At 38.8% G+C, this 60948-nt stretch overlaps 1 protein-coding gene across 1 annotated transcript; it reads left to right on the forward strand.

Annotated features, from left to right (window-relative positions):
* Positions 1–20194: 20194 nt before the first annotated feature.
* Positions 20195–36563, forward strand: LOC311616944 (uncharacterized protein C1orf185; the record flags this gene model as incomplete). The annotated part of the gene is given in 6 exon segments (XM_084872948.1): positions 20195–20210; positions 23023–23128; positions 28533–28668; positions 34766–34802; positions 36213–36474; positions 36476–36563. Coding segments are annotated over 6 exon segments (645 nt in total).
* Positions 36564–60948: the final 24385 nt, after the last annotated feature.

Below are 60948 nucleotides of genomic sequence, written 5' to 3' on the forward strand. Positions count from 1 at the left end.
CACCAATTGTTGTTCCTGTGCTGGTACTGGCAGCCATTTGTTTGCTCCACCCTAATGATTTCCTGAGACACCACCTCATCCAATTCACAACCCAACCCAAGCTGTGCTCATGTGCTTTTGCATATGAATTGCCTGTCCTTGCTCAGGCTAAAGCCTATCAAACAAGCTGCAACTGGGTCATGGAACCCCAAACTATCAATAAAAGGCCCAAACCCTGGCACCAGCACCAGCCTGTCTTGCTTCATAGCTGGACCTTGTCTGGGCACTTGCAAACCTAATACAAAGAGGAGGAATCTGCAGATCTCTCTGTGGCTCCTGCTGGGTGGCCCCAGACAGTGGCTGACTTTGAACCTCCCTGGAGACCCAAGATCCAATGTACCTAGTGGTCAGTGTCAGACCATACCAGATTACAACTCTACACATCCCTAGATGACACACTCAAGGAGCAGACTCAGTGAGCACCAAAACTCCACTGAAGCAAGCCCTGCTCCATAAGGATGTCTCCTGCAAGAAGCTTTCCCACTGTAGTTGCAGCTGGTCCCCATAGCCAACTGGCTTGGGGGTCAATTACTCCCAGTGACACCAACAGCAATCAAGGTTCAACTACAACAAGACTGTGCACACAGCCCACAAAGAGGTGCACCTAGAGTACCCAGCTCAAGTGGCTGGGGAGGCTGAGCCCCTGGTCCCTATAGGACACATAATATACAGGGCCACTCTATCAACTCAAGGAGACTTAGCAGCTCTACCCAATACATAGAAACAAACACAGGAAGCAGCCTGTTCCAACAAAATGCAGAAACAAAAAAACATGTCACAAATGAAAGAAATGGAAGAAAGCAAAACTACTGGATGTAGAGTTCAAAACCACACTTATAAGGTTACTCAAGAATCTTCTAGAAACCTCCAAGTGACTTAGTCAGACTTTCAAGGATCTTAGTGAGAATGTTATATAATATATATATATATTATATATATATAATATATAATTATATAATATATATATTATATATTATATATTTATTTTATTTTATTTTTTATTTTAATATATATTTTATTGATTTTCCACAGAGAGAAAGGGAGAGGGATAGAGAGCTAGAAACGTCGATGAGAGAGAAACATCGACCAGCTGCCTCTTGCACACCCCCTACCGGGGATGTGCCCACAACCAATGTACATGCCCTTGACAGGAATCAAACCTGGGATCTTCCAGTCCGCAGACCGACACTCTATCCACTGAGCCAAACCGGTTTCGGCTGTATATATATATATATATATATTTTAAAGGATCAGTCAGAAATTAAGCATACACTGACTGAAATAAAGAATAATATACAGGGATTCAATAATTTGAAATACGAGGAAGCAAAAAACACCTAACCAGAAGAGCAAAAAGAAAAAAGAATCCAAAAATATGAAGATAGTGTAAGGAGTGACTATTACAACATCAGATAAAATGAACTTTACATCAAAAAAGGTTATAAGAGACAATGAAAAGTATTATGTATTGATAAAAGTTTCAATACTGCAAGAAAATATCTATACTAATAAAAAGATAATATGTTTATTGACCGGATGTCTTCCAGGAGCCCTTCTAGATGTCCTTCCAGACAAAACTGCAGCAGCTTTGAGGGCCGAAGAGTGACTGGCAGTGGCAGCAGCAGCGGGGTGATGGGGGTGGTGCCTTCCCCTGATTGGCCCAGTTGTCTCCCTCAGAGGGAGGCCAGACTGTGGCTTAGGCTCGCTCAAGTGGGGAGTGGGCCTAAGCCGTCAGTAGGACATGCCCTGAGGGCTCCTGGACTGTGAAAGGGGGCAGGTTGAGGGACCCCGCTCCCAAGTGCATGAATTTTTGTGCACTTGGCCTCTAGTCCTATATAATAAAGAGCTAATATGCTAATTAAACCACACAGCAGAACAACTGTCTGGACGACCTTCCAGATAAAGCCTGGACTGCAAGGGCCAGCAGGGACCACGAGGGCCAGCCAGGGCCATGAGGGCTGGCCGAGGCAGCCGGGGCTGCGAGGGCCAAACCCCTTGCAGAAATTTTGTTCATCGGGCCTCTAGTAACAATTATAAATATGTAGGTACCTAATGACATACCATCAAAGTATATGTACTAACAATAGGCCATTAAATCCTTATTGTACATCAAGAAACACTATCCACAGAATAAAAAAAAGCAACCCATAGAATGGGAGAAATATTTGTGAATCATATATCTGATATAGGATTAATATCCAGAATACATGGAGAATACCTCAAACTGAACAACAACAAAAAAAACAACAACCCATTTCAAAAATGGGTAAAGCATGTGAATAGACATATCTCCAAAGAAGATATACAAATGGCCAATAAACACATGAAAAGGTCTCAACATCAATAATTATCAGGGAAATGCAAATCATACTACAATAAAATAATACCTCATACAAATAGAATGGCTAATTAAAAAAAAAGAGAGAACAACAAGTGTTTTCAGGATATAGAGAAACTGGAACCCTTGTGCACTGTTGGTGGGAATTTAAAATGGCACGGCCACTGTGAAAAACAGTATGAAGTTTCCTTAAAAAATTACAAATAGAAGTACCATATGGTTTAGCAATTATACTTCTGGTATATACCTCAAAGATTTCAAAGCAGAATCTCAGTGCATTGTCTGTACACATGGTCATATCAGCATTATTCACAATAGCCAAGATATAGAAACAACCTAAATGGCTATCAACAGATGAATGGGTAAAGAAAATGGGGTATATACATACAATGGAATATTATTCAGTCTTAAAAGGAAGGAAATTTTGCGATATGTTGCGACATGAATGAACCTTGGTGGTGTTATGCAAAATGAAATAACAGATACAAAAAGAGAAAATACTACATGCTTCCACTTATTTGAGAAACTTAGAAAGTATAGTGGTGGTTGCCAGAGGTTATGGTGGTTGAGAATGGGGAGTTAGCTATAGAGTTTCAGTTTTACAAGATGAAAAGCATTATGGGAGTGGAGAGTAGCACATCTGCACAACAATGTGAATGTACTTAATACCACTAAACTGTACACTTAGAAATGATTGTCTTTTACCACAATTTAAAACACACACCATTAAGTCAGATTAGGTTACTCATCAGTTCAATATCCTTCCATAGTTTCCATCTCATCAGAATAAAAGTCATAGTCCTTATGATGACCCATAAGGCCCTTTATGATTTGAACTCCCTCTCTTTATCACTCCAACTTCATCTTACTATCTTCCTCTCCACACTCTGTTCCTGCCTCATTGGCCTCAGGCTTCTGCACTTGATATTCCACCAATTGGGATGCACTCCCCACAGATATTGGATTGGCTCCTTTTATCTCCTTCAGGTAAGGTCATCCTTGGCCACCCTACCTAAAATTGCAACAACCTCTACCACACATTTCCTATCTCCATTTTCTATTTTACATTTCTATTTAAAATTTATAATCTAACGTGCAACATATTTTGCTGACAGATATTTATCTTTTTATTGACTCCATATCCAAAAAGAATGCAAATTCCATGAAGAGAGGGACTTTTGTCTGATTTATCCTATGATGCACATAAAATAATAAACAAATATTTGTTGGATGAGTGAAAGAATATGGTTAAAGAAGTTAGTTAATCCACATTTTCACATATATTTTTTTAAATGATTCATCTAGCCGGGACCAGTTTGGCTCAGTGGATAGAACGTCCGCCTGCGGACTGAAAGGTCCCGGGTTCGATTCTGGGCAAGGGCATGTACCTTGGTTGCGGACACATCCCCAGTGTGGGGGGGGGGGGGGGGTGTGCAAGAGGCAGCTGATCAATGATTCTCTCTCATCGATGTTTCTAACTCTCTATCCCTCTCTCTTCCTCTCTGTGAAAAATCAATAAAATATATTTAAAATAAATAAAATAAAATAAAATGATTCATCTATTTTCACCAATCTGTATAATGTTTTTCTGAACTGTTTACAGTTTCTTAAATGCTAGCCTGGGCTTGCTAATTATAACTTAGAACTCTGCCTCCTTCTTAGATGTTCTCTTCTTCTCCTCCATACCATAAATGAGGCTAATTGAAACTAGAGGCAAAGGCCCAAAATATATAGCAGCACATAGGATTTAGATTCAGACAGACCTGGATTTACATACTCCACTTGATAGTGTAAGGTTTTTAATCTCTATGTGCATCCATTGTTGTAAAGACAGTGCTAAACAGTGAGAAAAGTATGTTAGCTTAGGAATATGAGAGTCTTGGATTCCATTGCAGCTGCAACTTTGGGCAAGTTATCTATAATAATAAAAGTGTAATATGCAAATTGACCAAACGGCCAAGCAGTAAAACAACCATCTGGACGACCTTCCGATGACCTTCTGGACGAAGCTGGGACTGTGAGGGCTGAGGCAGTAAGGGCTGCAAAGGCCTACTCTTGCCTGAATTTTGTGCACTGGGCCTCTAGTTTAATAGTTCAGTCTCAATTTCCTCATCTATAAAGGGAGGAAAATACCTCCTTTAGAGCATTCTTGTAAAAATGTACAGTAAAGCACCCGACATAGAGGTAACTAGTAAATGTTCATTTCTGTTACTAATATAGGATGGTTATTAATTTTCTGCCCAAGATAACTTCGTTCATTGGTAAGAAGGCATCCATCCTACCGTGATTATTTTTATGACTGCTATTTTCCTAACAAGTCTAGGGTGATGGTGTTTCAATATAACTAATAACTCATATCACTAGAAACCAAAACCAGAAGCATATTCCTATTAGCAAGATTTTACCCACAAATATACATCCTTAAGGGAATGGAAGGCAATAGCAAGCACTGCCAGCTTACCGCATTCCTTTTGCATCCACTTTCTGTTTTCTATTACAGGTGGAATCTCATTTTAATTAATTCCATTTTAAACATCTGCTTCTACATAGTGAGGCTATTTTTGTGTTCCAGCAGATGGCCCACAGGGACTGTGCTGTGTTGACTTGACTAAGACAAATTTTTTAAAAATGAAAATTATTTCTTTACAAGTACTGTCCATGCAGAAACAAGTATTTTAATAAGAGGTAATTATCATTTTTTGTGTTATATCCTGACGTAGGATACTTCCAAGAAAACAGAACAAGAGCTGGATGGGTGGACTGAAGGCAAAGGGACTGGAAAGCGAGGGGGAAATGGAGCAAAGCCCTCAAGTGAGATCTGCTGGAAAGTACAAGCCTTAAGCCAGAATTCAACTTATAAACATAATCCCCTTCCTTCCAAAGGGTATTTCACATACTATCTCTTCTACAAAGCTTTCCAATTTCCTTTAAACACATAACTCAGTTCTCTATATCTCCTGTATTCCCACTTGTTCTGAATCTGAGTAGCAGCACTTACCAGTGTTCATCTTATACCTTTAAAGATACTAGTCATTGTTTTATGCACTGTCACTTTTCCCTACCGAGACTATAAGATCAGATCTCTAAGACAAAGACTGATTCAACTTCCTATGCCCAATACCTAGTACAGAGTCTAATACATAACAGACATTTAATAAATTATAATTGAATTTAATATATGTGAAGTTTTAATATGCTTGAGTTGAGTATTTTTTTTTTTTATTGTCTTAGATGCTCCTTGAGAACAAAAATAAATGTTTCATTTCCATGGGATTTGACATACAAATGCTCATTGCCACGTGTTGGTTTAACAAAATTATTGAAATCAGTATCCCAAACTTGGCACACACAAAAAAAAGAAATCAAACTTTTGACCTGTAATTTCTTTCAGGACTTGGATGCATAAATAAATCAACTATATGCTGCGGAGTTAAACAGTAATACCATGTTTCCCCGAAAATAAGACATCCTCCGAAAATAAGACCTACTTACAGGTTTCCTTCTGAGTGAAATATAAGGCATCTCCCGAAAATAAGCTCCCCCCACCCCCCAGGCTAAACATGAGGAATTTGGTCCACTGATTCTGAAAGAAATGGAGTCACAAGAAATTCACCAGGAAATTCAGGAATTGGATTGTTATGATGGTGTTCCAGAAGATGATGACATGATTCTCATTGAATAAATGAGTAAATTCTTGATACTGTAGGATTCACAGTTTGTCTGGTTTGTGTTGACAACTACCGTACTACCGTACCGTATACAGGTAATAAATTTCCTTTACTTTCATTTAACAATAAATGTGTACCGTATTCTTCTTCATGGAAAAATAAGACATCCCCTGAAAATAAGACCTAGCCCATCTTTGGGAGCAAAAATTAGTATAAGACACTGTCTTATTTTCGGGGAAACAGGGTAGTAAGTGACTAAAATATACTGTGCATGCTGGAGGAGACTGCCTATGGCTCTTCATTCTTGCTCTGGGGGAGGAGGGTGGACATCGGAGTGGGGGACAAAGGCGAAGGCTCCCAGGACAGGAACTTGGAAGGGCTTGGCACACCGAGGAGTTGTGGGGCTGCAGAAGTGGGTTACCTCCAAAGAACCAGAGACCAGCACTGGAACCGCGGAAAACAACTCCAAGGAGCCGCTGGAAGCACAGGGGAGACTTAGTGTCCTTCCCTCGGATCATGTCAACCCGCAGCTGGTGCCAACTTGAACCACCTTTCTGAATGAGGATCCTCCTTCACAGCTCCGAGCCCCAACTTCAGGGCCCTCCTCCTGGCTGGCTTCGCACCACCTGCAAGGGAGATGGGGCAGGCTTTCCGGAAGCGGAAGTGAGGCTCCAGCTTCCTGTGGCTTGGGAGAGCCTCATCTCCATCCAAGCTGTGGGGAGAGCAGCGCCACGGAGGCGGGTGGAATTTTGGTCCTCCTGCTCCTGACTTACCCTTGGCAGATCTTCTGTGTTTTTTTGCTAAAGAATGAAGAAAGTGCTAACTCTATACTGAAAAGGTTGCTCTATTTATTCTGTCCTTCCAGAATGGCCTTTGGAATAATGAGTGCACCTGTTCTCTCTCTCTCTCTCTCCCCCCACACACACATCTGAACACGTGCTAATTAAGGTCAGGAGCCTCTCCTCCTACCTTACTTTTGCAGGGGCTGCAATGGTGATGAAGTGTAAAGTGATATCTGTGACCAAGTTATTACAAAAGACTTGCTGAACCTCACAAAAGAATAAAGCATAGAAGAGAGCATCTTCCAGCAGTGGGAGCTCCTGTATTTCCTTAGAAGTGACACTTAGGGGACTTGGGTTGAAGTTGAGCCTACATAGCAAAACAGCAAGTTCTGGATTGTATGTTTGTTTGTGATGGCCTGGGCAGAGGGGAATTGAAATTAGGAGAGGATTAAAGTGGCCAAACTTCCTCTGAAGCATATCTTTTAGGTTCCATTGTTGACTGTATGTGATTTTATGAGCTTGATACATGAAGGAGTAGGCTGATGATGCTATAGATAAACGAAAAACAACCAAGGTAGGAGAGGGGCAGCAGAATTAATTCCAACTGGCTAAATATGCAACAGTTTTATAAAGAAGGTAGCATTTTTACTAAATCTTTAAAAACAGGCAAGCTCTCAACAGGAAAAACAGTGAGTGAAAAGCATTCCAGAAGAGTGGAGCTAGTTAAATGATGACCAAAGTTGGAAAACCTGGGTATATTCAGGAATTGGTAAGTATTGTGGTGTGAAAAGCATTTATATACCTCAAGCAGATGCATTGGGAGACAGTTGAGGAGAAATCTAATTTAGTAGTTAAGGTGGCAATGATGCTAAGTATTGAAGCACAGACTTGACTCCAGATCCTGTTTCTCTAAATCCTGCATTCATTCCTTAGACAATGTTGCCTGCCTGAAAATAAGGAATTAGTAATATCTTGACACCCTGTGGGCTTTCTTTATTCATAGAAAGATCTGAAATCCTATGTTAAAATTTGAACTCTAAGGAGACACTGAAACTATTTGATCAGGACTTTTTTTTCTTGCTGGGATCATGTATTTCAGTCAGCTTCAGCAGTCTTTTTCTACTGTGAATTTAACAATTCTGTTTTGTTTTTCTCTCCACGTGTGATATTTTCATTGTTCCCTTTGTAGACCCTGAGAAAAAAATACTTACTAAGAAGAGTTCCTGATGACTAAGTGGGCTCAAATTAAAAAACAAAAACAGCCTAGTAATCATTGCTATATGGGGATCTCTCACACAAATTTCACTTCAGGGAGAACCCTGCACTAAATTGCCTGTCTCCTATACTGAACCATCTGCCTGCACTGTTTTTCTGCCATCAGAGCCATCCTATATAATAAAGAGGTAATATGCAAATGGTTATTACATCCTGATGCATGATGACCAATCAGCAGGAGGGAGGGCAGCAAGCTACTTGTGTATGGATTCCTGCTCAGGGATACTAGTTCCTTATAAAATATCATAGTTCCTGGATTCCTGTTTCAAGCAATAGGACTGTTGCATTCCCCAACCAATCAGAGCTGAGCAGCTTCAACCATCCAGAGTGGCTCTATTCTGGCCAATCAGGAGAGTGCCTTTTGGACCAATCAAACTGTTAAGATTTTGGAGTCTTAATTTGCATGAGGACAGAGCAATCCTGAACCAGGGTTGGAGACTTCTGTCTATTTAAGCCAGCTTCCCTCTGACTTGGACTGAAAAATGCATTTCTCTGGCTGGTGTCTTGTCAGCGTGGAGCAGACTACACGAGCTGAGCCACTAAGCCAACCTGCTTGGATCACAGCAGAGCAGACTAATGAGGAGCAGAACAGAGATGCCTCGCTGGAGAGGGGCCTGGCCCCTGGCTGCCTCACAGCCGTGCTGTTCTCACACCTTGAAGCAGAGATAAGCTGTCCACCTCAGCTCTTCAGTCTCTAGAGTTTAACATGTTGAGATGATCTGGTGTGTAGTTTGAGTGTGAGATACCCTCTAAGTAAATGTAAATTCTGAAGAAAAGTTTTGATATATTATTTTGTTTCATATGAAATGGTATATGAGTTTTTGACAAACTACAAACTTAGCCTCTTAAAACAACACACATTTGCTATTTCACAGTTTATGGTAGGTGACAAAAACTGGCAGGATGGAATTGCTGACACGGGAGGCTTTACAGCTCAAAGGAGACAAAAAAACTTTACCTACAACTGAACAAGTGGTGGAGGGAGGGAAAAAAGAAATATGTGCAACAAACTGAAACTATTTTAAGATGGAAATTTATCTAGTTGTAGATACTTCTACTCTTAGTAGGAAGTAAACCCCAATTTACTGTCAATGTATTTTTTTCTAACATAAAGTAGGATGGTGCTCACTTCAGCAGCACATATAACATAAGATAGGATGGCATTGGAATATTATTAATATAAACATTAAAAAGATAATGGCTAAAGCCTCTTCCCTTTCAATTTGTAATTATTTTTGGGCTTTTTTGGGGGGAATAAGATGGGAACATCAATGAAGGCAACATGGAATCCATTAAGTGCGTATGTCACCAACTCCATTAAATGTTTCTCAGAATGTTTTTTTTTTTTTTTATTCTATCCCTAGATTGGATAATAGGTTACTTGTGAAAATAGTATATTTAAAAAGTAACCCCAACACTAGCCTAGCTAATTAACTATAACACTTCCTGATGGGAATCACAGGATAACCAAAAACATAAAAATAAAGTATTACAACTCGGCTGGCAGTTCCATTTATTAAATTGTTTAACATTTCCTGGCTTACATTACACAAATGTAATGTGTCAAGTTTCCTTGTATATAGGTCAATTTTTGCATAATCTCCATATAGTCGTCTCTCAATGCCAAAAGTTTGTGGTGCAGTGCAAGGGATGGTAGCAAGCAAGGAAAGTGCATTTTTCTTTTCATTTGTGCATACTTCTATGTTTTATTTCAATTAGTTCTGTACCTTGTTGCTTGCTTATCCAACATGGTTACTCCTTTGTAATAATTTCTTCAAAAGTTAGCTTAAATTATTTTAAAGTTTTTCTTTATTAATACTATCACTTAAAAAAAATCAACCTTAAAAATAGAATTTTATTGATCATAAAATATCAATGGTAAGTTTCAAGTTCAGCATTATTATTGGCTGAATAAATGCCTCATTGGAACTGTGTAGTAATAAAACTGTACTTGGGGTAACATACCAATTGCTTTTTCTGACTTGTGGCAGCTTCAAAGTAACAGAAAATAGTTGTCTATGATAGAACTATAGACCTATTGACAACTATTATTGATGCTTTTTTAAAAAAAATAATAATTATTGATTGATTTTTAGAGAGAGAACTGTCAATTTTTTTTTTACACTTATTTATACACTAGAGTCCTGGGCACAAAATTTGTGCATGGGGGGGAGGTCCCTCAGCTTAGTCTGTACCCTCTCCAATTCAGAAGCCCTTGGGGGATGTCCAACTACCAGACATCCCTCTCACAATCTGGGACCATTGGTTCCTAACCACTCACCTGCCTGCTGGCCTGATCATCCTAACTGCTCTCCCCTGCTGATCTGATCACCCCTAACTGCCTTTGCCTCAGCCCCGCCACCATGGTTTTGTCCAGAAGGACAACCGGAAGGTTGTCCAGAAGATGTCCGGTCTAATTAGCATGTTACCCTTTTATGAGTATAGATTCATTGGTTGATTCTTATATGTGCCCTGATTGAGGATGGAACCTGCACCCTTGGTGTATTGGGAGGATTCTCTAACCAACTGAGCTACCTGGCCAGGGCCTATTAATGCTTGTTTTAACCATATTAACTTGAAAGAGGCCATATGTAGATCAAAAGAGAGAAACCAGAAAGGGTTTTACAGTTTGTTATACACACAGGCCCACTCAGGTCAAGCACCAGGGTTGGTCAAAAGGTGGAGGCAGACAGGGGAACAATGGGCAAGTTGCTTTATTTTGTTTTCTGCAGGAAGGAATGGGATGGGTCAGGGTAAATAGGCTTCAAAAGAGCTAGTTTGAATAATTTCAGCAGGCTTTGTAACATAAGACTGCTCTTAATTGGTACCTAGTCCTGGGGCATTCAGAGTGAATGTGTGTGAGAACCCTATAGGGGAGGTCTTGAACTTAATTGGCTGGTCAAGAAAGGAAAACCCGACTGGCCTCTAGCCAGGGCCTCAAAAGTGGATCAAGACAGGATTTATAAAAACTATATCACAATGTTGAATATAAGGAAATCTTATTCACATGTAGTTTCATGGGTGGAATTATATAAAACATAATGTATACAGACATACCTATAAGGTAGTTTATAATACTGTGTGCTACTTGATCTGATTCTCTAAGGCATGGAAGTTTCAGATTGTTGTGTAACAGATTAGTCTACTTTTCCCTTTTGTTATTTTGACTTATAGTCATATTTGATCATTTCAGAATGTATAATTGCTCTTTCATTTCATAGTTTCTTATCATGATAAGAAAGGAATGGTAGAAAACTTGTAGCAGTACTTAAACAGTGATAATATTTCATGGGATTATAAAAGTGGAGTTCAATCAAACAGTTTACCATGAAAACTTTAGGAAAGTGGAAAGTCACCTTTTAGGTGGCAATTAGGGCACCAATCTTAGATAAAGTGTTAATTTAGGGCAGGAGAGATTTACAAACTTGAAATTGCCAAGTAATAGCAGCTATTCAAAAGGTGAAAGTGGAGTGAGAACGCCCCAGTGACTCTCTTCTAGACTGGCTAAGCACTTACCTTATGCTTGAAGTTTTGTTCTCTGTGCCCAAACAGCAGTTGTAATTGCTCCTCTGGTAGGAACTTGGTAACTCCAGAGTCCCCTTCTTGGTTCATAAGCATATGATTTTGTCTTTATTTACACTTACTCTTAGATAATATGTTACTCTTAGGTTATGAATCCATTAAGTTTTGACTTAAGTCCCACTTCCTCTTCAGTTCTTTGATAAACTAGTAATAAGCATTCTTGATGTGACAACTATGTGTAATTTACTCTGCTGACAAACATTCCCTATCTCTGATACTGGAATCTCAAGGCTTTCAGTTTTCCAATGAATCCCATCATCATAACTGTCTTTATTCTCTTGAGATCCTTTCACTTAGTATAGGTGTCCTTGTAAATCTCTCTTATCCTAAATCTGTAATTAGAAGGGAGTAGGCTTCAGAAATAATGCTAATTGCCAGCTTTTTCTAATATGTTCTATTATACATTATCAATATCTATTTAGGTGCTTGAGCTCTAAAGCATCCTATAATAACTAAGCATCTTTTCTACTTATTTCCTAAGTTATAGTATTTTATTTTATCAATTTTGTATCACTTGTTAGAACCAAATACTTTTTTGTCTCTTTGGATAAAAAATTATATTTAAATAATTCATTTAACCTTTTCCAGTTGGCTTTTTAATTTTTGAATGAATAATAAATGTATGTGGAGTATATGTCAAAATATACAAATGGATAGCACCAATTAGAGAATTTAAGTTGCAGGAGAAATTTATGTTTTCTTATTGAAATTCAAATTGAAGACTTTCCAGAACACGATATTACCATTTATTATTAGTAGTGTCAGTATTATTTGTACTTTTATAACTGCATATCTCTCAGATGCTTATTTAAATCTGATGATAAGAACTAACATAATGCTTTGAGAAGTTGATAACTTAATGTAAATAATGAAGCACTACATATTTTATTCCTGTGCTACATGCTCTAAAATCTATTTCTCAAAAACTATAAAAGTTTTTCTCAAAAGCTATTAAATAAATTAATGCCCAGCAGAGGATGCTGCCACCGCATGAAAAAGCGAACAGATATCACACCTGTCAAATTCAAGCCAGGGAAACTGATGCTTACTTATCCTCGCTGGTATGCACATTTATTTTTTGGCCTATGATCCAATTACTTTTTGGAAGAAAGGTTGCAGCGAAGAGAATCTAAGAAAATGCAGAGGAAACTTAGGGATAAATCTACAAGACTACTTTAGTGCAAGTCAACAAACTGTTCTGTTGTTTGTATAATGAATTTAATAACATAACCGCCTATGTTACTATGATGTTCTACTAATATAATGTTCAACATCATCTGCTCCTACATTGTTAAGCAAGACTCTCTTAGTACTATATAAAAAATAATGCCCCCGGTGATTGAATTGGTGACAAATATACCTTTGTGGACAATTCACATCTTTTTATGGATGGTCGTATGAAAATACACATTATATTTTTCTTTTTAAAAAATGTTTTAATTGATTTTTAGAGAGAGAGGAAGGGAGAGGGAGAGATAGAAACATCAATGATAAGAGAGAAACATCATAGATCAGCTGCCTTCTACTGGAGATGGAGTTGAATCCTAGGCATGTGCCCTGAGAGGGAATCAAACCAGAAACCTCTTGGTTCATAGGTCTACACTCAACCACTGAGCCATACCAGCTGGAAAGTACACAATATTTTGATGTATCCCTTTCAACTTCCACCTGGTTATCAGGTGATTTTCTTAAGACCTTTATTTGCTCATATGTTTACTAGAGGCCCAGTGCATGAAAATTCGTGCACTGAATTTTCAGCTCAGAGTGACTGCTTAGGCCTGCTCCTGGGGGGTTGTGCTTAGCTTTCAGTCAGACATTCCTCTGGCAGATCTCTATCTGCTGGCTTAGGCCCACTCCCCAGAGCCATTAGTTGGACATCCTTAGCACTGCTGCAGAGGCAGGAGAGGCTCCCACCACTGCCGCGGCACTGGCCAGCCCTGAGCCAGCTTCTGGCTGAGTGGCCCTCCCCCTGTGGAAGCATACTGACCACCAGGGGGCAGCTCCTGCAATGAGTTTCTGACCCTGATGGTCAGTGCACGCCATAGCACCATTAGGGTCAATTTGCATATTGCCCTTTTATTATATAGGACTAGTGGCCTGGTGCACAAAATTTGTGCACATGAAAAGGGAATTAATTAGGGAAAATATTTTAATATTGCTATTTGCCCTTTATAATAGAAATATCAGAGACGAAAGAAAATTAGTAAAATGTATATGAAAATCTCCCTCCTGTCAGAGTCTGGGGTATACTGCAGGACACAGAGTCAAGTCCCCGCCAACCCACACGTGCTTCGAAATTGCAGGAGACTCAGACCTGGCTGGTCCTACCCCCTTCAAGCCCTTCTGAGTGGGGCATGGGGTGCAGCCTCAGGTCCCCCAGCTCGGCCCTGTGCAGGGGGCATAGCCTCAGGTTCCCAAGCCTGGTGCCCGGTCAGGGAGCACAGTCTCAGATGTCCCGTCAAGCCCCACCATGTGGGGGGTGCAGCCTCAGGTCCTCCAGCCTGGCACTGGGCAGAGGAACAGCCTGAGGTCCCCTGGCCTGGCGCTGGGGTGGGGGACATGGCTTGAGGTCCCTGTCAAGCCCCGCCAGGTGGGAACACACAGCTTGAAGTCCTCCATCAAGCCCCGCCATGTGGAGGCATGGCCTGTGGTCCCCGTCAAGTCCTGCTGTGTAGGGGAGCAACCTGAGTTCCCTTGGTCTGGCGCTGGGGCAGGGGCACGATCTGAAGTCTCCAGGACTGGCGCCCAGGCAGGGGGTGTGGTTTGAGGTCTCCTGGCTTGGTGCCGGAGCGGGGGGCACAGCCTGAGGTCCTCATCAAGCCCCACCAGGCGGGGGTGGGGGGGAGGCAGGGAGTGCAGCCTGAGGTCCCCCATCAAGCCCCGCTGGGCAGGGGGAGCAGCCTGAGGTCTCCAGCCCAGCACTGGGGCGGGAGGCACGGCCTGAGGTCCCCATCAAGTCCTGCCAGGTAGGGAGCATGACCTGAGGTCCCCTGCCAAGGCCAGGCGCCATGCAGCTTCAAGTCCCTGCTGTTTGGTCATTATGTGACTGTGTCCCAACTAATTTGCATATTATCCTATTATTAGATAGGCTAGAGGCCCTGTGCATGAAATTCATGCACTAAAGGGAGGGTTCCTTCAGCCCAGCCTGCGCCCTCTCACAATCCAGAAGCCCAGTGATTGATTGCCCTGCAGAGGGAGGCCCTCTGCACCAGCCGGTGGCCTTGGCCTCCCCCTGCAGGTGATCATGGGGTGATGGTGGGGCCTCCCAACCAATCACATTGCACCCGCCTTGGCGATGGCAGGCAGTGCTGGGTCACTGTGGCACCCACAACGCAGTAGAGACCGAGAGGTCAGCAGTTCAGCCCACTCCCTAGTCCCCATCCACCCAAGCCTGCTGCACACATGCAGCCTGGCGTTCGGTCATCTGTTAGGTCATTTTAGACATTAAGGACCCGGGCTCTTTATATATTAGGATTATTTGCTTATCTCATTCTTATTTGCTTATGTGCATCTTATTTACTTATGTGTTTATCATGTGTCCCCTCCCACTAAAATATGAATCCCAGGATATTCTTTTTTTTTTTTTTTTCAATCCTCACCCCAAGATACTTTTCCCCATTGATTTTTAGAGAGAGTGGAGGGGAGAGAGTAAGGAGGGAGAGAGAGAAAGAGAGAGAGAGAGAGAGAGAGAGAGAGAGAGAGAGAGAGAGAGAGAGAAACATTGATGTGCGAGAGACACATTGATTGGTTGCCTCCTACAGGTGCCCCAACTGGGGCTAGGGATCATACTTGCAACCTAGGTATGTGCCCTTGACTGGAATCGAACCTGAGACCCTTTGGCCTGAGGGCTGACACTCTATCACTGAGCAACACTGTCCAGGGCCCAGGACATTCTTCTTGTTCATCACAGTACCACTGGCTTCAGAACAGTGTCTGGCACATAGTAAGTACTCAGTAAATAATCGGTGAATTAATGAGTCCTACTCCCATTGTGTAAAAGTTCTTCAAAGTCAGTATGAACCATTCATAGTTAAATTCCTACTGTGTGCTATGCTACAAGCACTATTTAAGGATAAATTTAAAAGAATTATCAAGGGATACAAGAGTGAATAATATATGGCCCTTTTCTTTAAAGTACTAAGCTCCAGTGAATTTTTTAAATGTGTACCTTTTTTACTTTCAGAAAGGATTTAATGTAGTTTTCAGTAAAAGTCACATAAATAGAACTGATCCTATCTAATAAAGAGGGAATATGCTAATTGACCCACAGCCAATAAGGAAGGAATATACTAATTGACTGCCCTGCCCTCAAAGATGGTGATGCCCACAGGCACAAGATGGCAGCACACAGTCCTCTCAGCTCCCCCAGCCACCTAGGGCCAACCCGAGATGCAGGCAAACCTCGAATGGTGGCTGCCCAGCTGCCAAGGCTTGCCCTGCCGGCAGTGGCAGCAGCAGAGGTGTGATGGGGTGTCACCTTCCCCTGATCGCTGGGTTGCCTCCCACTCCTGAGGGCTCCCAGACTGTGAGAGGGGGCAGGCCAGGCTAAGGGACACCCCAGCTCCAGTGTATGAATTTTCATGCACCGGGCCTCTAGTAAAGATATAAAAATACATAAACTAGAAGGAAAAATGGAAATGCCATAAGTGCAAAATTTGAGTGTTTGAGCTAACATAACTTCCATAATCAAGCATGAATTTTAGTTTGAATTTTCTAGTATTCAAGGCAAAGAAATACTGGGTATCTAAATCTTATTATCTGACAAATGAACACATTGCCAGTTGGTTTGAAAAGAATGTTTCTTGATAATGAATTCTAAAAGAAGTTTGTTACAGAATCCTTATATAAGGGACACTGAGAATAATATGATGTTTAGATGGTTATTCCCTATACAATCTTTTTATTTTATTTTATTTTATTATGTCCTTGCTATAAAGACATTATATTAAGATTCGGCCGGAGGACTTGGCCACCCTGGGTGACCACGCCTGGGCTCACTCCAGTACCAGCGTTCAGGAAACCAAGTGAATTCCTCCGTCTCCTAGCAACCAGGGACAGGCTGGGGACCGAGGGAGCAGCTGCGCAGTCCAAATAGCTCTGGAGCTAGCCAGCATCCATGAGCCTGGCCCAAACAGGGAACCAAAAACCAGAGCTTTGAGGAATAAGCAGGAAATGGCCAAGGAGGTCTTGTTTGTGCTTCTCCCTAAGGAAGTGGTGTCAAGAATGTACTGTCCGAGGAGCTGAAAGGAGCTGAAAGGAGCTGAAAATGAATGCTAAGCTGGAAAACAGAGGGTTTGGAGTGGACAAGGATCGACAGGGTTACAAAAGATACAGCAAGGTTCAAGGATGAGTTAGATACCATGAAGTTCATTTGTAAAGATTTCTGAACTACAGAAACAAATCGACAGTCTAAGGACAAATCATCAAGGCATCTCTGTACTTCAGGACAACAAATTTCATCTGCTTACTCAGATGTCTGCAGGAAAACAACTTAGAACACACACCTAAGTATTTAACATTTGCATGTGGCTTAGTCAGAGGTAGCTTATCAAACTTGGGATAAAGAGTATTGTAAAAGCTGAAGTGTCTTCAATGCCTGCTTGCGAAGATACAGAAGTTGCAAAACTTATTGAGAAATAAGGCTTCTACATGGCAAACAGTTAAATTATTCGTGCAGGAAGTATTTTAAGTAGCAATGATCTCATTACATTGTTGGACATTTGTATTGATATAAGCTATTTGCTAACTTGTATAATGAAGATGTACTCTTAAGCAGAAGTAAGGTTGTACTTTAGCAATTTAACAAGTTAAAGCACATAAAGAGGCATTTTACCATAACATACATTTTGTTTAAACTATTCAGAATGAAAAAACCTGATTTCAAATGAATAAACACCAAGATGATGTAAGATCCTTATTTTAAAATTTTCTATCTGAGTGATGTGATTTGAAGTCATTTATTATTTACTGAAGGAAAAATGCATTTTATATGACAGATATTCAAGTGATAAGTATCTGATCTGTTTTGGAAATTAAGGAGTTTGACTTTTACTCTTACCAGATTAATAGCATTTAATAATTCCCCCCCCCCCAGCTTTTAATATGTTTTTCATTCATTAGATAATTTAATCTTTCAAACCCCCTCACTCTCTTGAGGTAGATGTAGTGGGATTGCTGCATCATATGGTAGTTCTAATTAAAAATTAAAAAAAAAATTTTAGAAAGGAAGGCAGAGGGAGAAAAAGGAACAACAATGATAAGAGAGAATCATCTATAGGCTCCCTCCCACATGCCCCCTACTGGGGATCAAGCCTGCAACCAGGGTATGTGCCCTTGACTAGAATCAAGCCCGGGCCCTTTAGTCCACAAGGAGATGCTCTGTCCATTGAGCCAAACCACCCAGGGTTCATTTTAATTCCACAGGTTTTTTTACATTGATTATTATGTTCTCTGTGTATTTTAGTCCACTTGAACTACTATTATAAAATACCACAAACTGATTGGCTTATAGACAACAGAATTTATTTCTTACAGTTCTGGTAAGTGGAAATCTGAGGTTAGGGTACCTGCATGGCCAAGTTTTAAGTCTGGAGAAATCCTTCTTCTTATTGCTGTTTCCTCACATGGTTGGAAGGGGGTGGGAAGCTCTGTGGGATCTTTTTCATAAGAGTGCTAATCCCATTCATGAGGGCTCCACGTACCTCCGAAGGCCCTACCATCTAATGCCCATTGACTACCAATATCACACTGGGCATTAGAATGTCAACATATGAATTTGGGGGGGGGGGGCACAAAAACATTCAGACTATAACTCTGAGATTATAAACATTTATTTCTTATTTTTTTAATCAAGATGCCTTCTATTTTTTTTTTTTTCTCATGCCCGGTTTCACTGTCTAAAACCATCAGTATATCCTATATAATAAAAGAGTAATATGCAGATTGACCATCACTCCAACTCACAAGATTGCTGCCCCAATGTGGTCAAAGATCCTGCCTCCATGTGGACACAGGATGGCCACCACAAGATGGCCAGAAGGGGAGGGCACTTGGGAGGGACCAGGCCTACAAGGGAGAGCAGTTGTGGGTGATCAGGCAAGCAAGGGAGGGCAGTTGGGAGGCACCAGGCCTGCAAGGAAAGGCAGTTAGGGGTGACCAGGCCAGCAGAGGAGGAAAGTTGGGGGCAAACAGGCTGGAGAGCAGTTAGACATCAATCAGGCTGTCATGGGAGTGGTTAGGAGGTCATCAGGCTGGCAGGCAGAAGCGGTTAGGGGCAATCAGGAAGGCAAGCAGGCGAGCAGTTGGGAGCCAGCAGTCCTGGATTGTAAAAGGGATCTCAGATTGGAGAGGGTGCAGGCTGGGCTGAGGGACAACTCCCCCCCCCCCCCCCCACACACACACACCACCCCACCACCCCCCGTGCATGAATTTTGTGCACTGGGCCTCTAGTTTTTGAATAAAAGTTGTGAGAACGAAAGTCCCTGTATTGCTCCTGATTTTAGAAAGAAAGCATTCAGTCTTGTATCATTAAGTTTGATTATTTTTTTTTAAATGGCTTTTTATCAGGTTGAGGAACCTGATACTAGGATAGTTGCCCTTCTATTGTAGTTTCCTGAGATTTGTTTTTTGTGCCTTTTTTTTTTTTTCAAAGGAGGAATAGATGTTGGATCTTATCAAATTGTTTCCTGTCTATTGACATAGATCCATGTTGATTGTATGGATTTTCTTTCCAAACTTGTTAATATGGCATATTTCTTTGATTGGTTTTAAAATGCTAAACCAACCCTATATTCTTGGGATAAACTGCACTTGGTCATGATATATTATCTTTTTAATTGGTCATGATATATTATCCTTTGAATATAATGTTGTATTTATTTGCTAAAATATTGTTTAGCATTTTTGCATTTATGTTCATAATGCATAACATAGATGCATTTTGCATTTATGTTGTTTATATTTCTTCTCTTTCTCTCTTCTTGCTCCGGCTCTTGTTCTTGTTTTGTTTGTTTGTTTTTTCTAAATATATCTTTATTGATTTCAGAGAGGAAGGGAGAGGGAAAGAGAGATAGAAACACCAATGATAAGAGAGAGTCATTGATCAGCTGCCTCCTGCACATCCTCCACTGGGGATAAAGCCTGAAATCCAGGCACGTGCCCTTGGTCGGAATCGAACCCGGGACCCCTCAGTCCACAGGCCGACACTCTATCCACTGAGCCAAACCAGTTAGGGCTCTTGTTTGGTTTTGATATCAAAGTAAAGCTGGCCTCATAGAATGAATTGAAAGTGTTCTCTTGTATTTAAATTTTTGGAGGCATTTGTGTAGAATTACATTTCATTTTATTTGGGTTGAGTGTCAATTAGATTCATGATGACATGGCTTCCAAAGTTCCCTTCTAATCATCTTCATCCCAGTTAAGCCTAAAAGAGAAAGAACATGAAGAAAGGTGCTTAGGAGCTTTTTATGACATCACTTCTACTCAAATTCCACTGGTTAGAACTCAGTCACATGGCTTCACCTAATGGTATGGGAAGCTGGGACATGTAGTCTACCTTTTTGCCTGGGAAGAAGAGGAAAATGTATTTGGACAAACAGCCAACAATCTCTTTCTATTTTCTGGAAGAGCCTGTATAAGATAAGAAATACTTGAATCATGGGTATACAGTAGAAATTGTAAAGTTATTGGGGCCTGCTTTTCTCTTTGGGGGAAATTGTAACTGCTGATTCAATTTAATGGATACATGTTCGTTTAGGTTTTCTATTACTTCTTGAGTCACTTTTTGTAAGTCATTTTTTAGGTATATATAATAATTTAGTATAAGTTTTGAGATATTAGCATAAATTTTCTTATTTTAATCTCTGCTATAACTATATTCATTCTTTTTTTAAAAATATATATTTTATTGATTTTTTACAGAGAGGAAGAGAAAGGGATAGAGCGTTAGAAACATCAATGAGAGAGAATCAGCTGCCTCTTGCACACCCCCCACTGGGGATGTGCCTGCAACCAAGGCACATGACCTTGACCGGAATCGAACCCGGGATCCTTCAGTCCGCAGGCCAGTGCTCTATCCACTGAGCCAAACCGGTCTCGGCATGTCCATTCTTCATTTTTAATATTGTTTATTTATGCCTTCTTTTAATTTGGTTCATCTTAGTGGAGATTTGCCATTTTATTAGTCTTGACCACAAATCTTAATTTGCATTTCATTAATTTCTGTTCTTTAATTCCTTCCTCTATATCATTTGGGCTTATTTTGCTTGCTAGTCTTTGTCAACTTAAAATTTGTATGACAAGCTCATTATTTTTCAGATTTCTTTTCTAATATATGTATTTAGGGTCATACATTTCCCTTGAATTTGGTCCAGCATTGTTGTTGCAAGTATTTATACAGAGTGCTTTCATTATTAATTAGTTTATCCATTTCCATTGATTTCTTCTTTAATTCATGAGTTATTTACATATGATTATAAATATTCTCAAGTATGGAAGCTACAAATCTTTTATAAGAAAACATACAAGAAAATCTTCATGATCTAGGTTAGGCAAGGAGTTCTCAAATAGGACCCCATAGTACAATCCATAGAAGAAAAAAATTGATAAATTGAACGTGAACAAAATTTAAAAGTTTTGCTCTGTGAAAGACACTGTTAAGAGAATTGGAAAGACAAGCCACATACTGGGAGAAAATATCTCCAAATCATATATCTGACCAAGGACTTGTATCCAGAATGTATGAAGAATTCTAAAAAATTAGCAAAGATTTAAACACATAGTTCAGTGAAGAAGCTATATAGATGGTAAATAAGTACATGAAAGATGCTCAACCTCATTATTCACTAAGGAAAGGAAAATAATTAAAACCACAATGAAATGCCATTGCACATGTATTAGAATGGCTGAAATAAAACTGACACTATGAAGTGGTGGTGATGATACAGAGGAAACAGGAACTATTATACTTTATTGCTGGTGGGAAAGCAAGACAGTACAGCCACTCTGGAAAGCAGTTTGGACAGTTTCTCATAAATTTAATGCATACTTGTACTTGCTACCTGACACTACTGAAATAAAAACTCATATATAATAATTTATAAAATATTTTAAAGCAATTAAAATATGAGAGCAAAGTCTTTATTATGTCATATCCCTAGTAGAACTTATAATATGCTTACACATAAAGAGCTTCTGTTAGTTTTATATTTTTGAACCCTTTTATTCTCAAATAAAACATCCCTAGGTTGTTTTAGGGCCCTTCAAGTTCTATACAGCCTTCTGTGAAAGCTTTCTATAATTCCCTTTTTGCTGAAGTAGGAGATTTCAGAATCTCAATGAATACTTGACCTATCTGACTATAATTACCTTTCTTTATTCCTATTCTTTTGAATACATACTAGTATTAAGATAATTGGTATTAAGATAATAATAATAATAAAAACAGAAAACAGAGGACTGGCTTTAATTTGCTACCTAACCTTAGTCAGTTACTTCTCTTACCTGGGCCTCAATTAAAAAAAATTATATATATATTGATTTCAGAGAAGGGAGAGGGAGAGAGAGATAGAAACATCAATGATAAGAGAGTAGCATTGACCGGCTGCCTCCTGCATGCCTCCTACTGGGGATCAAGCCCACAACCCAGGAATGTGCCCTTGACCAGAGTTGAACCTGGACTCTTCAGTCCGCAGGCCGATGCTCTATCCACTGAGCCAAACCAGCTGGGACTACCTGGGCCTCAACTTTAATGAAGGAGCTATACCTATTAGTCCTATAAGCTTTTTCAATTATAAACTTTTGATATGCTATTATTTTATATTGCTTTTGTTTAGGGTTGGCTACGATATGTTACTGTTCATGAGATAAAGTATGGATAACATGTTTAAAAATTCCTAAGATCTTTATAAATTCCTTATACTTATTCTTTATTATCCTCATCTAACTTTGTGTTGTGATTAATAATCAAAATCTTTAAATGAAGTATCTTATTTTGGAAGACTGCAAAGAATGACGCCAGAAAAATAAAAATTCTCAGCTGGACAGGGAAGGGAGAAAAGTATAATAGATCAGAAAAAAAGGAGGTGACAGCCATACAAAAACAAATACAACTGAAGTCTCCCATCCTGGCAGGGTCAGACAGAGTTGAGCACATTGGGCCCTAATCAGCATGATTAGGATCTTAACATTTCTGAGAATTGCACAGGAGCAGAATTCAGGTCTCCCAACTTCCTAGTTAATGTCTTAACACTACACTATATAGTATCATTTGAAATATATTATTTTACCTAGAGATTGAAGATACATGCGTGAAATATTCTTTTATAATTTATTTGTATAGGTTTTTCTAATCACTTAACCTATTTTCTGGCTGCTTCTGCTGTTGCTTTTGGAATTGGTTTCTTTGCTTTGGCATCAGCTTTGTGGTTCCTGATTTGCAAACGGAGGTAAGGTTTATCGGAATATTTTACTTCTTTTCCTTTTATAAATTCAATGAAAGAGTTTTTCAAATGGTATTAAGTTTAAATAACAAAAATAGTGTTGGTTCTGTAATTTGAGATTTGGTTATCAACCCTTTGATCGGGAGGGAAAGGTTTACATGTTCGAAGTAGCCTGAAGAGAGAAGTTTTAGTAGTATAATTGTCCAAATAGTATAATAGCAATCTTCATGCATTAAAAATTTAAGAAATAATGAGATCCATTGTATTTTCTAGAAGACATATGTTTGAATTGTCTTCTAGAAAAGTTTAAGGCCAGAAATTTAAAATTGTTTTCATTACTAATAGGGGCCAAAAACATAACTGACAGGAAGGCTCCCTTTCTTCAGAAGATACTTAAGAAAAGATACTTAAGAAAAGATTCTATAGTCTTTTCCCAGACACAGAAAAAGGGATACTTGACACCTCAGTTCCTTTTAACACCTAAAATTTGGTGTTTTCTTCTTTTATTGAGTTTACTGGGTGATGCTGGTTAATAATTATCTTGTGTATTATATAGGTTTCAGGTGTACAATTCTATAATACATAATCTGTGTATTGTATTCTGTGTTCACCACCTCGAGTCAAGTCTCCTTCCATCCCCATTTATGCCCCCTTTACCCTCTTCTACCTCTCCCCACCCTGCTTTCTCTCTGGCAATCACCATACTGTTCTCTGAGTCTATGCGCTGTTTGTGGGGTTTTTGTCATTTGTTTGGTTGGTTTTGTTTAATCCCTCCAACTTTTTCACCCAACCTCCCAAACCCCTCCCCTCTGACAGGTGTCAGTCTGTTCTCTGTATCTATGAGTCTGTTTCTATTTTGTTTGTTAGTTTACATAAGTGAGATCACATGGTATTTGTCTTTCTCTGACTGGCTTATTTCACTTAGCATAATACTCTCCAGGTCCATCCATGCTTTTGCAAAGGATAAGATTTCACTTTTTTAAACGACTGAGTAGTATTCCATTATGTAAATGTGCCATACCTTTTTTATTCACTCACTTATTAATGAGCGCTTAGGCTGTTTCCAAATCTTGGCTATTTTAAATAATGCTGCACATAGGGATACATATATTTTTTTACAAATTAGTGTTTCAGATTCTTTGGGTATATTCCCAGAAGTAGAATTGCTGGGCCATAAGGCAGTTCCATTTTTAATTTTGGGGGGTAACTCTATATTGCTTTTCAAACTTTTTCATCTCATTGTACACATGAAGTAATTACTAAAATTCTGTGGCACACCAAAAAATGTATTTTTTGCCAATCTAACAAAAAATATGTATAATTTTTATTCATTCACACTAAACAGCTATTGCATTGACTGTTGTCATTTTTTTAAATTTGACAACATAAGGGAAAATAGGTCAGTGCTCCTGACTGAATAGTCAGCTATCAGCATGTTTTAAAAAATCTTGCAGCACACCAGTGTGATGCAGCATACTGGTTGAAAATCGCTGGACTAGTCAACAATAAAAAATTTAAATTGAAAAAAGAAAAATAAATCGCTGGGCTAGAATATGGAGGTTTCATTTTACTGTTTGTGCTATCAGGATTTAAGCAGGGGAATAACACATTATCATCATAATAATAACTAACATTGAGTGTTTACTACATACTAAGCATGTATGTGCTTTATATGTTATCTCATTTAGATTTCATAATAGTATTCTTATATTAAAGGTAATAATTTCACCTTTAATAGATGTTTAATAGATGAATTAAACACTTCATAAAGTTTGATATATAATTTACATACAAAAAAGTGCGAAAATGTATTACGATGAATTTCAACAAAATTTCCCATGAATCCCAGTCAAGATATAGAACTTTTCCATCACTTTGTAAAGTCCCCTCACAATCCTTTCCAGGTATTACTCCCTCCTTCTACCCAGAGGCAGTCATCATTCTAATTTTTATCATCATAGATTAATGTTGCCTATTCGTAAATTTCATGTAAATGGAATCATATGGACTTTATGCCTGCTTTTTTTCACTTAACATGTTTTTGAGGTTTATTTATGTTGCTGAATTTTATCTGCAGTTCATTCTTTTTATTGATGACTGGCATACCATTGTATGGATACATCTGAGTTTGTTTATTTATCCTCTGTCAATGGGCATTTGGGTCATTTCGAGCTTTTAGCTGTTAAGAATAAGGCTGCTGTGAACATTCTTGTATAAATATTTTTGTACACGTGCTTTCACTTCTGTTGGATAAATACCTGAATAGATCATGTGATTAACATTATAGGAACCTGCCAGTTTTTCAAAGTTGGTGTACACTCCAGCTGGCAATGTATGAAAGTTCTGACATATTTTTAAAAGATTTTTCTTGCCTGTGAAGCCTGAATTCTAATGGAGCAAGAGTGGGAGCAGAGAGACAAGTTAGGAGGCTTTGCATAGTCCAGGTGAGAGATGATAGTGTCTTGACTAATAGGGAAGCAGAGAAGATGGGGAGAAGGAGTTGGATTTGGAATATGTTTTGCAGGTTAAGTTAGAGGGCTTGATGAATTACATGAGGTAAAGAAAAATAAGTGAAATGGCCCAATTAATGCTAACACCTAGGTACTGTGAGCAACTGAGTATTTGTTCGTGCCACTTACTGGATAAGGAGACGATTAGAGGAGAGAGAGTAAGCTGAGGGAGTGGTTTTAAACTCGGAGTTGTATTTTGGATGTATTTTTGAAAGCCCATTGGGCATCCGGGTGGAAATTTTAAACAGACAGTTAGATTTGACGAATATGAATTTCATGAGAGAAGTCAGGACTAAAGATTTAGATTTTCTATTTTATTTATTTATTTATTTTATTGATTTTCATACAGAGAGAAAGGGAGAGAGATAGAGAGTTAGAAACATGGATGAGAGAGAGTCATCGATCAGCTGCCTTTTGCACACCCCCTACCGGGAATATGCCCGCAACCAAGGTACATGCCCTTGACTGGAATCGAACCCGGGACCCTTCAGTCCCCAAGCCGACGCTCTATCCATTGAGCCAAACCGGTCCCGGCAAGATTTAGATTTTCTAAAGGCATAGAACTGGATGGGACTAACCAGGGGGTGGGGTGTGTGTGTGTGTGTGTGTGTGTGTGTGTGTGTGTGTGTGTGTTAATTGATTTGAGAGAGATGGGGAAAGAGGAGACAGGGAGAAAAAAAGAGATCTATCCATTTCAGTTACCACTACTCTATCCAAATGTTATCCTCCACATAGACTACTGCAGTAGGAGTTATAAGTGACCCCCTACTTTCACTATCATCCTTGTTTAATCTTTCCTCCATATTTAAGGCAGACATTGTCCAAATAAAAGTGACATCACCTTTGTACCCCATCCCCACTATATTATAAAAGGATTTTCCATGACTTTTAGGATAAAGACAAAAACAACATGACTTTTACATCCCTACATGGTCTTCCCATGCATAGTCCCCAAATTTATCTTCCATTTTCTCTCTTGCTTTCTGTGCTTCTACTACAATGTTCTAATCTGGCCACTAGGACTTTGGCCTTTAGAATATCCTTACTCCCACATCTCACCTCCTGCACCACACTCTCTAATAATTACTCTCTTTTCTTCACACGTTCAATTCAACTACCCCTTCCTCAGAAAGCCTCCCCTGACCTCTCTAACCACAGGTAGCTTTCCTTGATAACACTTTCCATACTTGCAAATTTTTTGTGTGTGTGATTATTTTATTGTCTGTATTCCTTACTAGGGTTTAAGTTCCATGAGAGCACTGACAGTTCTATGAGTGTAGTAACTGTTTATTTTCCTTTGCCACTATATATACAACTCCCAGCACAATGCCTGACGCTTAGTAAGTACTCAATAACTCTTAAGTGAATTGAATTCAATGACTGAATAAACCCTAATTGTTAATACCTCATTAAGTAATATATATACAGTAGATTCTAGAATTAATTTGGAAATTCTCTAGAATCTCTGAAAGAAGAAATGGCAATTAACATTATTATTTAAATCATGGTGTTTAGAATGACTGTTAGAAACTACATTCCCTTATGCATACCTGTCTTTGATCATCTGGGGTTTTATTTGCTGCCTGATTATTTTAAACCCTGTCTCAAAATTGTGGTTGTATGGATAAAGAGCACAGGTACGCTTCTTTTGTAAGTCATTAGTTTCAATTTAGTTTCCTTCCATTTACTTTTATCAGAGACATTATTCAATATAAAATTGACCATTGAGTTTTATTTCACTTAATTTTCTTTGTCATTAAAGGCAAATTTACGAAAAGACTAATTAACATTAAAATCAATCAATTATCTCACAACCAGAAAGAAGGATATAAAAAACTCATGGTTACATATGATTTCACTCATATATGGAAACTAAAGAACAAAATAAACAAACAAAATAGAAACAGACTCCTAGACACAGAGAACAGATTAACAGTTGACAGAGGGGAGGAGGTTTGGGGACTGGGTGAAAAAGGTGAAGGGATTAATACAAATTGGTAGTTACAGGATAGTCTCAGAGACATAAATTACAGCATAGGGGATATAAACAATAATATCTTAGTAACTGTGTATGGAGCAGGTGGGTACTTAAAATATTGGGGCGGGGGGGAGGCCACTCTGTGAAGTATATGATTTTCTAACCACTGTATTGCACATCTGCGACCAATCCAGAATAACAGAATAATATTGAATGTAAACTGTAATTTAAAATGTCTTTTAAAATTTCTTTATTGATTAAGGTGTCACATATTTGTTCTCATCCCCCCTATTCTCATCCTCCACCCCTCCCCACGCATGCTCCCACCCCCTTGTTGTCCTTGACCACTGATTAGGCTCATATGTATGCACACAGGTCCTTTGGTTGATCTCTCCCTTTTACCCCCACCCTCCCCTACTCTCCCTCGGAGGTCTGACAGTCTGATCCATGCTTCCTTGTCTCTGGGTCTGTTCTTGTTCATCAGTCTATGTTGTTCATCATTTCCCCAGATGAATGAGATCATGTCCTATTGGAAATACACTTATAAGAACCAAAAATGAAACAAGCAATAATGGTTACGCTGAAAGGCAAATGAATCAGTCTGTAGTGAATTTCTTTCTGGGACAACAGTTCTTTGGAAACCCAATTGAAAAATTTGTTTAATTTAGAAAAATTAATGGTTGATCTTCAAACTATAAATATTAACCCTACATAAGAAGGAGTTTAATTTACATTCTAAGAATAAATAGTTACAGTGAAATCAATAACATCAGAAAGGAATATAGAAATTGATTTTTGCTTTTAAAAATATTTAGTAATATATTTATTCTGAATTTTAAACACTTAAGATTGGAAACAAAATTTTAACTGGTTTATAATAAAATTAATTTTAAATAACAGTCTCTATAAAATATTTTTTCAGAGAAATACTTCAAAATTCCCAATTTAAAGCAACTGATGAGAGATGCAGCCAAAGACCATCAGAGGTGGAGAGTAAAGCAGATTCTCAGTGTGTTTTTATTTCTCGAAATTTTCATACTGGAATATTCCAATTACAGGTAGAGTGCAATGTTTTCAAATAATTTTTTTGATACCATGTCATTAGCATTGTTGTCTTTCAGTTTTGAAAGGGTAGCTACAGTTACTTCTCAGTCTGAGAAACAATAACATGAGCTAAATTTAAATACTCAAACTAGTTGGTGTTTACATTATAGGACACTGAAAAACTAAATGAAAATGTCTTCTTGCATAGCTGTTACCCTACATCTCTATATTGTGATTGTTACAGGATGAAGAATAACGTCTAAGAAAAACAAAGCAAAATTGCCAGGCCTATCAGAGGAAAGAGATTTGGAGATAAGAGGATACTCAGATAACCAGATAATCTAACAGAACCAACTAATTAAAATTAAGGATTTATTAAGCCTTCATTATATTAGAAGCTCTGCACCCCCTCCCCCCACTACATTGAGGATAGTAAGGCGAACTCTACATTCAAGGTGCTAGCTAGTTAGAACAAGTGTGAAAGGCAGATGCATAATGAACTTTTTTTAAATGTAAGTGTCAAAAAAGTGTGACGTAAAACAAGGGAAAGTAGAAACTTAAAACTGTGGTGTAGATAAACAAAACAAATACTTTAGAGGTTTTATAACATTAATGGTAAAATAGCAACAAAATGATAAGATGTCAGAGTTTCATATACATCTTGAATATTGAACTCAAGTCGAACTTAATTCATTTGTTTAACAAACATTTTCTGAGTGCCTTAAATATGGCAACACTGGTTTTGGCACTTCATCTACATAAACAAATAAGACATGAGTCCAGACCTAGATGATCCCAAAGTTAGTAGAGATGAAAATCATATAAAGGAAAAATTAGAACATAAGGCGATAAGAGCCACAAAATTGAAGAAATGCAGACAAGGGAGCATAAAATAAGAAAGCCTTCACAGAGAAGACATTTAGCTGGGTTTGAAGTGAACAGAAGTTTTCCAAGAGGAAAGAAAACAAAGGGCAATATGTTCAAAGGCTTGTAGCTATGTAAGGCAGAATGTTTGAAAAAATTGGGTAACATTTGGAGCCTAGGGTTTATAGAAGGCTGTGGTGGGAAAAGATCATTGTGAGGAGCCTTATTTGCAGTTTTCGGATTTGGAGTTTACTACGTGTTCTACAAATCCAATATAGGCATTATGGGATTATGGTCAAGAGCATAGATTGAAGAGGTTACAATCATTGCTCTCCGACGACTAGCTGTGTAGTTTTAGGCAAGTTACTTAACTTTTCTGTGCCTCAATTTCCTCACCTGAAAAATGAGGATGATTTCATCTCCACAGAATTGTTATGGAAATTAAAAGAATTAATATATAAAAAGCGCTCTGATGCCGAAACCGGTTTGGCTCAGTGGATAGAGTGTCAGCCTGTGAACTGAAAGGTCCCAGGTTCGATTCTGGTCAAGGGCATGTACCTTGGTTGGGGGCACATCCTCAGTAGGATGTGTGCAGGAGGCAGCTGGTCAATGTTTCTCTCTCATCGATGTTTCTATCCCTCTCCCTTCCTCTCTGTAAAAAATCAATTTTATATATATATATATATATATATATATATATATATATATATATATATATATTAAAGTGCTCAGAATAGTCCCTGGCCACATAGTGAGCACCATACACATATACCGTTATTATGATGGGAGGGGTTTAAGCAGGCAGGTTTAATGATCAAATTAATTCTAAAGTTATTAAAGAAAGCTCTGACTTTCAAATGAAGGATAGTTTGAAATAGAGATAGCATTGCAGAAAAAACTGTTTCTATGTTATGTTGAAATAAAGTTTAAAAGCAAAAAAATTGTTTCTATGTACATATTTAATATTAATTGAATTTACTGAGACTCATCATATGCTAGGAATTCTGCTAGGTACTATTGATATAATGGTGTCATCAGATCTAATGGTGGATACATACAAAAAGACAATTAAAAAGTGCTTATATGCCAGGCGCTGTCCTAGGCAACTGGAAATTTAGTAGTGAACAAGGAGAGACAAGAGTCCCAGCTCTCATGAGATTTATAGTCTAGTGGGAGAGATAAGTCATGTATAAGTAAACACAAATTTGGGGCTCTGATGTCAGTGAAAGGAACCTAATTCAGAATGAAAAATATAGTAAAACATAGTATAGATAGTGTTTTCCTCAGCCACAATCAGTTTCAGTATATAAAAGACTCTTTCCCATATAGTCACTCATTTTCTCATCTCAGTTTCTGCCTGTGTGTTGGACTGTTTCTTTCCTCCAACAACAGACAAGCAAGAGGATGAAAATTATTACTTTGTTGTTGTTAATCCTCACCCAAGGATATTTTCTCCATTTATTTTTTAGAGAGTGGAAGGGAGGGAGAGAGACAGAGAGAAACATCGATGTGAAGAAGACATATCAATTAATTGCCTCCTTGCATGAGTCCCGACCAGAGCCAGGGATCGAGCCTGCAATGGAGGTATATGCCCTTGACTGGAATCAAACCCAGGACCTCCAATCGCTTAGCCAAATTGGCTAGGGTGAAAATTATTTTTTAAATGTGGCTTAATTACTATAGAACTACAGCTTGATTTCTAAAAGAGCTCTTATTGTAAAATACAACACACATACTAAGGAATATACAAACACAGTTTAAAGACTAATAAATGGAATTTTTATACCCACCACTCAGACTAAGAAATAGAACATTACCAGTACCTTTGATGTGTCCGGAGTCTTTACCTCTTACATCCCACTCTCCCACCCTTCACTGAAGGACCCACTGTTCTACAATCGCAATTAACTATGTCCTTGCCTTTTTTACAGTTTTACCACGAACGTTATAGATTCTTGAACAATATATTATTAAATTTTATATGTATTGGGGCTCCCTTTTTTGTGCAATATTACTCATTCAAGTTGGCACATATACCTATAGTTCATTATTTTTATTGTTATATGGCATTCCATTTTATAAATATGTCAAATTTTATGTTATGGATATTTGGTTTTGTTTTTTTTTTGTTTGTTTTTTTGCTTGCTTGTAAGGAAATGTTTATGGGGGATATATCTAACAGTAGAATGGCTGACTTATGGGGTATGTACATGTTCAATATTATTAGATAATTACAAATTGTTTTCCAAAGTAGCTGTATCAATATGCATTACAGGCATGAATAAGTGATAGGATTGCTCCACATCTTCAAAAAAAAATTGATATTTTTAGGCTCCTAAATTTTTGACAGTCTGATGACTGTGTAATAGCATCTCAATACAGCTTTTATTTTTCAAGCAGTTTTAGATTCAGAGCAAAATTGAGCAGAAAGTACAGAGTTCCCAGATACCCCTTACCCCACATCCTTACCCACTATCAACATCCAGGATTTGCTACAATTAATGAACTTGTGCTGACATATCTTTATCACCCAAAGTCCATAGTTTACATTAGAATTCATCCTTGGTGTTACACACTCTATGGGTTTTGGGAAAAGCATATATGTAGTTAAAAGAATATATATAGTAGGAGAGAGAAAAAATGGGAGAAGGGAAGTGAGGGGGAGAGAGCCATCCTCTATCGGAGTATCATATAGGATAGTTTCATTGCCCTAAAAATCCTGTTGTTCTTTGCCTGTTCATTCCTCCCTCACCTCTAACCCCTGCAAACACTGATCGTTTTACTGTTTCCATAGTTTTGCCTTATTCAGAACGCCATGTAGTTGGAATCATATAGTGTAGCCCTTATAGATTGGCTTCTTTCACTTAGTAATATGCATTTAAGGTTTTCCCTGACTTTTCGAGGATTGATAAGTTTAGCACTGAATACTATTCCATTGTATAAGAAATGTCTTTGTATATAATTCTGTCATTTTATATGTATGGACTTATGTAACAAATTTTTAAAATATTTGATTTTAAAAATATTTTCTCTCATTCAGTGGCTTGTCTTTTCATAGGGAATTTTGCAAAGTATAAGTTTTTAATTTGGAAGTCCAATTTATTCATTTTTTTCCTCTTTGGATTATGCTTTTAGTGTCATGTCCAACAAGGATTTGCTTCTATGTTCTCTTCTAAAGGTTTTCCAGTTTTAGTTTTATTTTCTATATAGCAGCTTTGTTGAGATATAATTTACATACCATACAATTTGCCTCGTTTAGAGTGTATAATTCAGTGATTTTAGATATTCACAGAGTTGTAGAGCCATCTTCACAATCAATTTAGAACACTTTGATCACCTCAAAAAGAAATTCCATACCCTTAGCAATCACTGCTCCCAACTGTCCTAGGCCTAGGCAACCATTAATGTACTTTCTGTATCTATAGATTTGCTTGTTCTGGACAATTCTTATAGATAGAAGCGTACAAGGTTTTTTGTATCTGACTCTTTCATTTTGCATAATTTTTTCAAAGTTCATTCTTATTATTGCATATATCAATGCGTCATTCTTTTTCATAGCTGAGTAATATTTCCTTTTTATAAGCTTTTATTGAATAATATTTCATTTTATAGACATACCTCATTTTGTTTACCCGTTTATCAGCTGAAGAACATTTGGGTTGTTTATACTTTTTGACTATCTATATATATAAAAGTCTAAGCGACGGTTCAACCATTCGACAGGTCACTATGACATGCACTGACCACCAAAGGGCAGACACTCAATGCAGGAGCTGCCGAGCTGCAGTGACTTGGCAGCAGTGGTTCTCAAGTGATGCACCCTGAAAACAGAGAGGAAGGAGCCCAGTTCTTCATGGGGCCACGTACGATTCCTCCTTCGGCCATGGGTTATGTTGTTGCTGGGGCATTGTCAGCCCTGAATCTGGTTTACTGCACATCTGTGTTCATGTTCTACATTCTGTATGACAGCAACTTTGCAGAGTTCCCTCTCACGCTCCGGGACTCCTCGGCAGATGCCGGAGAGCTGGTTTTGGCCCAATACCTGCAGGCCAGGCTGAGGGACCCCACGCACTCTGTAGACACCAGGGAGGGACCAAGGAGGTTGGCTCCAGGGCTTGTCCGGCCCCGTCTTGCCCAGTCCAGCCCCACCGGCCACCTTCTAATTAATTTCTTTTCAATGTGCACGAATCCATGCACCAGGCCACTAGTATAAGATGTGAGGTTTAGATCAAAGTTAATTTGGTGGGGCGGGGGGGGGGGGGGGGGGGCGCCCTACTGATGTCTAATTGTTCCAGTAATGTTTATTTTTTCATAGTTAAAAGAGTTTCTATTGTATTAATATCTATGCAACAAAATACATTTAACTATTTCCTTAGAATTTTAAGTTGCAGGTTTTAAAAATACTAAATAATGTTGTGATGAATATATTACTAACAATATTTACACAAATCCAAAACTGTTTATTTGGCATAATTAATTTATAGAAGTTAATCACAAAGATTTGTTAACTTGCCCTTTGGAGAAATTCTTCCTATTTACATGTAACAAATATAAGAATGCCCATTTTATCATTACCTTATTTTGGTAGAACTTTAATCAGTCCAGGGTTTTACTCTGTGGTTCCCAGACCAGCAATATCAGTATTACCTGGGAGCCTGTTAGAAATGCAGAATCGAATGAGTCAGAATATTGCATTTTAACAAGCTCCTCAGATAATACAGTGGCACATTGCTGTGTGAGAAGTAATGTTCTAAAATAATTTATATAGGAGTCACAAATTGAATTGGTCCTAAATTTAGCAAGGTAAGATCAGTGCCTATACTGGCATTTATATTAACAAAAGGTGAAAGTGACAAAGAAGTAAAATTGGTTATCATAGAAGAAAAGATTATTCCATTAAAAATTTTTTTAGAACAGCCGGAACCGGTTTGGCTCAGTAGATAAAGCATCAGTCTGCAGACTGAAGGGTCCCGGGTTCGATTCCGGTCAAGGGCATGTACATTGGTTGCGGGAACATCCTCGGTAGGGGATGTGCAGGAGGCAGCTGGTGGATGTTTTTCTCTCATCGATGTTTCTAACTCTCTATCTTTCTCCCTTCCTCTCTGTAAAATATCAATAGAATATATATATATATATATATTTAAAATTTTGTTAGAATATATTATTATTAAGTATGTAAGTCAAATATATTAAAGAAATTATTTTAAAACAATTCAGTTTTTAAATACAAATAACTTTTTTATATAGGAGGAGCAAAGAAAAAAGGAAACAGAACATATAAAAGGTACTTGTTCTTAACAATTTATTAGAAGAAATTATAATCAACATAGAGCAAATCACATCTTAAAAAATCAAGAGGCTATCCTAAATGTTATCTAAATATTTTTAAAAACTATAAAAATTCAAGAAAACTTTAATTTATTAGCATGTGAATGGGCATATATCTTTTAGAAAACAAAACTTGCAATGCTATATCTTAAATTAAAATATGAAATTTTAATTTTTGTTCCTTGTTTATACCAAAAGGAATCATAGTCATTGCCATGTAGTGATGCCAGAGGGTCAAAAGACCTGAATGTTTTATAAGCCTTTAAATAGTAGTATATTATGTGTAGTATCTCAAAACATCATCCTCCTACATAATTTTAGAAATACTAAGTATAAAATGTAACAAGGTATTTAAAATAGCTTTAAAATTATTATACCTTAATATCAAAAGTTAATATGTAACATATATAAAAGATGTTTTAGGATATTGTATACATGTGACCTATTCTAAAACAACATTTTTTAATACCAACTTTCAGCATAAATAATGTAATAGGAGAAGCATGAGATTAGAGTAACAAAAATCTAGATTGAAGTCCATTTTGCATCTGATCTGTGGTGAGTTGTTTCTCGAATTCCCAGTCTTCTCTTGTAAAATGGTACAAGTAATAACTATCTTAAAGAGTTACTAATAGGATAAATGAAATATGGAAATCTATCGAACTGCTTCGTAATTGTAAGACACTATAGGAATATTAGTTATTACTTTTATTGGTATAAAACCAACTCATAGGCTCTTTCCACTGTGGATGGACCAAACATTTTGTCATGTGCCTATTCAAGGAGGCATTTTTTTTTTAAAATAAGGCAATATGTAGCTATAAATAGTTAAGAAACTATGTCTTTTCTAATTTTAAGGGATCTTCCAGAACTGATTTATCTACCCGGTTTAAGAATCTTCTTCTGTTTATAGTTTGATTTTATTTAGAATAGACTTTTCTACTCTTGATTATCACAAAAATATTGCTAATTCCTAATTACATATTAAACATTGTACATATGAAGATAGCAACTCAGAATTTTCACTATATCATCATCCTGTCCATTATAACCCTAAAAAGATTCTTTTTTAAATCCTCACCCGAAGATATGTTTATTGAGCTTTAGTGAGGGTAAGGAAGAGAGAGAGAAAGATTGATCAGTTGCCTCCCAAATGGGCCTCAAAGGGGATAGAACCCACAACCTAGGTATGTGCCCCGACTGGGAATCAAACCTGCAACCTTTCGGTGTACAGGGCGATGCTCCAACCCACTAAGCCACACCAACCAGGGCAAGATTCTAATTTTTAACAGAAACATTGCCCTTGTAACTAAGATTTGGCTCGTGAACATGTAATATTCATAGTAAATCTAATTTTCTTTTACAGAAAGTAAAGATCACTCTAAAGATGAATACTGCCTTACAACAAAAAAGATCATTTATGACCCTACAGAGACTGGCTCAACAACAAATAGCAGCAATCCATCCTTAAGCTTATCCTCTGATTCTTATTACAGCGAAAGTATAGAAGCAGCTGAGGACTGGTATTCTGATGATTCTCTAGTGAACAGGAGCTCTGCAATCTCTTTCCTCGAGGAAGCTCTAATGGAAAAAGGATTTCCATACCCGTCAACCATTCCATTAGAAGAAGTTACTGAATATGACACTTTATGATGATAAGAAATATGACAGCCTTAAGAAAATATTTTCAGGAAGAAACATGGAGGTTGAAATATAAAACTTTCAACATAATATTGAATGACTTTCCTTTTGAAACTTCATATACACTAAAATCAGTAGAGTTAAAACTGAATCACTAGCTTCTGAGTCTCTTAACATGCCCATGCTAATATTGCTTTTCTTTTTCTTTACCATAGAGTGGTCTTACTTCCCTTGCTGATTCTTATTCCTAAGAACAAAATTACAGGAAGAACTAGAGTGATTTCATGAATATTAAGCTCAACTCCTTGTATCTCATGAAAGGACATAATAAATAGTACAAAATAATGCATTTCATAATACAGGAGGAATACTTTAAGAAATCTTCAGGTCAGATATTTTTTAATTGATTTTTAGAGAGAGGAAGAGTGAGGGAAAGAGAGAGAGAGAGAGAGAGAGAGAGAGAGAGAGAGAGAGAGAGAGAGAGATATCAACCATCTGCCTCCTGCATGTCTCCCACCAGGGACTGAGCCTTCAACATGGGCATGTGCCCTGACCCGGCATACAACTGGCAAGCTTTGGTGCCCAGGATGAAGCCAGCCAACTGACCCACACTGGTCAAGGCAATATATATATGAAATATATTTTTATTTATTTCAGAGAAGAAAGGTGAGAGAGATATAGAAACATCAATGATGAAAGAGACTCATGCCCTGCACTGGGGATCAAGCCCGCAACCTGGGCATGTGCCCTGACCAGAAATTAAACTGTGACCTACTTTTTCATAGGTCTACACTCAACCAGTGAGTTACACCAGCTGGGCGTGGTATGTTTTTTTAATAAAACATTCACAGCATCTCATTATACTTTTTACATTTTCAATTTAATTTCAATGCTGTGGGGCTGGGTGGAATATCTCCCTCCCTTTTCCAGATTTTAAATACCTAAACCACCTACCATTCAAATATTAATATGTCATGATGCTGGCAAGTAATACAATTTTGCTCCTCTAAGGGAAACTGGAACAATCTGAAGAATCCATAAAATAATTTTCTTTCCCCTGTCCTGTGTCTTTTTCCGAGTGGCTCCTCACCGCAGCTGATCAATGATTCTCATTATTGATGTTTCTCTCTCCTTTTCCTTCTTCTCTGAAATAAATAAAAATATTTTTTAAAAGAAGGAAAATGGGAGCAGATATGTTCATAGGCACCTTGCTCAAGCTAGATAAATCAGAGTTAACCCCTAGTTTGAGAGACCCTTAGCCAGATTTCTATTTATGGTTTTCAGGTATTTCTGACACCCACTATATAATTAATCATTTTTCCCTTTCTTCTAAATACTCTCCACGTAATTAGTTCCTTTTTTTTTTCTTTCTCTTGGGAAAAACAATTAATTAACAAAATGTAATATTACCTTTTGTGTTTAACTTACTTATGACTAGACATGTGCATATCTTCCCAAGAGATAAATCATATCTAATAAATGGAGAGAAACTTGTCTATATTACTGAAAGTCTCATAACTATCTCCCTACTTTATTTATCTTGCTTTTGAACATTCATTTACTAAACAGGGTAATATTTTGAAACATAAATCAGATTACCAGAATTCCCTTCTCAAAATCTTCCAATGTCTTTCTATTGTACTAAAATCTTAAACTCCTTACCGTCTCCTCTATACAATTTGCTTTATATGATGCAATTCTTTCCTGCCTGATAGACTTCATTTCAAATCACCTCCCTGTAGCTCAGTACATTCCAACCACCTGGCTGTTCTGTTTTTTTTTTAACATACCGCACTTATTTCCGCCTTAGGCTTTTGTACTTACTGTTCCCTTTGCTTATAATCATCTGTTTCTAGAGTCTGCATGGCTGGCTCCTAAATATTATTCCAATTTCATTTTAAATATTACTTTTTTAGAAGGGCCTTACTTGACCTGCAGAATAGGATCCCAGAAGAAAAGAAAAAACAATAAAACGAAAACAACCCAGTACACTAATTCCAACCCAGTACACGCTGGTGTACTGGGTTGGAATTAGAGATATCAATATGTATATGTGTGTATTATATGTGTGTATTATATGTGTGTATTTACTTATTTACACTGATACCTATAGTACTATAATATAATCTGTACTATGTATGTTCATACCACATATGTTAACACTGATAATCCAGGGGCAAAAGCACAATTAATGCCCAGATCTCTGTTTCTAGAAACTATTCCCCACTCAAAGGAAACAACATTCCTTGAAGAAATGGCTAATTTTAGGGCTATGGCAAGGAAAGTACAAAGTGAACCTGGAGCATTTGCCTGTACTTGAAGTAAGCAAGTGCTCCTAAGTTGATGGGACCATGCCAAAGGGACACCTGAGCTAACTTGAAGGACTTCTTCTGGTCAAATTAGAGAAAATTGGGATAAAGGTTAACAGTAGATTCTAACATGTTACTTAAAAAGAGATCCATGAGTTAGCCATACTGACAAAGCTTTTAAAATGTAAAGGGGATAAGCACATCCCCAGTGGGAGGTGTGCAGGAGGCAGCTGGTCGATGCGTCTTTCTCATCGATGTTTCTAACTCTCTTCCTCTCTGTAAAAAATCAATAAAACATATTTTAAAAAATAAAAATTATACATCAGTTTATAATCTTTTGAATTATCTAATGTTATGTTCCTTAGGATAGTTGAGACATCCATAGCTGGGCTTCATAAGAAGTGTGTGTCTACTTTAATAAAAGAAAAGAATAAAAACGGCCACAGTAATTTTCTATTTTGAATACTAGCACTTAAAAAAAAAAAAAAAAAGCTAATCATGCTTTTTTTTCTTTATTCAGCAACTTTTCAGAGAAATTTTGCAATTTTTCAAAAGGTTAAAAATAGTATCTTGGATGAAAGGTTTGAAATTATGTATTAATGTCAACTTTTCAGAACCATTGGCAAAAAAAACTGCTGAAGGGACAACAATAACCTCAAACACTGAGACAGTTCAGCTACTGGGGACTTTTGTAGATCCTTATTGACCCAGAAAGTTGGTCACTTTCCCTTCACAAAGACTGAAGGACATGCCTTTTTCATCTTGGCATTCTTTTTTGCCTCACTCGAGAACTTCCAGAACTACCCCTGCTCTGTATTTGGGGAGGTGAGGAGGACAGGAGTTTGGCAGGGGGTTGGGAGTAGGACTTGGTGACATGTTCTACTTTTCCTGATAAAATGCTGCAGTGAGGACGTTCCTGGAGAGGGAGACAAAAAGTTCCCCTTCTCAAACAATGAGAAATGCAGGTGTAGCAAATGTGACTATAGGTGACTGCAGAGCTCTTTTCCCCTTTTCGGAAAGTACCCCCCACCCCAGGTTCAGCCCTGGCAGTAGGGGTTAGGTGACCATGACTGTTCTAGGCCACCTCCTCCTTAACATCCTTTTTACTATAGCAGAATAGATCAGAGTTCACACCTGGTCCAAGTTGAGTCAACTTCTTTTTGTCTTAGAAGAAATTTCAAATTAGTATTCAAAGGTGATAGGATTCAACCAGGGAAACCAGAGTCTGAATGTATTCTAGAATTGGAAGTTGCTATTTGTGTGTGTGTGTGTGTTTTTAAGATGTCTGTGTCAGGGTGAGGGCAAGTCAGGGCCATTTAAGGCCAGGCATTCTAAATTTGAATTCTACCTTTGCCACTTAGGTGATATGAAATATTGGCACATTTATCTTCTCCAAAGTTAAAATTCCAAGCAAAAAAGATGGAGTTAAAGAATGCTTACCTTGCAGCACTGATGTGAGAATTAAATGAGGTAAAGTATGTAAAATTATTATAGTCAGTTGTGGGCAATATTTTTGTAATAAAATGAATAAAATAGAAAATATCATACTGTATGACACATAGCAATAATTAGTATTATTTTGGGAACATTTTGTTTCAGATATATATGTATACTAGAGGCTCAGTGCACAAAATTCCTGCATAGGTAGGGTCCCTATGCCCGGCCAGTGATCAGGGCTGATCTGGCTTTCTGGCTGCCAGCCAGGGCCTTCCTTCATTCCACATCACCCCTGGTGGAGAGTGCATGTCATAGTGAGCAATTAGTCTCCCAGGAGAACTCTCACAGGGACAATTTGCATATTAGGCTTATATAGATATAGATATAGATATAGACATAGACATAGACATAGACATAGACATAGATAAAAGTGTGTCAACTGGATCATACTGTAAAATGTATTTCTTACTGTATGTTTTGGGGTGGTTGTTTTTTATGTTTCAAACCTGTGTTGCTCAATATATGTTCCAGAAATACCTAGATTAGAATCATCTGGTACCAGCTAAAAATTCAGATTCTTGAACTCCACCGCCCAGAATCAGAATTTCTGAGGGTAGAGACTAGTAATCTACATTTTAGCTATTTCCCCAGATAAATCTCACCCCCACACACTAAAACCTGAGAACTAGTGCCTTAAGCCTACAAAAATTATCCAAACATTAGCTATTATTATATAATTAAACTAATTTCTTCATTCAAACACTATTTATAGAACACAACTCTACTAGGAGCTCTGTGAAGAGTAAAGAAGAAGGGGTAGTTCATCTGTTTGGGTAATGTAGCATCTATAGTATTCTGGTATTTTGTTGCTCTGATATGTTTTCTTACACTTGACTTTTAGTTACAAAAGACAACTAACTCTAAGGCAGGAATTGCCTTTGTAAACTTTATACCTCAAAGAGTTTACAAAGCTTCCTAAGGTATTGCTCTCCTCAGCTCTCAGAAAGTTGAATTATGAATTACTTCTAAAACTGTGTCATTTTTAGAAACACTAGTGAAGGCACCAGATGGTTAAATTTTTGTAATTAATAGTCAAATGTAGATTACTGCTCAAAATGTGGTCCACAGACCAGAAGCACAGGCACCATCTGGAAGATTGTTAGAAAGGCAGAATCACAAGCCCATCTCAGACTATGTTAATGTTTGAGAAGCACTGTACTAAAGAAAACATGTAATCAGTTATCTAACTTTGGTGCTTTATAAGTATTGCTCATTGACTATAAAATCATATGATCATTGTAGAAATTTTTTAAAACTGGGGCAATTCATCCTTAATATAAAATGTATTCATAATCCCATCCCTTTTCTTCCAAAAACATAAAAAAATACATATTTTACAAAATTGGAATCATACCATATAGAGAATTTACATCTTTCTCTTTTCATTTAATTTATCATGAGTATTTCCAACAGTTATTTATTTTTTAAAATAAAGTGGTACCTAGTTAAGATTTCCTTAGTATGGAAAAGATAAAATGATGAATGAAGGCAGGCCATAAATGTGATATCCAATTCTAAAATATCAGAGTTAACAAAATGGATACAGGATTTAAACATAAGACAGGAAACCGTAAAAATACTAGAGGCATCCACAGGAAGCAAAATCTCAGACATATGCCAAAAGAACTTCTTCACTGATACTGCCCCTAGGGCAATGGAAGCTAAAGAGAAAATAAACAAATGGGACTACATCAAAATAAAAAGCTTTTTTACAGAAAAAGAAACCATCAACAAAACAACAAGAAAGCCCACTGTATGGGAGAACATATTTGCAAATGTTATCACTGATAAAAGTTTAATCTCCATGGTGAGATGTGATGCCACCTCACCTTGAAGACACACTTAGTGCGACTATCACTGCAGCCATAGTAAGCTTAGGTACTGGTTTCTAACCGAATCCATCACCAATTCACCTCACTTTTGAGTGTTCTTCACATGCCAGGTACTAGAGAAAAAAAAAAAAAAGTTTAATCTCCAACATCTACAGACAGCTTATACAACTAAATAAAAGGAAAATGAATGATCCAATTAAAAAATGGGCAATGGACCTAAATAGAATATTTTCAAAAGAAGACAGAAGGAAGGCCAAGAGGCACATGAAAACATGCTCAAAGTCACTAATTATCCGAGAGATGCAAATCAAAACAACAATGCACTACCATCTCACACCTGTCAGAATGGCCAACATCAACAAATCAACAAATGACAAGTGTTGGCGAGGTTGCGGAGAAAAAGGAACCCTTGTGCACTGCTGCTGGTGGGAATGCAGACTGGTGCAACCACTGTGGAGAACAGTATGGAGTTTCCTCAAAAAAACTGAAAATGGAACTCCCATTTGACCCAGTAATCCCACTCCTAGGAATATATCCCAAGAAACTAGAAACACCAATCAGAAAGGATATGTGCACCCCTATGTTCATAGCAGCACAATCTACAATAGCCATAATTTGGAAACAGCCTAGGTGCCCGTCAGCAGATGATTGGATCAAAAAACTATGGTACATCTACACAATGGAATACTATGCTGCCATAAAAAGAAGGAATTCTCATCATTTGCAACAACCTGGATGGAATTGGAGAACATCATGCTGAGTGAAATAAGCCAATCAATGAAAGAGAAACACCACATGACCTCACTCATTTATGGATAATAAAGAACATTATAAACTGATGAACCAAAAGATAGATATAGAGACAGTAAAGCAACAAGCAGACTGTCAAATTACAGCAGGTAGGGTAGGAGGGTCTGGGGGAGATAATAGATCAACCGAAGGACTTGTATACATGCATATAAGTACAACCAATGGGCATAAAACTCTGGGGAGGGAGGGTATGTATAGGAGGGGGGAGCAATGTTAAAATATGTACACAGATAATAATTTAATTTAAAAAATTAAAAAAAGAGAGATCAACCGAAGGACTTGTATACATGCATATAAGTACAACCAATGGACACAAAACTCTGGGGAGGGTGGGTATGTATTGGGGGTGGGGGGGCAATGGTAAAATATGTACACAGATAATAATTTAATAAAAAATAAAATTTTAAAAAAATAAATAAAATATCAGAGTTAAAAGGGGACTTAGATGTTATTTTGTTTAATCTTTTTAAGTATAGTTAGAGAAATTTACGCACAGGTAGAAAAAGTGTTTCACTGAAGGTAATTTGCTTAGGTAAACAAATGCACTGATTGAACTATTATTGTGTATCACGACCTGCGACAGGGTTACCAACTGTCCAGTTGCCTGGAACCGTGGGGTCCCAGAGATGTGGGACTTTCACTGAAAAACTGGAACAGTCCAGGGAAACGAGCACCCTATTGTTAAGCTATGGAGATAGAACAATTTATATCTGGCCTCTGCTCTCAAGTGGGAGAGACGCCTTTGTGACCAGATCATTACAATATGATGTGATTAAATACCAGAAGAGCACGCAGACTGGATGAAGTGAGACTTTTGGGATCCTGAAAGCTATGGAAAAAAGAAGGAATTTAAGCCAGAGTTAGGAATGGGTCAGTTTAGAAAGAATTCTCGTCTGAAGGATCACTACAATAAATTACTGAGAATTTACTGTGCCTAGCACTATGCTATTTATTATCTCATTTAATCTTCACAACTACAGAAGTTTAGATTTGTCATACGAGTGATGAAAATGCCATTGGAGGGTTTTAAGCGAAGATTAATACAATTGTGTACTTTAAATATAAAATATTACTTAGGCGGTATGTAAAGTGCTTTTGAAAAATCCACTACATATGTGCTATTTTGAAATACTTTTAACTTCATCACCAAGGCCAGTTTCATAAGAGGGATATCAGATTACCAATACAGTTTAAGATCAAATTAACTCTTCTATTTCTTTTTTTAAAAAAATATATTTTATTGATTTTTTTACAGAGAGGAAGGGAGAGAGAGATACAGAGCTAGAAACATCGATGAGAGAGAAACATCAGCTGCCTCTTGCACACCCCCTACCGGGAATGTGCCCGCAACCAATGTACATGCCCTTGACTAGAATCGAACCTGGGAGCCTTCAGTCCGCAGACCGATGCTCTACCACTGAGCCAAACCGGCTTCGGCTTCTATTTCTTTTGATGTCTTCTATCAACTTTCAACCAATGTACAAAGCTAAAAATTTGTGTAAGGAGCCCTAGCCGGTTTGGCTCAGAGCATCGGCCCTCAGACTGAAGGGTCTTCGGTTTGATTCTGGTCAAAGGCACATATCTCAGTTGCAAGCTCCATCCCCGGTGCATGCAGGAGACAACCAATTGATGTGTCTCTCATATTGATGTTTCTCTCTCTGTGTCTCTCCCCTTCCCACTCTCTCTAAAAATCAATGGAAAAATATCTTTGGGTAAGGATTAACCAGAAACAACAACAACAACAAAAATTGTGTAAGGAAATCATGCTATTAGACTTTATATTAGGAGCTTCGCTTCCTCTGTTGACTATGTGGCAATAAAACAGCAACCATTTGACCTCCAATAGAAATAATTATTTTAGAGATGCAAATCAAAACAACAATGCGGTACCATCTCACACCTGTCAGAATGGCCAACATCAACAAATCAACAAACGACAAGTGTTGGCGAGGTTGCGGAGAAAAAGGAACCCTTGTGCACTGCTGGTGGGAATGCAGACTGGTGCAACCACTGTGGAGAACAGTGTGGAGTTTCCTCAAAAAACTGAAAATGGAACTCCCATTTGACCCAGTAATCCCACTCCTAGGATTATATCCCAAGAAACTAGAAACACCAATCAGAAAAGATATATGGACCCCTATGTTCATAGCAGCACAATCTACAATAGCCAGAATTTGGAAACAGCCTAGGTGCCCATCAGCAGATGATTGGATCAAAAAACTATGGTACATCTACACAATGGAATACTATGCTGCCATAAAAAAGAAGGAATTCTCATCATTTGCAGCAACCTGGATGGAATTGGAGAACATCATGCTGAGTGAAATAAGCCAATCAATGAAAGAGAAACACCACATGACCTCACTCATTTATGGATAATAAAGAACATTATAAACTGATGAACCAAAAGATAGATATAGAGACAGTAAAGCAACAAGCAGACTGTCAAATTACAGCAGGTAGGGTAGGGAGATCTGGGGGAGATAATAGATCAACCGAAGGACTTGTATACATGCATATAAGTACAACCAATGGACATAAAACTCTGGGGAGGGAAGGTATGTATGGGAGGGGGATGCAATGTTAAAATATGTACACAGATAATAATTTAATAAAAAATTAATTAATTAAAAAAAGAAATAATTATTTTATATATTTACAGTAATTTTCTTCTTGTTTCCAGGAAAATCAGAGGTCTTTACCCCTAAATTATAATAACTTATAAAATATTCAGATGCATATTTGACCCAGTTATTGGTGTGTTTTTTAAAATTTCATATTTGCAGTCAACATTTTCACTGTCATTGTTCCATTTCTTCATCAAAGAGCCATTTCCATTCATTAAACTGAACAGCTATTTGAATTTCATAATAGTATCATCCAGATTCTCATTTCCTATTATGCCTAGAGTCATACAAATGAACTTTATTATCATTAATTGTAAGTATAATAATCACTCATTAGAAATGCCATTTCTCTACAACTTCCAGATCTCAAGTTCATGCATAAAAAATTGGCTCTGCAAATGAATTCCTGGCAGAGGCTGCAGTGAGAGCTCCACCATGTGGCTTGTGGCTGAGAAGAGCTCCCCCTGTGGGAGCGCACTGACCACCAGGAGGCAGTTCCTGCATTGAACATCTGCCCCCTGGTGGTCAGCATGTATCATAGCACCAGTCATTCCTGGTTGTTCTGCCATTAGGGTCAATTTGCATATTACCCTTTTATTATATAGGATGTAGCAGAAAGTCAAGCAACTTGACTTCAGAGCAGTTCAGTCAGGGCTTCTCAATTGCTCTTCAGTTGTCTAACCGCTGACCTATGAATATAGTTCCTATAACATAATCCTTGAACTGTTTTTTTCCCATGGACACAAATTAGCATCTAGCAGATGGGAAGTTATATGCTTTCTTGTGTACACATAGAGGAAGAAAGCACTGTTTCTCAAAACCAGCAAACAGAAGTTCCAAACTCAAACTCCCCCTAAACTGTAGTCACAGGACTGCCATATTTAACTGATTTATACCTCACTTCCCAGGGCAAATCACTGTGTCGAGGGGGATAAGATTACTCTGCTTGGCCGAAACTGGTTTGGCTCAATGGTAGAGCGTCGGTCTACGGACTGAAAGGTCCCGGGTTCAATTCCGGTCAAGGGCATGTACATTGCTTGTGGGCACATCCCCAGTGGGGGGGGGGGGGGTGCGAGAGGCAGCTGGTTGATGTTTCTCTCTCATTGACATTCTAGCTCTCTATCCCTCTCTCCTTCTCTCTGTAAAAAATCAATAAAATATATTATTAAAAAAAAAAAAAAAAAAAGATTACTCTGCTTGGCTTCTCTCCGTCAGAGCCACCTCTAGCGCTGGGGGTGGAGTCAGTCACACAGGAAGGGGGGAATAGCTCCCAGAGGAAGAGGTGAGCATGGTTAAGGAGGGGGAAAAGGAAGGCAAATGCTGGATAAGCAACCAATGAACCTCTAACATACATAACTTCTTGGATTGACAAATACGTATCAACTATTTCGGGAAGCCACCGCTTGCCGATACTGTCAAGAGAATGCACCAAGGAACGTGGAAGGCCAATGGATTTTGCATGTTAGCAGGGCTGATGCCAAGTCAGGCGGCCCGCGGGCCACATGCGGCCCGCAGAGGAGTCTGATCCGGCCCGCCAGGTTTTTTGGGCAGTGAGCGCAGCCGAGGTGTTACAGTAGGAATTAGTAGTTCATATAGTCCGGCCCTCCAGCTCTCTGAGGGACCGTGATCTGGCCCTCACTTTAAAAAGTTTGAGGACCCCTGATTGGTGGCGTAAGGCAATTCCCTAACGCAGTGGTCGGCAAACTCATTAGTCAACAGAGCCAATATCAGCAGCACAACGATTGAAATTTCTTTTGAGAGCCAAATTTTTTAAACTTAAACTTCTTCTAACGCCACTTGTTCAAAATAGACTTGCCCAGGCCGTGGTATTTTGTGGAAGAGCCACACTCAAGGGGCCAAAGAGCCTCATGTGGCTCACGAGCTGCAGTTTGCCGACCATGGCCCTAACTTGATAATCCTTTGACTGTTTACCAAACTGTACCTTTGATATGCCTGTTTGCATTGCTAAAGGAAAAATATGTATTCAAGTAAATAAAAGGCATACCAGGCCAGAAGTCAGTGTACGCTTCATGAAAGGGACACCACCTGGCTCCAACCCCTTAATAATTCATATTTCTTGTCTAGTGTTTCCATTTGTGCATCAACCATTCCTTCAGATCCTGAACCCAGCCATGCAGGTCATGACAAACTATTACTAGTATTGTTGTTGAGGTCATCTAGAATTTCTCCTGACTGTGGAACTACTGGCAGTTCTGAGCTTTCTTTCAACATTGCCCCAGCACATATTCAACTCTCTCTCCAGGAACTCCCTTTAGCCTAGAAAACTCTTGTTGACCTTTAAGGACTACTCTTCCCTGGGATGGTTCCCTAGACCTCCAACTTTGTTATCCATTCGGGTTGACAGATGTCTGGGGTGGACCTGAATATTCTGTATGGATTGCTCATGTACCATGTAAAATATAAAATATCATATAATGCCTTCAATTTTGTGATGTAGAACCTACATAAAGCTCTCATAGCCTTCTGGTTTTCCTTCAGGGAAGCACTGACATGCTGAGATGTGATTGTTCCCATGTCTGGCTCTCCCACAGGCAGGGAGTTCCTCAAAGATCACGTTAACTTTTGGCTATAACGGAAACCTAATGCAAACTGACTTAAACAATAAGAGAATTAGTTATTTCTCAAAATATAAAGTTTATGCATTGTGCAGGCTCCAGGATTGCATGGACCAGTGGTTTGATGGTGGCATCAAGAACCCATGTTTTTCCCCTCTCTCTATCATCTTCAGTGTTCACTCTCAGGCTGTTAACAGATGGCTAAAAAATTTCAGGCATTACATAATCCAGAAGGAGAAGGGGAACTTTCTCTTTCTTTGGAATAACAAAACATTTCCCAGAAGCTTCCCAGCAGATTTTCCCTCATCTTCTCGGTTGCCCCTCCATCGGTCACTTGTAAGGGGAATAATTTTTCCACAAAGAGTCTAGGCTCATCATCCAAGGTAGGGTGGAAGTTGGTAACTATTTTTGTTATAACAAGTTCTTGCTGTCACTCCTCATTTCCTGGACTCTGATACTCTAATGTGCACATGCCTTTGTAACTCCATTTCCCATCCCACCCTGAAACCCAGTACCATGGTCATCCCCTCTATCCTTACCAATAAATGCATCCCTCCAAAAATCCCTACAACGTCAAGTATCTCTGACCTTGTATATTTCCAGTTCACTTTTCTTCTTCTTCTTCTTCTTCTTCTTCTTCTTCTTCTTCTTCTTCTTCTTCTTCTTCTTCTTCTTCCTCTTCTTTTTTTCTACTCCAACTCCAACAATCTTTCAATCCCATAGGGACTTACATTTCACTGATGACTTTACCACCCTTTCACTCTCCATCACCCACTTTATGTCCTCATTTCCTTCCCTATCCAGTTTAAATTTCATGGCCAGACATTATAATCATTCCCTTGTATATATTATCAACTTCCTTGCCACCTTTCATTTCATGATTCTCTTTTCATAAGACTACAACCTTGCTCATATAACTCTCAGCTTATTCAGTGCACCAGGACCCCTTAACATGATGGAGAAAAGCACATAACAATGTTAACTAGTCTGACTTTACTCTTAATTTGTCATTACAGCCCAGCAATCATAATACAATAGTCCATTTTATCTTTCATTATACTAGACTAGTGGCCCAGTGCAAGAATTTGTGCACATTGAAAGGAAATTAATTAGAAAAACTATCTTAATATTGCTATTCACCCTTTCTCTGTAGTAAAAGTGTCAACCAAATTAATGACAAATTGAAACACATGGGTGTGATTGGCACCAAGAGCTTTATATATATCACACATGTGTGAGTCAACTTAGCCTTTTATACATATAGAATAAACTTGCTTAATTAGACCTGCTTTCTGATTTAGCTAAACTTTTTCCAGCCCAGTGAAGCACCCTAACTTCTCTTTCAAGTAATTGCTGGCAACACAGCAGTAAATATCAACATGAAGCAGATTATTATTATAGCTCACGCAGGGATAACAAAAGGTAAAATATTTAACTGCAGCAGTGTTTGATTATATTCTTTGCAGTGAGAAAACCTGAAGTCATTTTTAAGGTCCACCATTTCTTACTTCTTTTCAGTTAGACAAGTTTCTAAGCTTTCTAAATCTCCATTTTCCGACTAATGAAAAGAAAGTAGGATTTCACCAAGTCTCTTATCTACCTACTCCAGGATTTCTATGAGGATCAAAGGAGATGAGACATGTGAAAATGCTTCACAGACATTTGGTTAAAATGTAAAATGTTTGCACCTGGCTATGAAGCAAGTCGTGTTCCTGGGCTGAAGAAACTTCAAGGAGGCTAGTCACTAGGAAGAGGAAGCTGGGTGTTTCTATGTGACGATATTACCTGGTGCCCACAGCTACCATTTCTGGGCTGTGGGCTGCATTTTCTGCCATGGGATCTCAGCAGCATTGGCTGTGATTTGGTGGGCTGTCACTCCGGGGTGATGGTGGGGCCTGTGTCCCACTTGGGGGAAGCCAAGTGTTGCTTTGTGGGCACCAGGTCCACAGTACCATTTCTCTGTAAATGGCCAGTGTGTGTCCCAGCAGCTCCTGCGTTGAGCATCTTCCCCCTGGTGGTAAGTGCACAGTATAGAAATGCGTCAAACAGTCGAATACTTAGCATATTAGCCTTTTATATACATAGATGACCTCCCATCAGATTTTTAATCTCCTGAAACCTCTAACACCTTCTTTTGTGTGCTCCCTTTTAGCTGCTTTCTCTGATTCTGATTGTACTAAAAAAAAAAAAAAAAAAAAAAAAAAAGGCAACTAGAAGAGAATTTCCCTAGGCTCCTATACCACATCTAGCCACCTAATGGCCTCTGTACCCATACTCTGTGCTTTCTCTGTTAATATGTATTCATAGTCTGTAAACTAGCAAACCTATACCCTTTTTTATGCAGTACATCCCATCCCTTCTCACCAAATCTATTAATATTGCCCAGCAATCTTCCCATTCTCTATCCTACATCACCAATATGTTTTTAATCAGTGATTCTCAGCCAGGGTTGATTTTGCCCACTTCCTCTCCCCACCAGGGGACATTTGGCAATGTCCTTATCACATTGTGAAACCCTGTGCTTATCACAACTTGGGAGGTGGGGGAAATTCTACTGCCATCTAGTGGGTAGAATGCTAGGAATGTTTCTAAATTTCTTACAATGCAAAGGACTGCCCTCACAACAAAAAATTATTTTGCTCAAAATGTTAATAGTGCCAAAATTGAGAAACCCTAAACTAGATTACTATAAGCACAACACACAAATGCTGGTATTTTTAAAAATCACCCTCCCCTGACTCCCTATCCTATTTCAACTTCAACTCTATTCCCTGCTCCCCTTTACAAAAATAAATAAATAAATAAATAAATAAATAAATTGATCTTCAAAAGCTTTATCTACTCTCTGTCCACTTCCTTTCCCCTAAATCGCACTTAGTTTTTCAGTCTGACTATGCCCCCAATATTCTATCAGAATTTCTTTTGTCCAGCTCACCAATAACCTCTATATTGTTAAATCTGACAAGTCAATTTTTAGGAGTCCATGATTGGGCTGATCACTATCTTTTCCTGGAAATATATTTTTCATTTTTTCCCCCCTAGAATCTACCCTCTTTGGTTTTCTTCATGAAAGTTCTTCTCAGTCTTCTTTTCTGGTTCCCATGTCCTAACCTTTAACTGTTGGAGTGCCTAGCGCTCAGCTTTGGACTTTTGCTTGTATATATATTTCCTTGGTGGCCTCATGTGGCTTCAAATATCATCTATATGCTGATGAATCCCAAATTTTTAACTTTATTTTGTTTAAAATAAATTTATTTTTATTGTTGAAAGTATTACAAATGTCCCACCCCTGCTCCCTTCTTTTTCCACATTGACCCCCTCCACCTACCCCTACACCTCCTAGGCCTTCCCCATACTGTTGTCCATGGGCTATTCCATTTCCTAAACAACCTTTATTTCTTGTCCCTGCTAGTTTAATGACTTCCCTTCTCTTATTTATCTGGACAATAGGTGTGTAACCTGTGATTATAGCAAACACTTTGTGATATGTACCTTGGCTCAAGGAAAAACTGAACTTTTCTCTTTTGTGTACCTACTGTGGACAATAAAGAGGTGCTTTAATAAATCATAAATTCCTAACTGGACAGGTCACAGTGGGTGGTTACACCTGGGCCTTAGTGCAAAGTTTTTAAGCCAGCCCTGTCCATTGTTCTTGTGCATCTAGGTTAACATACCTTTGAAATGTCCCTTTTTAGAACCCTCCTATGAAAGGGTGACCACCCTCAAGGGAGCACATAATCTTAACTATCCTGTAACCCAATTCCTGCCTTACTTTCTCCCACCTTCTCATAAACTTTCCTACATCATCTACTTAATTTTAAATGCATAAAAGGAACTGCAAATCGTTATTCTTCAGAGCTTTTGAGATCTTGCTCCCTGACATATGTTATCATTTTGGCTCAAATAAACAACAGGGTTGGACGTTTTCTATTCAGATACACTGCCGTTGAAAAGGCTTATAATTATCTTTTTTATATAATATTTTTTTATTGATTTTTTACAGAGAGGAAGGGAGAGAGATAGAGAGTTAGAAACATCGATGAGAGAGAAACATCAATCAGCTGCCTTCTGCATGCCCCCTACTGGGGATGTGTCCAGAACCAAGGTACATGCCCTTGACCGGAATCGAACCTGGGACCTTTCAGTCTGAAGTCTGATGCTCTATCCACTGAGCCAAACTGGTTTTGGCTTATAATTACTCTTGACAGGTCTCTGCCCCCCTTGAGATTGTGATACTCTCTTTGGAAGAACCCTCATTTTATTCTTCTCTCTACCTAAACTAGTTTCCTGTGGCTTCTTTAAGAAATAATCAGCCCTGATCGGTTTGGCTCACTGGATAGAGCATTAGCCTGTAGACTGAAGGGTCTCAGGTTTGATTCCAATCAAGGGCATGTCCCTTGGTTGTGGGCACATCCCCAGTAGGAGGTGTGTAGGAGGCACTGTTCGATGTTCTTAACTCTTTATCCCTCTCCCTTCCTCTCTTTAAAAAAAAAATCAATAAGATATATATATATTTTTTAAAAAAGAAACAATCACAAACTTGATAGCTTAAAACAAATGAATTTGTTTCCTCCCAGTTCTGAAGGAAAGTCCAAAATTAGTAAACTAGGCCAAAAATCAAAGTGTCAGTGTGGCTGTGCTTCCCCTGGGGACATCACACACAATATCATCACAAGATGGCTGCCACAAGATGGCTGGCACGGGAGGGCAGTTGTGGGAATCTGACCAGCAGGGGAGGGCAGTTGGGGGTGAACAGACCAGCAGGGGAAGGCAGTCGGTGTGACCAGTCCTGCAAGGGAAGGCAGTTGGGGGGGACCAGGCTTGCAGGGAAGGGCAGTTGGGAGCAATCAGGCTAGTAGGGGTGGTCAGTTGGAAGTGATCGGGCTGGCAGGTGAGGGCAGTTGGGGGTGATTGAGCCAGCAGGCGAGAAGTTAGGCATCAATCAGGCCAGCGGGGGAGTGGTTAGGGGGTGATCAGGCTGGCAGGCAGAAGCAGTTAGGAGCCAGCAGTCCTGGATTGTAAGAGGGATGTTCAACTGCCTAAACTGGCATTTGAATATCCCCCAGGGGTCCCAGATTGAAGAGGCTGGGCTGAGAGACACTGACCATGCCCAAATTTTGTGCACCAGGCCTCTAGTTAGAATATAATCTGTCATTGTCTCCCCAGTTTTGGATGATTGTCAGCATTTTTTGTTTTGTAGCTGCATCACCCCATCTCTTGCCTTCTTAGTTACCTTGCCTTCTCTTCTGTTTGTCCAAGTTTTCATCTTTAGCCTGGACTTCTTCCCTGCCCTCCAGACCCATATATTCAATCCCCTACTCACCATCTCCACCTGAATATTTAATATGTATAGTATAAAGCTTGGCATTTCTAAATTGAGTCCCAGATATTTATCTTAAAACTTGCTTCTTCCTCAGTCTTATTCATCAAAGTAAATTACACTCTTCCATTTTGTTAAGGTAAAACCTTGGTGTTATCTTGAACTTCACACTTTTGTATCCCAATTTGATCCACCAGCAAACTTACCAAGCTCTACCTTTAAAATACTGTATTTCAGAATCAGACCACTTACTACCTCTACTGCTACCATCCTGATCCTAGCCATCATCATCCCTTCCCTGGATTATTGCAACAGTCTCCTAACTGGTCTCCCTACTTGCGGGGGGACCAGGCTTGCAGGGAAGGGCAGTTGTTCATTATCAACACAGCAATCAGAATGAAAATGTGTCATCACAAAGGAGATCATACCACTTCTTGGTTTTTCATTTTTCTCCAAATAAAAGCCAAAGTTCGTGGTGCTCTGATCCTCTGGGAGTAGTAGCCTGCGTCATCCCCTCCTCCCTCTGCTTCCCCTGTGGGCACACATCTCCTAAACTCTAAAGGTCCCCCCGAGGGGAGCAATGGGAAGCGGCAGAGGTTCCAGGCTAATCCCCTGAGCCTGTCCCCAGGGCCCTCTTTTCTCTGACTTCCCAGAGAGCTAAGGCAGCTCAGCCAAGGCTCTCCTGTTGCTTTTTCTACCCAAGCCCTTCTTTGTTTTGCTTCCCCCGGCTTTAATAAACATCCCCTGATAGTCACCTGGACATGTATTGTGAAAGTTTTCCTACACAAAATAAAACCCCCACAATTAAATATTTACTTTAAAACAAATTCTTAGAATACTCACTCTGTTCCAGTTTCACTGGCCTCTGTGCTATTCCTGGGTCACACCAAACACCGGAGCCTCAAGGCTGTGCACTTGTTCTTTCCTCTATGTGGAATGCTCTCGTGGTGTGAGTGTGTGTGTGTGTGTGTGTGTGTGTGTGAGAGAGAGAGAGAGAGAGAGAGAGAGAGAGAGAGAGAGAGAGAGAGAGAGAGAATATGAATGTAAGTCTTTGCCTAAATACCATCTTCCTAGAGGGGCCTTTTCTATCTCACTGGTACTTCCTCTTCCTCTTCCCTGCTTTATTCTTCCTGGCTGTTAGTAGCTTCTAAAATACTCTATTTTTCACCACCACCACCCCACCCCCACCAAGTGGTTCAGTTGGTTGGAGCTTCCTCCCATCTACCAAAATGTTGCGGGTTTGGTTCTTGGTCGGGGCACAAACCTGGGTGTCAGGTTCAATCCCACTCAGAAAGGGCACATATGGGAAGCAACCGATTGATGTCTTTCTCACAATGATGTTTCCTTCTCGATCCCTTCCTCTGTCTCCAAAATTGATAAGCATATCCTCCGGAGAGGATTCAAACAAACAAACAAATGCACCCCACAGCATCCTCTATAAGAATATTTTAAAAAAATAAAAAATAAAACACAATATGTTTTACATATTTGTTTGTCTGTCTTCCCCTAATAGAACGTAAGCTCCATGAAGCCATGTTTGTTCTGTTTATTGTTGTATCCCTAATGCTTGCCTCACATATAGTAGGTTCTCATACTTTTTTTTTGTGTGTGTGGAAAGAATGAGGCAACTACAATGACCATTTCAGGGAGGAACTGTCTCTGACTCATCTGAACCCATGGTGTCCTACAGAGACAGTCCCTATCCTAGTAAAACAAATGAACCTTCATTGTTGTTTTGAGTAGTTTTACTTTTCATGTGTTTCAGTGCGTTTTTGAGTCTGGTGGATAACAGTTTCTCCTCTTTCCCCATCCCTTAAATATTCCTGTGGGGACACAGAGATCTCCCTGGGCACTCTCCCTAAGTCACTTGGTATCTGGGATCTCCTTTCTCCTTGTTCCTGGAACGTTCAACCCTGAGATCCCAGCCAAGCCCTGGGCATATATGACAACATCACTCCTGCGGGCTCCATTTCTTGAATAGCTGTGCTTTTCACCTAATTGTAGGTGCCTGACACCCCTATCAGATTGATTTCTCCTTCAGTGAAAAACAACAATTGGCTTTGCTGTGCCCCGAGTACTTGGCACAGGGCCCAAAACATACTTGGCACTCTATAAATGGTATTTGGACTAAGCCTTTGCCCATTGCTACTTGACTTCTATTATTTTAGAGCCTCATTCTTTCCATACTTCCATGTAGCCACCATACCTTAGTAAATTTATTAGTAGACATATCTCTGTGGTGTTGTGATTAATAACATAGGCTTTGGAACCCACTGAGCCTCAGCTCTTCAATTTATTGATTATATAACTTTGGGCAAGATAACTAACCACTCTAGCATCTCTTTCTTTATTAGCAAAATGGAAATAATAAGGACATAGAAAATTATGGTAGGATTAAATTCAATAGTGTATATATATTAAATCCTAGAACTCCTGCACATAATAGCTTAATGAATAATAACACTAATATTTTCTAGCCAACAATAATGACAATACAACTGTGAGTATCTTGAGGGCCAGGGATTGTATCTCTAGCATTTAAAGAGTGTAGACCCTTTGGCTCAGTGGATAGAGTGTTGGCATGTGGACTGTAAGGTCCCAGGTTCTATTCCGGTCAAGGGCATGTACATTGGTTGTGGGCACATCCCAGGTAGTGGGTGTGCAGGAGGCAGCTGGTCGATGTTCCTCTCTCATCAATGTTTCTAGCTCTCTATCCCTCTCCCTTCCTCTCTGTGAAAAATCAATAAAATATATTTTTTAAAATAAAATACAATAAAGAGTGTAAGGGAGGGAAATTATGAGGTAGGGGGCTCTTGATGCTATTGGAGCCACATGATGAAGGATTAAGGAGTTTACCCTTTATTCTTTACATAATGAAGAATAAATCAAAGAGTTATGTAACACCTAAAGCAAAGAACAAACTAGAGAGCCTGTTTGTGAGTAGCAAATGAGAAAAGCCAGGGGAGCTGCGAGGGGCCACGTTAACAGCTCATTGAACTTTATGGTGACTGACATCAGTAATGCACTCAGGCTATAGTTACATGATGTCAGCCTTTCAGATGAAAACGGGAAACTTCAGTCAAACATCGGTTTTGTTTAGTCTACCCAACATCAAAGACTTGGCTGTTCTGAAACTTTCAGATGTTTGGCTGAAAGGTTTCGTTTTCATCTAAGGGGACTGGTATACACAATCACTATGAATTTTGTCAGCTTCAGGCTTGAGGTTTTCTTTTTTTAATTATAAAGCATTTTTTATGACAGCATAAAAGGAATGTTTTTTAAAGAAACACGAAACCCCCTTAACTTTACCTCTTTAAAACAACTGGTTTTATTTTTGCGTAGTCCCTTTATAGCATATAAAGCTTACATTGCATACCCACAGTGAACATATGTTTGTGTCCTTTTCTTTGCACTTAGTATACTGTAACATTTAAATTTTAATATAATTCATATGAAAAATAAGTAATATATAATATTATCAACTGAATACACTAGACTTTTACTGAATTTTAACATCCCGAGACTGTTGGAAATTTTTAAAAAACGTATTTTCATTTATCTCGGAGAGGAAGGGAGAGGGAGAAAAAGGGAGAAACATCAATGATGACAGAGAACAACTAATCAGTTGCCTCTTGCACGCCCCCTACTGGGAACCGAGCCCGCAACACTGGGCATGTGCCCTTGACTGGAACCGAACCAGGGACCCTCAGTCCGCAGGCCAACGCTTTATAACACTGAGCCAAACAGGCCAGGCTATTGAAAATTTTGTTGACTCTAATTTTTTATTAAAATGAGTACATTTTTGTTTATTGATTTTTTTTTTCTCTAAGTAATTTTATAGGATATTCAGGTAAAGGTCAAAGTATTTTTATGACTCAATATATATATATATATATATATATATATATATATATATATATATATATGTAATTATATTAATTTATAGTGATAATAATATTGAATGATAACCACAATCTTACTAACATTGGTGTTATAATCTCCATGCTTGACTAATAAAAAGTACCACTATAAGCATATTCTTTAAATAGAAGTAAATACCAAAAGAAAAAGCTTAAAAGTTTGGGGAGGAGGTTAGAGATTGAAGATGGGTGAGGCTGGTAGTCATATTTTTCATTACAAGTTTTATAGAATTATTTGACTTTATAAAAATAATGTGAATATATTATTTTGATTTCTTGTTTTTTACATTTTTAAACAAATAATTTTTGAGTTATTTTTTTTCTTTTTTAATATACTGTTATTGATTACAGAGAAGGGAAAGGGAAAGAGAGATGTGAGCCAAAACCGGTTTGGCTCAGCAGATAGAGCATTGGCCTGTGGACTCAAGGGCCCGGGTTCGATTCCGGTCAAGGGCATGTACCTTGGTTGCGGGCACATCCCCAATAGGGGGTGTGCAAGAGGCAGCTGATCGATGATTCTCTCTCATTGATGTTTCTAACTCTCTATCCCTCTCTCTTCCTCTCTATAAAAAATCAATAAAAATATTTTTTTTTTTTTAAAAAGAAAAGAAAGAGAGATGTGAGAGAATCATTGATTGGCTGCCCCCTACTGGAGATCTAGCCACAACCCGGGCATGTACCCTTACTGGGAATGGAACCATGACCTCCTGGGTCATAGGTTGGCGCTCAACCACTGAGTCACATTGGTCGGGCTGAATTTTCTTTCTTTAAAACAAAAAAAACCACCACTTTTTAAAAATAATTGGCCCACGCTGGTAGAAGTTTGTTACAGAATTGGGCCTGTGAAATGTGAGGGGAGGGGTCCACTCTGCCGACATCAGCACTAGGGCTGGTGCAGCACAGAGCCCTGTGGTGGGCTTCTTCACCCCCAGGAGAGGGCAACAGGTCCAAACACAGTCGCTCACTAGGAGACGTCACTGAGGCCCTACACCTTGGCAATGGCAACGGCTTTTCCACCTCGACCTTGCCACAGTCTGCAACAATCACATCCTTCAGGGGGCTTGTTCTGACGACCCATCTCGGTGCCTTCCCTCTTTCCTGCCACTTCCATGCCCTCTAGAACTCTGCCCAACACTATGTGCTTGCCATCTGGCTAGGCTGCTTGATTGTCGTGATAAAGAATTGGGAGCAGTTGGTGTCTTTGCTGGCGTTGGCCATGCTCAACCAGCCGGGCCCATCGTGTTTCAGCTTCAAGTTCTCATCCGGGAAGCGTTCACCTCGATGCTCTTACCTCCAGGGCCATCTCCCCAAGTGAAGGCCTGAATTTTCTTAATTGAAGATTTTGATCATGAGTTTCTGTGCTGACTGCAAGCTACTTTAACAAGCATTTATGTATGGGTTAGGTGTCTTGCCTGGCACTGGAGATAAATAAATGAGCAGAATTAAATATTTAGCCTTAAATAACTTTTAGTACAGGTGAGAAAGTAATCAAGTAATTTTTAAACAGATGACAGAAGCTATGATAGAGAATGTGGAGGACATTATAGGAGCATACAGGACTTTGCCTTGGGATAGGTGGATCTGAGCTGCGTCATAAAGGGAGATAGTGGAAGAGAGAGCTTTTCCAGGCAAATGGGATTGATGTAAAATGGTTGGAGGTGGCCCAGCTGGTGTGGCTCAATGGTTGAGCATTACCCATGCACCAAGAGGTCACTGGTTCCATTCCCAGTCATGGTACATGCCTGGGTTTCAGGCTCAATCCCCAGTAGAGGGTGTATAATAGGCAGCAGCTGATCAATTCTTCTTTCTCCCTTTCTCTCTGAAAATCAAATATATATATATATATATATATATATATATATATATATATATATATATATATGGGGTTGGAAGTGTCAGCAAGTTTCCTTTGTCATATCTGTTAAGGCTGGAAGGTAGGATGAGTAGAGTGTGGGATTTGCCTCAGCTTTTGTCCCATTTTATTTGGGTTGGATTAAGTGCTGTGACCTTTGGTAGACATGTTAAAATAACAGAAATGTGCCTGTTCTTAAAATGTAACTGGGGTTCTGCCTTAGCAGTGGAAATAATGCAAACAGTTATAAATGGCACCATGTCACAAGGGGGAAGGCCAGGAAAACACTAACATGTGCAAACTCTTTTGGTATGTGTTCTCTAACAGCCTCAGTGTGTCTGATTTGAGAGGGACCCCTGAGTTGCAGAGAGAGTTCCTGACTTTCCAAATTATGAACATAAGCTTTTTACCCAAGTCTCTCCAATCAAATAATGGGCGTCATTTGATTATCTTTCAAAATATCATGCCAAAAGGGAAATAGATATGAGCTATGAAAATGAACACTAATCCAATGTATTCCTCAGTTCCCTTTCCACCATTTCCACGACACCAGCCTAGTTCAGAGCTCGATATCAGACCATTGCAACGTGTGTTCTGACAACCTTCTCTATGCCTCCAGTCTCTTCCATTCAATCCATTTATCCTTGTTCTTTCCAAAACACAGACCTAATCATGGGATTCCTTTGATTAAAAAAAATAATAATAATAACTTCATTGCCTCCCCATAGCCTACTCATTATGTGGCCTTGGACAAATGACAAAACGTGTTTCTATATCTATAAGAAGAGGGATAGCGTCATTTATCTGCGTGAGGATTCAGTGATAATGTTTCTTTTGAGGTCCTCTGTGGCCCTGCAGATAAACCTAAAACCCTGGGCAGGCACATAAGTCTCTCCATCTTCGGCCCTTTCCTACCTTTCCAGCTTCATCTTCCCCATTCTCCCTTGTGTTTGCTGCTTCAATAGTTCTGAAGTGCTTGAAATTTCCTAAGCTGCCCAGTTTTTTAAATTTTTGCACATGCTGTTCATTCTGTCTGAAGTGTCTTTTCCTTGATGTCTACTTACTCAGTTCTTCTTCATCCTTCAAAACTCATGAAAACATTTATTGAATACATTTATTACACAGAGTGTATGTTCCTCTAATCACTTAACAAATGCCTAAATTCCATCTGGAGTAGTCCCAAACTTGAGTGGCTTAGATCAACAAACATTTTATTTTTTTATTTTTTTGTTTTAATATATATTTTATTGATATTTTACAGAGAGGAAGGGAGAGAGATAGAGAGCTAGAAACGTCGATGAAAGAGAAACATCGACCAGCTGCCTCTTGCACACCCCCTACTGGGGATGTGCCCATAACCAAGGTACATGCCCTTGACCAGAATCGAACCCAGGACCTTTCAGTCCGCAGACAGACGCTCTACCACTGAGCCAAACCAGTTTCAGCTCAACAAACATTTTATTTCTCACAATTCTATACGTTGGTAATCCAGTCAGGGCTAGGCTACTAGCCCTTCTGTGCCACACGGAGTCGATTTAGGTAATCTAGAGGTATTCACTTAGCTTCACTCACATGCGTTGAGCCTGGGAAGGAATGGCTAGAAAGCTGCCTTCATTTGTTCCCCTCTCTCCCCAGAAAGTCTCAATGTGGTCTCCCCAGCAGTATACATGGTGGCTCAGAGCTCAAAGAGAAAATATCCCCTGGAGACAGGAAGTGAG

This window comes from Pipistrellus hanaki (assembly GCF_964339955.1).
Source record: "Pipistrellus hanaki genome assembly, chromosome: 2".
NCBI classification, from domain to species: Eukaryota; Metazoa; Chordata; class Mammalia; order Chiroptera; family Vespertilionidae; genus Pipistrellus; species Pipistrellus hanaki.